Here is a 72,089-nt window from a genome sequence, read left to right as displayed (position 1 = left end):
GTTATGGCTAAAACAATGTTACGAGTGAGCGAGCCCTCTGTGGCAAGATGGCCGCCATGTGCGGACGTCGACCTCCATTGGCCAGCAGCGCAGACCAGACCTCTAGCCTTTATTATATGATATCATGTTCAACTCGTCGTTTTCGATTAAGCCCCTCCTTCCGAAATGCGGAATGTGCTTTGATTGGTTAGCTGGCCCAGTGTGTTGTGATTGGCAGCGCATGTTCGGGAAATGTCCCGCCCCTTCATAACCGGGAGCGCTACTTAGATGTGAATATTAACTATGGTGTAAATTTCAAAACATTTCGAGCCCGATTCAGACCCAGACAATGTTAACGAACAAGAGGATCGTCCAGGACGGATTTTATGCTCGGACTTTGCAAGCATGAATTTCACAGCACACTTCAGAGTGGTATGTTTGTTTCTTGAGTGGAAAGATTTAAACTATGATAATACAGTAATCTATCACAAAATCATGGATAATTTAATTATGGACAATACTGTAATGTTAGTTAGCCGGCTAGCTGAGACAAAGCTTTGCCCTTTGTTTACACCATACATAAAACTTATAACTGGAACTATAGAAAACACAACTACAAATAATAATACATAGGCTACATACTTACTTACAAGTTGTGATCCATAAACAACAGAATGGGAATGGCTTTCAGGAGAAGCATAACATTCTGGAAGCTGTTCTCCGTAAAATGTGCAGCGCACAGACAAACACTGAGGTTATAATGTTCAGGAACAGTGTTAAAAATATATTTTACCCACTCTAAGTTCGTCAGCCTATAGTAGGCTACAAACTTTTACCTGGTTGGAAAAACAGCGACAACTCGACAACTTATCCGTGGGCGGAGATTATTTAAATGAGGAACATTATGACTTCATAAGATCCTGAAAAAAAATGCGTTGTAGTTCTTGAAAAGGGGATTCTGTTAAATAAAATATCTCCCTTTGGAGTGGACTTCGTAGCTATGTAACCTTGCAGATCTTTTTTTAATGCTCAAACAGCAACACACACTAACTAACTTGAAAAAGTGGAAAAGCATAATAGGACCCCTTTAATTATCCGGTAACATAACAGGTAAATATAGCCTACAGAAATTAAATAATCAAACACTGCACAGTCTTCACTGCATACACTCTAAAAAATGCTGGGATGTTTCAACCCAATTTTGGGTAAAATATGGACAAACCCAGCCGTTGGGTTAAATTTTTACATTAAATTTTTAACTCAACATTTGGGTTTGTCCATATTTTACCCAAAATTGGGTTTAAACAACCCAGCATTTTTTAGAGTGTACATTATAAATTGAATATAGATTAATCCTTATTAAAGAGTTCACCCACAATTTTTAATTACTCTCCCTCATGTTGTTCCAACCCCGTAAGACTTTTGTTCATCTTCAGAAACACAAATTAAGATATTGTTGATTAAATCTGAGAGCTGTCTCACTCCTTCTAAAAAATGCTGGGTTGTTTCAACCCAACTTTGGGTAAAATATGGACAAACCCAGCCGTTGGGTTAAATTTTTACATTAAATTTTTAACCCAACGTTTGGGTTTGTCCATATTTTACCCAAAATTGGGTTGAAACAACCCAGCATTTTTCTATTGTAATTGAAAGTTGCCGGCCCAGAAAGCAAAGTCATCGTTAAAATAGTCCAAGTGACTACAGCGGCTCAACCTTAAGTTTATCAAGTGACGAGAATACTTTTTGTGCGCAAAACCCCCCCAAAAATAACGACTTTATTCAACTCTTCATTTTCTTCTGTGTGGGCCTCTGAGTGAGTTCACGATTTTTCATGTTTAATAATGCATATACATACATATTTATTTATAGGCTACTGTGTAACTACAAAATGTGTGTAACTGAAATTGTTGAGTTTTGATGGTATGATGATGTAAACATACAAAGCTGTATTTTGACTAGTAACCCCGGTGTAAAAGAAGATCAGTTTGAGTTCTGGTGATACAGAGGTGAGACGAGGAGGACACGATGTCCCGTTTGTGTCGGCTGACAGATCTGACCCACTTCTAAAATCCCAAACAGTCTGTCTCAGCTGGCACGTGCCCCAGCGTCGCCTGACCGTCACACACACACACGTGACCAGAGCGTCGCCTGACCGTCACACACACACACGTGACCGAGCAAAAAGCAGACTTGATATATTCTCACTCCAGACTGTAATTACTGTAAGTCATGGCTGTGGGACATTCAATTTAATTCATTTAAGCATAAACTCAGCATTATATATATATATATACATATAATCAAATGATTAAAATACAGTAAAAACAGAAATATTTTAAAATATTATTACAATTTCAGAATATTTGAACAACTGAACAACTGTTTTCTATTGGACTATATTTTAAATATATAATTTATTCCTGTGATGCAAAACTGAATTTTTAGCATCATTTTACTCCAGTCTTCAGGGACAATAGTAATTCTGTCAAAAGTGTCCTTAGTAATTGAGCACGGAATCAGCATATTATAATTATTTTAAATTGTAATAAAATTCACGATATTACCGTATATTGATCAAACAAATGCAGCCTTGGTTTTTTTTTCCCCAAAAGAATTAAAACATCTTAATTATTCCAAACTTTTGACCAGTAAAGATTGTATGAGCAATAAGTTATGAAAACATGTGTTTTTTTTTCATTGCTTTAACTTATCAACTTTTTTTTATGTTATACAAGATTCAACTCATTGTCTTTAAGTCAGCTTAATGTCATTTACGTTGAAATGACTTAAACATCCAAGTTGATTGTACTTAAAAATGTAATGCTATGATTATGTAAATAATATGTATTATGTAATTTCCAAATTATTTTACTATTTTGTTTCCATGTAAAAGAGGGCGAAAGAAATGACAAAAACATTTTTATAAACATGTTTGTTCACTGTTCAGCAATGTTAGACAAATAAATAACTAAATAAAACTACAGAGAGTGAAAAGTGTTTTCTTTATTATTATTCCACAAAAAGTTCTCTTAACCATTTAAAAAAACCTATAAAACGTCACATAATGACCTGATGCATAAAATGCACAGCAGTTTGTCCCACTAAAGGTGACGACCTAACATCGGAGGAACCATTGGAAAGGAATCCCATTGACTGGCTTTTCCGATCCGTATCCTTCCAGCTCCTGGATGGGGTTAATCCCAATCTAAATTGCTGTTTTCCGGGAATAGAACAGTAATCTGTTCTTGGCTCAAAGGAAAGTGACGCAGCACAAAGTCAAGTGGTTACAAATGCTCGTCTACACAATACAGTATATACAAGCTGCGGGACCACATACCATGTGTCCTAAAGTCTAGCTCTATATAGACAGATAAAGTCACCATGATTATCCGTTATTATTAGATGATAAAATATGAAAGCAAGAATCTGTATCTGTGCTCAAATGCATATAATAGCTAGGGATTTTTTTTGGCCAATCTGCAAAAATAATTCTTACCAAAAGCTTTTTTATTTACCACGTGTTCAGGTGTCTAGTAATACCTCCCAATTTATCCAAATCCTCGGGGAAACGCCTGGAGAGGCAATCAAAGTTGGGGTGGCCAGAGGACCTGAGTAAAAATAGTGAATATATATATATATTTGACCAATATTAGCTTTTGAGATGTCTAACTAGGGGTTTTTAGGGCTGCTGAATCCATTCAAGCCATTAGTTTTGAATAAAAATGACTCCTTAATCCATTCCTCACCCAAAATTCATAGTTTAAATATGACAGATCAATATTTCAATATTGATTGTGTTGTAAATTGTGTCATTTTATAGTGGGCTCACTATATAATTCAAAGTGAGATTATTACACATAATCTATTACTGTAATGTGATATGGACCTATTCTGCATGATATGTTTGTGTATTCAAAAAAGAGAAATTGTTCACTGAGCTGCCTCGTCTTTTAGGGCAGTATGGAGGAGGATACCACAAATCGCTATGGTTTGAGGAGCTTCATCTGTGGTGGTCCTGGGACGGATGCAAAAACTCTCAAAAGTCACTCACAAAGGTTATCAGCCGCTGTTATCTATGAAGGAAACCCTGGATCTAATGCAATAACATTCAAACATTTATAAGCATGGCTCCTAAAACTTTTTGGCCCAATTTTTGAATGTAAAGTGATACTCGAAAACAACAGATGCTAACAACAGCTGTATTTCCCCTCACGCGGGAGAACTTCACGGACACTGTAAACAAACTAGCATAGTAATAAAGGTCATAGATATCCTTCTGAAAAATATATTTATATCTCATAAGTCATAATAAAACAGCCTTTGCATGCTGACTAATGTTTGTTTTTGCCTGTGTATTGATATATGGAGTTTATGTAAGTCCAGGCTTTATAGAGCATTTAAAGCCAGAGGATTATTATGTGGGTAAATAAAAGGTGGCACACACTCAAATATCTCGCGTAGACAGATGATGCACGATGACAGAGCGCCTTCAAGGTGTTGTGGTGGGATGTGGGAGTCGTTCCCACTCTGTGCCAGTGGCACGAACACACAGCCGCCCACCGAGTCACCGGAGAGGCCAGATCTGTGTGTGTGTGTGTGTGTGTGTGTGTGTGTGTGTGTGTGTTCAGTGCTGAAGGGGACGCGAGCAGGAGGAGTGAACTGACTAATGTTATAACCTTCTGACAGCCTGCATTGCATTGTTGTGCACTGGAGTCGCTTGAGTTTCTTTGTGCTAATAATTCTGAGAACGTGTTATGACATGTCTATTTGTTTCAAGGCCTGAATATGCATTTATTATTGAGGAAATCTTGGGCTTTTTTTGTCATACCAAATTATATATAATACATGCATATAATTAGGGCTGGGTATCGATTCAGATGTTCCGATTTGATTCGATTTCAATTCCGATTCTAAAAGTGAGAAGATAAAACTAACATAAAGTCTCACAGCATTAGCTGTAACATGGAGGCTGCAAGCCTATGAACACTGTAGGGAAACTAATACTGGCTTTTGGGTGATAGGTATAAATAAATATGGGCAAAAAACTATTTTTGGCCTTTGAGAATCGATTTTGAATCGACCACATTAAAAAAATCGATTAATCGAAAAATCTTTTTTGCCCAGCCCTACATATAATACATACATATATAATACATACAAACTATACTGTATATACACATACTGTAGTCAACATTTGAAGTGGATCGAAAAAGTTAATCAAAGTTGTCCTAAGACAAGAACGGATATTGTTCAAAATTCATGTATATCTTTGATGAAAGGTTTTGATCCACTTCAAATGTTAACGAGTGTGTGTATATATATATATATATATATATGTTTTATATTACATAACTTTTATTCGATTGAATTATTTTAATGAATTTATATTTATATATACAGTTTCATTTAATTACATTTATAAATATATAAATGTAATTAAATGAAACTGTATATATAAATATAAATTCATTAAAATAATTCATTTATATATATTTATAAATGTATATCTTAATATGTAAATTATTAACATTTATTATATAATTTCTATAATACAGCATTATATATAAATATATAATGTATAATATAAATATATAATGCTGATATAATTTGTGATCTATTACATAATGCATTTAATAGATTATTTGAATATTAATACGTTTAAAGTTTTTTATATTTGATATATTTATAATCACTTTTTTGTCAAATACATTCATATTTTAATTTATATGTAAATGTAATTTCTAAAATATAATTTAATCATGTATAGTGCTAATATTGTTGCTGATAAATAATGATATATGTAATATATTAAATATATTAAAGTATTTGTTTTGTTGACATTATAATTTATATATTTATTGTGTATCATTTTTGTAGAATTATTATACATAAATTCAAATTTATATTACTTTATAAAATGAAACATTAATACTTATTGTAAGTAGCCTATTTAATATTATTAATATATTTTTGTGGATCAAAAACTATCAACTTGACGATATTTTGAAAGAAGAAAAAGAAGAAGAAACAAGTCAAAAAACTTTCGTTCTTTTTTTGAGCTTTGCCTTCGGTTGCAGAACAGAAGCACGACTTGACCTGGACGACCGAGAACAGACGCACGCGCGCCCTCCAGCGGTGCACGCGGTGAAGAGGCGTCGAGTCCGCAGATCAACGACTGTGAACGAGCAGTAATACAGCTTCAGGGCAGCAAGGGACTAGGCGATTTTGTAGGCCTGTGTAGTGTCTCGTTTCCTCCGCACTTTGCTCACAGCACCATAAATATGTGTCTCAGTGGTCAAGGACGAAAGATCTCTAAGCTGCTGCAGACATGACATGATGTGTTGCAAACTATAAAAGATTAATTAAATACTCTAGTAGTGAATATTTCTTAGGATGGGGATGATTTTACAGTCAGTTTCTGTGCATGACTAACATGTCAAAATCACACATTTAAATGAATATAAAATAAAAACATATAATGTAATTTACCACGTCACAACCTTTATTATTGTTTATAGGTTCTTGTCATATGCGTATCAATATTTTGATGCTCATCTGAATATGTCAGTGTGCTTGAAATGTTTTAACATCATAATACTCATTAAATCAGACTTGCATGCATATACAATCAATAAATATATTTGATGCACACAGTCTTTTCTCAACCAGTAAGATCTCTGTAAAGAAACGACCACATTACTGGAGTCTGAAGGCATATTTATGATGCTGGATTAAAGTTCATTCTATGCAGAAATGACCAGAGGATAAAATAGCATGTGGTTTTTACGACTGTGTAAATTGTTTGCATCTGTTGACACCGTACAGTGGAATGGCTTTGCACTAAAGTGCTGTTAACATTAGTCTTGAGTGCCGCGAGACCTCTTGATTTAATATCTGTGTGGATATTTCACCCCTCACGATCTCCAGCATTCGTAGTCTGACAAAGACTCTCTCTGTGGGGGGTTCTTTATTTATTGTTGTTTATTTATCAAATAAGATGTGAGGCCTGGAGATTGTTTATCATTTTATGGCCGTAATACGGTGGCCGAGAGAGCTCAATGCGCTGCAACTGAAGAACACATGCAAACAGAAAAAAAACTTAATCAGTTTGACAACACACAAGCACTGGCGTTTCTGCATTTGGTTGAGTTGTGTGTATTTGGTCGTTTCTGTATTTAGTTGCGTTGTGAGTATTTGGTCGTTTCTGTATTTTTTTACGTTGTGAATATTTGATCGTTTCTGTATTTGGTTGCGTTGTGAGTATTTGCAGTGCGTTTCTGTATTTGGTTGCGTTGTGAATATTTGATTGTTTCTGTATTTGGTTGTGTTGTGAGTATTTGCAGTGTGTTTCTGTATTTGGTTGCGTTGTGAATATTTGATTGTTTCTGTATTTGGTTGTGTTGTGAGTATTTGCAGCACATTTCTGTATTTGGTTGCATTGTGAGTATTTGCAGTGTGTTTCTGTATTTGGTTGCGTTGTGAGTATTTGCAGTGTGTTTCTGTATTTGGTTGCGTTGTGAGTATTTGGTCGTTTCTGTATTTGGTTGCGTTGTGAGTATTTGCAGTGTGTTTCTGTATTTGGTTGCGTTGTGAGTATTTGCAGTGTGTTTCTGTATTTGGTTGCGTTGTGAGTATTTGCAGTGTGTTTCTGTATTTGGTTGCGTTGTGAGTATTTGCAGTGTGTTTCTGTATTTGGTTGCGTTGTGAGTATTTGCAGTGTGTTTCTGTATTTGGTTGCATTGTGAGTATTTGCAGTGTGTTTCTGTATTTGGTTGCGTTGTGAGTATTTGCAGTGTGTTTCTGTATTTGGTTGCATTGTGAGTATTTGCAGCACATTTCTGTATTTGGTTGCGTTGTGAGTATTTGCAGTGCGTTTCTGTATTTGGTTGCGTTGTGAGTATTTGGTCGTTTCTGTATTTGGTTGCGTTGTGAGTATTTGCAGTGTGTTTCTGTATTTGGTTGCGTTGTGAGTATTTGCAGTGTGTTTCTGTATTTGGTTGCATTGTGAGTATTTGCAGTGTGTTTCTGTATTTGGTTGCGTTGTGAGTATTTGGTCGTTTCTGTATTTGGTTGCGTTGTGAGTATTTGCAGTGTGTTTCTGTATTTGGTTGCGTTGTGAATATTTGATCGTTTCTGTATTTGGTTGCATTGTGAGTATTTGGTCGTTTCTGTATTTGGTTGCGTTGTGAGTATTTGCAGTGTGTTTCTGTATTTGGTTGTGTTGTGAGTATTTGCAGTGTGTTTCTGTATTTGGTTGCATTGTGAGTATTTGCAGTGTGTTTCTGTATTTGGTTGCGTTGTGAGTATTTGGTCGTTTCTGTATTTGGTTGCGTTGTGAGTATTTGCAGTGTGTTTCTGTATTTGGTTGCGTTGTGAGTATTTGGTCGTTTCTGTATTTGGTTGCGTTGTGAGTATTTGCAGCACATTTCTGTATTTGGTTGCGTTGTGAGTATTTGCAGTGTGTTTCTGTATTTGGTTGCGTTGTGAGTATTTGGTCGTTTCTGTATTTGGTTGCGTTGTGAGTATTTGCAGTGTGTTTCTGTATTTGGTTGCGTTGTGAGTATTTGCAGTGTGTTTCTGTATTTGGTTGCATTGTGAGTATTTGCAGTGTGTTTCTGTATTTGGTTGCGTTGTGAGTATTTGGTCGTTTCTGTATTTGGTTGCGTTGTGAGTATTTGCAGTGTGTTTCTGTATTTGTTTGCGTTGTGAATATTTGATCGTTTCTGTATTTGGTTGCATTGTGAGTATTTGGTCGTTTCTGTATTTGGTTGCATTGTGAGTATTTGCAGTGTGTTTCTGTATTTGGTTGTGTTGTGAGTATTTGCAGTGTGTTTCTGTATTTGGTTGCATTGTGAGTATTTGCAGTGTGTTTCTGTATTTGGTTGCGTTGTGAGTATTTGGTCGTTTCTGTATTTGGTTGCGTTGTGAGTATTTGCAGTGTGTTTCTGTATTTGGTTGCGTTGTGAGTATTTGCAGTGTGTTTCTGTATTTGGTTGCATTGTGAGTATTTGCAGTGTGTTTCTGTATTTGGTTGCGTTGTGAGTATTTGGTCGTTTCTGTATTTGGTTGCGTTGTGAGTATTTGCAGTGTGTTTCTGTATTTGGTTGCGTTGTGAATATTTGATCGTTTCTGTATTTGGTTGCGTTGTGAGTATTCGCAGTGTGTTTCTGTTTTTGGTTGCGTTGTGAGTATTCGCAGTGTGTTTCTGTGTTTGGTTGCGTTGTGAGTATTTGGTCGTTTCTGTATTTGGTTGCGTTGTGAGTATTTGATCGTTTCTGTATTTGGTTGCGTTGTGAGTATTTGATCGTTTCTGTATTTGGTTGCGTTGTGAATATTTGATCGTTTCTGTATTTGGTTGCATTGTGAGTATTTGCAGTGTGTTTCTGTATTTGGTTGTGTTGTGAGTATTTGCAGTGTGTTTCTGTATTTGGTTGCATTGTGAGTATTTGCAGTGTGTTTCTGTATTTGGTTGCGTTGTGAGTATTTGGTCGTTTCTGTTTTTGGTTGCGTTGTGAGTATTCGCAGTGTGTTTCTGTGTTTGGTTGCGTTGTGAGTATTTGATCGTTTCTGTATTTGGTTGCGTTGTGAGTATTTGGTCGTTTCTGTATTTGGTTGCGTTGTGAGTATTTGCAGTGTGTTTCTGTATTTGGTTGCGTTGTGAATATTTGATCGTTTCTGTATTTGGTTGCGTTGTGAGTATTCGCAGTGTGTTTCTGTTTTTGGTTGCGTTGTGAGTATTCGCAGTGTGTTTCTGTGTTTGGTTGCGTTGTGAGTATTTGGTCGTTTCTGTATTTGGTTGCGTTGTGAGTATTTGATCGTTTCTGTATTTGGTTGCGTTGTGAGTATTTGATCGTTTCTGTATTTGGTTGCGTTGTGAATATTTGATCGTTTCTGTATTTGGTTGCATTGTGAGTATTTGCAGTGTGTTTCTGTATTTGGTTGTGTTGTGAGTATTTGCAGTGTGTTTCTGTATTTGGTTGCATTGTGAGTATTTGCAGTGTGTTTCTGTATTTGGTTGCATTGTGAGTATTTGCAGTGTGTTTCTGTATTTGGTTGCGTTGTGAGTATTTGGTCGTTTCTGTATTTGGTTGCGTAGTGAGTATTCGCAGTGTGTTTCTGTTTTCGGTTGCGTTGTGAGTATTTGGTCGTTTCTGTTTTTGGTTGTGTTGTGAGTATTTGCAGTGTGTTTCTGTATTTGGTTGCATTGTGAGTATTGTATATAGTATATATTTTCATAAACTACTACAATCTATTTTTTTCTATTTGCATGTTTTCTTCAGTTGCAGCACATTGAGCTCTCTCTCTCTCTCTCTCTCTCTCTCTCTCTCTCTCTCTCTCTCTCTCTCTCTCTCTCTCTCTCTCTCTCTCTCTCTCTCTCTCACACACACACACAGACAGATTACAATAATAGATTGGGTAAATGGAGACCCTGGTGCCGCATGTCCTTTACTTGCTCTTCATGTCTTTGTTCTCTGGTTGACGTGTTTTTGTTACTAACGCCACTAAAGTTTATTTCCTGTCTTTGGTGATAATGAGTTGAGAGATTCATAAAAAACCCATTAATTAACACATCGCAGGGTATGTCGTGCGTCACTAGAGGACACACAACCCTTAAAACTTTCCCAATGTCACTCAAGACACGTGGTTTGAGCTGAACGAGGTTTTGAATATTAGTGTCACATTGTCTTCAATGAAAGCGATTAGCTTTGTGGACCTTTACAACAGTCTGAACTGAAGCCCTCAAAGATTAGCTTTAAAACTGGTGGTCTTTGTCTCAGATTTGCAATGCTGTCGTTCAATGTAAAACGTTCTTGAGATTGTAAGGATTTGCTTTATTTGCTCTGCTGGACACATTTTATTTCTCACTTTTTGGTCATTTTTAGAGACCAAGATAAAAATATTATAAAAAAAATAATAATCTATTTATAAAATATAAATAATTAACTTTTTTTTTTTAAAGCCCATAGCTCATTAAAATGTAATGTGATGAATAATGTGAAAAAATTTAATTAATGTTTTATTTACAGTAAAATAATGAATCTGTATTAAGCCTATATATACTCTAACCATAGTTCAGTATTCTGTTAATTACAGTATGGGAACATGCAGCATAAATCATTTCTGTTTTGTGAGAACGACTAAATTATATTATGATATCATATATTATAATATGATATTTCTGTTCTGTGTTGAACAGATATCACCCCTGAAAACAGAGTGACCTTTTTATCATCTTTTGTTTAAATGTCAAGGAATCATCACAGCATTGGACATAAGGAGCATTCAACTGAATATTTCACTTTGACTTCGTCCTGCTTGATTTCCAGGTTTGAAGAGTTCTCCGTCTTCATTTGCTAGCGCATAATCCAGCATCAAAGCGCTGTAATGTTGCTCAGATGTGTGGGTGTTTGTGTAGTCATGACAGATGTGGACGAGGTAAAGCTCTCTGGCCCGGTGGAAGGCAATAATGCTGCAAGTTTAGGCCGAGACTTCATCCTGATGAGGTCCATTAATCTGAACATCAGGCCTGTAGACCTGTGGAGACGCCACTGGATCATGCAGTCCGTGTGTGTGTGAGAGAAAGTCCAAGAATGAGTGGGTGAGTTTTCTTTAAGTATGAGGGGGAAAAAAGTTCATCAATAAAGAATTGAAAGCCAGGAGCCAAACGATTCAGCTCTGAGATAAATTCAAACAAACTCTGATCTGAAACTAAAAGGTTAGGAAATTGTAGACAACAAAACAAACAAACAAAGAATTTTAGATACATATTTTTACATCATTAAATAAAAAAATTAAAAATACACAATTTTAAATAAAAAAAATACATAATTTAATTAATAAATAATTTAAATAAATCAATTTAGATGAATTATTTCTACAAACAAACAAACAAACAATTTTACATAATAAATACATGTATTTAAACAAATACATAATTTTAGATCATTAATTTTTAACCCTTTATCTGCCCCACCAAGAAAAAGGCATTTGAAAATTTTTTTTTTTTTTTGCATTTCTTATCTCCGTATGTCGCTAGTAACCACAATCAATGTCTTTTTTTTTCAACACATCCCATAATTTAAAACATATCGACCTCGGCCAAATGGTTGATATGGCACTTAAAGGTAAAAAAAAAAAAATTAACTATGAAAATATTAACTATAATACTAATTTGTTTAAAAACAATCAAAATAAAATATTTTTGTATATTGAATCTTCTTTATTTATCCGCGTCTCAAGGTTCCATATTTTGTGACAGAAGTGATATTTGGACAGAAATGTATTAATTTGTTTGGCAGAATGCAGACAATTACATTCAATGAAATGTGTCACCCACGGCGTATAAAGAAAATCTCATGGGAACTTACATTTTTGTGATATCAACTTGCAATTTTGTACTAACGTTTTTTTCATGGCACCAAGTAACATCATTGTAAAGTTAGGGCTCTTACAGTGTCAAAAAAATATGCCTTGCAAAATTTCACCAAAAATAGTTCACATGGCAGAAGTATTTTTTGTTTGTTTCTGAAATCCATGTTTGAGGAAGTGTTGTGAGTGACAAGTGCTGTTGATCGACACAGTGACATCTAGTGGGGTTTTCTTTGTCTTAACAATCAGCTTGAGTTAAGTTACTCCTCTCAGTAAAATATAGTTATTCAAAATGTGCTCTACCAAATGGACGTTAAAGGGTTTTAAATCATGAATAAATTAATCAAATAATTTAAATAAATTAATATGCAAAATATAAATAAATCATTTAAATAAATAAATGATTTTAGTTCAATTATTTTAAACAACAAGGTTTTACATATCCTAAATAAATGTAAACAAACAAATTGTTATAGAGATAGATAGATAGATAGATAGATAGATAGGTAGATAGAGATAGATAGATAGATAGAGATAGATAGATAGATAGATAGATAGATAGATAGATAGATAGATAGATAGATAGATAGATAGATAGATAGATAGATAGATAGATAGATAGATAGATAGATAGATCGTTTTTTAATGTATTTTTGTATTCCTTTGTTTGTAAAAAAAAAAAAAAAAAAAAAATCAGAAGGCAAAACATAATCTCTGTTTGCTTTTGTAATTAAGCTGGTTTGTTTTGTCAGAAAGTCAAGGTGGCTTTGACTCACTCGAGTGACCCGTCGACTGAATCACACTCGGGACGGATAAACACACGACATAACGATCAAAAAGTTCAAGTGATGTTTGCTGAATATCCCATCAGATTGATCTAATCCCGTCGTTTATTTGCTGCACAGACGACCTGACTGAGATCTTGACATTTGCTTTGTTCTTTACAAATGTTAATCAGGTTGCTATGAGGAACGATGTCTAGTGCTGGATTTCACTTTGAGTGTTTGTCCTAGTGTTTTAATCATATTACGCTGAATGAATAAAACTAATAAGGCACTTGATTTAATCTGAAACACGTCAAAGCTGACGCATGTCTTCAAATTTGCATATTTTCAGTGTCTCTATAAAGCTGATCGTGATATATACTATTTCTATTTGATTTGATTTTATATATTATTTATTTATTTATCTATCATGTAATTGAGAACCAATCATGTTGTACAATGAATTAATATGTGGTGTAGTTTCAACATCTACCAGCAGGGGGACACTACTAGACAATGCTAATCACATTCGTGGCCGAGAGACCGTTGACCATTTTCACAGACTGTTTTTTTAGATTTAATTTTAATAAAAAAAAATGTTAGGTGTATGCAGTTATAACACTGTACTTTGGCTAGTATATGACCGTTGCATTAAATTACAAAAACTAGTTAACTCTGCTGTGAGGAGGGGTTTCTACAACGGCTGTGGGAGTGACGGTAAAATTGACATCTTTCACTCTTCTGACTGCCGTTATCAATATATATTTTTTCTCTTTTTGAAAGTTGTAAAAACGTATTGTCGAGTTTTTCTTGTGCTATTAGAGCAAATTGGGGAAAAAACACACATTTAATGTAGTCTCCATCATTAGCGCTAGAAGTTTATCCAACTACGACGACTTCCGCTTCTGAGAAATGTGAAACGGTTTAAAACCCCGATATGTTGTGATGTAGGCTATTGTCATTGAAACTGGAGATATATCAAAAATAAAATGCCAAAGGCCTTAAGTTTACTTTCCAACCCAGCCGAAATAACGAGGCTAACGTTACCATTCTTGTGTCATATCGTTAAAAACAAAACAAAAGCAAGTATTTGTCACCACCAGTTTCACCGACGACTGCAGACCTTCAAGAACTGGAGGATTATGAAGAAAAAAGTGAACCTGCGTTTGTTTTTGTGGTACGTATCCATCATACAGTGTATTCAAGCCAAGATGACTGGCATTAATAACGAGGCACGTTGCTACTGATGCTCGTCATTCTAGTAAGCATATTGGACAATAATGTTATACAATCTAGAGTCCAATGCTGGTTTTATATCCAATAAGCAGTTTTCCCATGAGCTGTGCATATAAAATTGGTTTATCTAGGCTAAAAGGGAATTTTTGATAGTAGGTATACTATCATATGAATGACCTCAAAGCTAATAGACATGGATTAATGCGACTAAGGTCCCTTTTTTAATTTCATTGGCATTTGAAAATGCAAAATATTTGCTTGAAATCCTTTAAAACAGAAAAATGTCAACACCTTTGAGTTATACTGCCATCTAGTGATGTCTGTTGAGTCCAACATGGAACATCATCATCATCATCTGTGAATTATGATTGATGGAGATGATCAATAACTGTTATTAGTGGTCAGTGATCCGTCATGTGACTCCATAGAAGTTGTCACAGCCAAAATAAGGACAATAGTGGACATTTGACCACATATTAAAGACAATTTTAAATGGGATACATCATAAAAACAATGGAGTAAACAAAATTCAAAATTTATTCAATTTCATTTAGGTTTTTCCATTCCAGTTTTTACCAGCTTTTGAACTTTAACGCAATATAAATTACGTTTAGCCTACATATAAAAAATATATGCTCTATATACAATACATGCATGTACATGTGCATTATAATAATTCTCAAATTGTTCCTTAAAGCTATTATATACTGTCAATAAAAAGGCTGCACAAATTCAAACCATGAAAATATTTTCCAGCTAAAGTGACACATCTTACAGTAAACTTGAAGACATTGAGATGAACAGATGATATAAATCTTTTCTTGCAGTTGCGAGTTTATATCTCACAATTCTGAGGGAAAAAAAAGTTAATTTCACTATACAAAAAGCTGCAATAAAACAAGAGGTTAAATTCAAAGTGTTTGGTTTGTTTCTCAAACACCTTCATTTACTCTTTGTCTTAGTTTTCTGTTTTCTACCATGTTTTGGATAATAATGTTACTGCCGTCCTAATCGAAGCCTTTGGTGATTATGAGTCAGGAATTTTTGTTGGGAGATATTTTATCTTGTTTTAAGCAAAACAAAATTATGCATTTTTCATAAAACAAGACTCAATATCCTCAGTCATTTTGCTTCTCAAGTAACCGTATCTTGATTTATGAACGTTTAGATATTTGTACTGGAAAACAAGACAAAAATATTGAGGAAGACAATAATTTTTCAGTTCACACACACATTTTATGCGTTTTGTGTGTGTCTCGTCAGGATCTCATCCACTCCAGACCCTCACAAAAGAAGCGCCAGCACGATGAGCATCAGTAGATGAGATGAGACGCTTTCCATCTTGGATCCATGACTCTTGGTATTTTTTTCGTTGCCGGTCTCATCTACTTTAACAAGCACGTGTGTGGGCTCTCGGGAAACATCGGCGGGCTCCGTGGTCCAGTGGGAACGCTCAGGTAAGACAGTCGGATCTTCAGTGACGTCCGGCTCCTCAGATGGATGGAAGAGATTATCACGCACTGTGAGGAAAAGCGAGATTGAGAGGAGTGTGTACAACAAAAATAAGCATTTAGTTTTCCACGGCGATTTAGTTCATGTTGATTTGCACTGATAGTTTTCACATTACCGCAGATTTTGTCCTCACACACTGGCAGGTTTTCTGGACACTTTGAGCACGGCTCTCCAGACACGTATGGATTTTGTCCATCAAAATTTCCTCTGAAATGAAGGATGGATTTAATAGATATTTCAATTTATTATGTAAAAGGTATGGTTTAAATATCTTTATATAAGCTTAAACAACTAAAAAATATTATTTAATTTCCTCAACAACATCTTTAGCTATAGTATGTATGTATGAGCTAAATATAAGTGAGATTTCTAGACCTGGAAAAGTCACAAAAATGTATAAAATCTTGTAAATTTCTATACAACTTCTAGTTGTGTCAATCTGTAAAATATTTTATTGAGAAGAAATTTGCCATTTGTGAGTTAAAAATATTTAACTGAAGATTTTTTAAAATATACAGTATTTATATGACTAATATATATATATATATATCGATATAAATACACACACACATACACATATATATATATATATATATATATATATATATATATATATACAATTCTATTTATATATTATTTATAAATGTATATAAAAAATATATTTTAATGGTCAAACGATGTGCATGGGGTACATGCAACTCCGACACTAGGTATCCCGAGAGGGCGTGGCTTAGCCATAGGTCAATTGCGCGTCAACGTGGACAACGACTCAGAAGCATAAATGAAAACCAACGTGCAGCCTACAGCGTAGAGGCTCCGGTGTAGATCGCAGAAGTATAAATCAGCCTTTACAAATGGTCCTTGAGTCATATGAAAACCACTACTTAAGATAGTTTTAAAGCTGTTTCAGTATCAGCTGGTGGAATAGACTTCTAGATTGTTTGTATATGAACTCATATGATGTTGTTAAGTTGCAACTTGTACCACAATAAATATTGTAAAATGGCCATGTTCTAGAATGAACACACTTTCTAACACTGAGCTCATGTTCAGTTTGGATTATTGAAACACACGTACCGAGGATAGTAATCACAGACGAGAATAGTGGCCTTGAAATCTAGACCCTCAAGAGTGTCACACAAGTGAGTAGCACAGCCGATTTTATTGCTGTCCGCCCACACCATCTGTAAAAACAATAGAAACGCATCGTCACATCTGCATATTCATACTGTGAAAACCAATCAAACGCACAGAATGGAAACGGTGCTTACCTGAGTGTAATGGCCACACATTTTGTCTTCAGGACAGACGTTTTTTTCATAGTCATAATCCACATTTTCCCCAAACCTGTGGTGCAAAGAAATGAGTCTTATAGATAATATTTCTGCATATCACAGATCATTGGTATTTATTCTTTTAGTCATCAGTCATTCATTCATTCTAATTTAGGTTTTAGTTATATAGTTTTCATACCAGTCAACCATTGCTTTGGTTGCATTAAAAGGTCCAAGGCTGGCAAAGAGATTTTCCCCCAAAGTGAGTTCCTCAAGGTAAGGGTTGTGTTCCCAGATGCATTTTGTTGCGTAAGCTTCCGCCACCACACGCAGTGTCTCGTCCCACTCCTTAAACGACAGAAACACGTTTGATGATGCTATTTGACTTTGACAACTGTTAGTTTTTTGACAGCAGAACAATTGATTTACTTAAATAAACTAATGTTGTTTTACATTATTATTATGTAAAATTATAATTTACGTAATCAACATTAGGGCTGGGACGGTTACCGCATTACCGCAATACCGCGGTCACACGCCTACCGCGGGTCTGAGCTCGTCACCGTCATCACCGCAAAAAAAAACCATTGGCCTGCACATGTGTGCACGTTGTGTCTAATGACATGGATTAATTGATTCTAATTCTAATGACATGGATTATGTCTAATGACATTGTGTCTTACATGGATTCAAGGTTTTCTAAACAAAACTTATCAAACGATGGAGAAAATCTGACCTTTCAAGAGTTGGGGAACGCAATGTTTCATGACGCATAATATAGATTCCATTCTAGAGATGCGCGGGTGGGCTAATATTTCATCCGCAAGCGCATCACAAAACTCATCCGTTCACCATCCATCTGCACCAACGTTTTTTGACCAATTTTCAAAACCGCACCCGCCCGCCATCCGCGGATTGTTTTAAGGTCTATGGGCGATGCAAGGCGTTGCTGCCGCGAGCTCCTGGCTGTTCTAGAAAGCAGACTGATCCAATGCAGTAAAGATATTTTACGGCTAAAGTCCGTAGTATAGCCTATGGTGAAGACGGGAAAGGGAACTCAGTTCATTCAAAAAAAAAAAAAAATCAATTAATTTGTGTCATTGATTTATATGAGAATTGAGCACCTCACAATTCTCATGACTGTAATGCAAAAGAAGCTTTGGTTTCTGTCCTAATTATATATTTTCATTTTGCAGTGAAACATGACCCAGCAATGGCCAGCATGTTGTTGTTTGTACAATCCACTCTATTGTTGTGTAAATGTAAGTGAACAAAACATGTTTTACACGACACCCAGAGTCTTTTCCACCGAATCTCCGCATATTCCTGCTCTTAATTTCACCCGTAATACAAATACAAGAGAGTAAGACAGGATGACCACATGGGGCTTTATTAATACACTCACACTCAGCAGTGTTCCTGGGGTCTCGTATAACATTCACATTCCTCAGCATGACACACACACACACACACACACACACACACACACACACACACACACACACACACGTTGCGCAATGGTATTTCATGCATCCACACACCCACATACACTCCATTCAGTCTAAATCAACAGGAATCATGGGTTTCTATGTGAAAAGTCCCTCTTTATTAATAAAGGACGGTCTCATGCATTCACATGACACACAAGTTGAGGCTTGTTCACACAGCAGCAATGCTTCGTCTTAAAGAGACATTTTACATACTATCCATTGATACTAAATGACTTTATACTGAGTGATTTATTAAATACTTCATTTAGGATCAGTTTTCATTTGGCAAACCACAATCATGATTACTGCATTACTTAGAATCCCTAGTGTTTTGAAGTTAATCGTGCTAATGAATAAGCATCATGACACTATTACCATGGATATTAATGTGATAATTGTTGTTTACAGCCGTAATGAGACTAATAAAGATGTGATTCCAGTGATTGATGGCAGATGATTAGATGCTTTGACCTCATAATAGCATCCAGAGACCAAAACAAACTCAGACTTCACACACATGTGGTTGGGAAAGTTATTTTCTATGCATCATGTACCCTACCATTTAAAAGTTTGGGGGAGGTAAGAGTTTTAGATTAAGTTAAGATTGGAATGACAAAAATTCCCGATTTCGCATGGACTTTTTCTTCAGTAACTCTTCGAACAATCTGGTTTACACCACTAGAACCAAAGCGAAATATGTTGTGTACATGTGTTTCTCCAGTCAGGTGCATCTCTTACCACTTTCTGCATGAAGGCGGCGCTTGGCTGAACCTGAGAGCGAAGCTTGTTGTGCATGTCCACGATGGTTGCCTTCTCCTGCTCGGTCAGTTGTCCGTTGGCTAAACTCAGAATCGCCCAGATCCTGGCGCTCCAGAGGGCCACGTCCCAGTACATGCTGCCTCTCGGACACTAGATCAGCCGGACAAAAACCTCTTCTCTTGTTCTGAGTTGCTCTCCGCTATCCCACCCCGTCACTCGCTGTCCTTAATGCCTTCAGAACATGTAAAAGTATCTCTCTCAGAGCTGTTAGTGTGTGTAAGTGAGAGAGAAAGTTAGTACAGGACCCCAGAATGAAACTCCCACCCTTTTTATCTTGTACTCAAGCCGCCCCTTAGTCATATTACACATCTCACATGCACATAAACACACTCCACCGGTTTACTCATAATACTGGGAATACGTGACTCTGTCCGGCTGTCCAACAAGAGGCACTAGGTCTCAAAGGCATTGAGAAATTATAGGGTTTTAGTCACAGGGCATGTTATAGCAGCTCTGCTTGAGGAATGCCTGAGATAACAGGGATATGATTTGATTTGTCCTGCCTGTGTTTTCCATGAAAATCTTCTGTACTCATCTTACTGAAGTAATTTCCTTTGTACCAGGTTCTGCTCTCTCCGGCGAGGATTCACCCTTATATTAGTGGGTACCTCCCCGGGAAGGGTTACACAAACCATATCTCCTTTAATGTAAGTGACGCAAGTGAAATTCTTTCCCTCTTTATAGCTGAGCTGTTAGCTGAGAGGATTATTTGATTTCAAGGATAAGGTCTGAATTGTTAAAATTGACAACAGTTGAGCTGTTCCTTTTGCCCTACAAGTTAAGTAACAACATTTCAAGAACCAGATTTTTACATATTCTAGACTAGAGTAAAAAATAATAAAAAAATACTTTTTTCTTGAACACTTACACAGCAATGTACATCACATGTCTAAAAAAATAAATATAATGTACAAAAACAAAACAAACAAACACCGGGGCTCATATTACATGAAAACTACATGCACAAACCAAAATTGCATAATACAGTAGTACTTTAGAAGTCAGAGTTAACACTACATTGCAATCAATAATATCCTAGCCACAGAGCAATAAAATAGGGTTAATATAGTGCAAATTAAAATATATTTTCATACGAATATAATACCTAATCAAGCATTTTGTTAGGTTTTTACATATTCTGATGAAAATATCAGTGGTGTTTTTTTCTTCTTCTTGTTCAAAATGCAAAAAAGTTAAAGTGAAAATCGAGCGTGCATTCAAACGAGATTTCAATTTACAGCGTATTAGGGGTGTATTGGTACACAGAAGTCACAGTTCGGCACGTACTTTGGTTTTGGGGTCAGGGTTCGATACGAGTTCGTTACAACAGGAAAATGCAACAAATCCTGTCGAGGAACATAAGTCGGCTGCGTATTAGGCCTCCTCTCGTGCTAATTGGATGGACCTGTTGATTGGATAGATCATTTGAACTTCTTCATAAAACATAATTTAGTGTATTAGGCACTAAGCAGTAAACAGAATGCACTCATCTGCCATTGTCACATGCGGTGCACAAACTTCAATATTACTCTTATTCAAGAAATCACAGAAAGGTGAACAGAAAACTTCACCTTTTTTGGGGAGACATATCGAATGAAAAATGCCTTATGGAAACAGTAAAATTCAATTGAATTTCATGAATATCGACTCAAATAAAATGCGTTCGGTCTCATCGGATTTTATCTTGATCGATTTACGGCTTATGTGGTAAACGCTGATGGAAACGTTATTTGCCGAATAAATAATGAAGAATAAACAAGTTTTAGATAATTTTACGGTTGCAACCCGCCACAAAACATAGAAGAAGAAGTTTTAGTTAATTTCCGCCCAGTATTTCCGCTGTCTTTGCGCACACATGGCGGGTGTCAACAAAGACAGATGTAAGTGGACAAACGAGGAGACGAGATACTTTTTAAATTTAATTGACCAGAAAATCTAAGAAATGCCATAATTTAGGAACTCGCGAAGCCGTGGGACGTCCTCCGGAGTAAATGGAAGGCGCTCAAACAGCGATACATGTGTCAAAAAAGAGAGTTGTCTCACAGCGGTGCCGGAGGGAAAATAAAAGGCAAGTTCGACCTTTTTGATGAGATGGATCAGATCCTCGGCCAAAGGCCCATCGTAGCTTCCTTGGCTTCTAATATTAACAGCTCAGGTAAGATATCACGTTATCATTCTCATTTACTTTGAGGAACGCGTTAAGCTTTGATCCAGACTGTACGTCATTTCTCATTTGTATCTTTTTCATTTTAGCCGAGACATCAATTACTGATGAGAAACAGAGCAATGATGAGGGAGACGTTACAGAGTCTACAGGTATGAAGATTATTTTCAAATTAAATTCATGTTTCAAGCGTTAGGGAATAAACCCCACATATATATGTTTAAAAAGAAATCAATACTGGGGCTTTACATTGTGTATGGTTAAGGTTAGGGTTGCTCAAATTGTTTTACCATATAAATGAATGCATAAGCTGCACATCATGTATCTCTGAACAGGGGAAGGCAAAGCCTGACTTGAGTTAGAAACAACAGCGACTGTTTAGCTGTTTTTCAATAAAAGGCACTGCAAATAACAAAGTGCAACCAAAACATTTTATGCAAACTTAAATAAACAACTTGTGTAGATATAATGTGTTGTATCTAATACAACCAACTATATTTTCATGAAACCTTCCCCTACATCACAGTAAAAGGGTAATTTGTGATAACTTCACTCTAACTAAGAACATTATTTTTTTTTACAGAAGAGTCAGGAGATGGAACATGCAGCTTGAGTGATGCCAATGTGTCTGCAACTATGGAAGCACAAGACAAATCCTTGCCCATTGAAGAATCGGCCACACCGAGTAACCCACCAAGATTATGGCAACGCCAGTCAAAGAGAGACCCAAGAAAGAATGATGCAGGGGAGATGAGATGCTTCTACATGTCCTTTCTCGATCAACAATGTGAGCAGGCAGCACAAGATCAAAACTCATTGGAGTCCATCACCACAGTCATTTCACAGGCAGTTCAGTGTCTTGATCGGTGTGCCATTGCAGCCGAGAGGCATGCAGAAGCCACTCAAGTCATAGCTGCCATGAGCCAACAACAAAGTAGGGGCAATTACAATACGTTTCAAGGCCAACACCAATTTACCTACCACCACGCTCCCCAACCACCCACATCTGATGCTGCACACTCATCTCCTCACATGGAACCTAACTTGCCATTCACTGCTTATCTTAACTTACAGTAGAGTAAGTTGTTAAAGGTGGAGTCAGCGATTCTGGAGAATGCTTGTTGTCAACATCAGTAAATATCTCCTCATGATCCGCTATCTGTCCAAACTTAGTGCGCTAAAAAAAAACTTGGTGTTAATGCACAGCCTAGGCTCTGTAAACTGGTATGTAAACAAAGGGGCCATCGTAGCTAGCAACATGCCGATTTATAGAGCCTAGGCTATGTACGGACAGGTAGTGGATCGTGAGGTGATATTCCAGAATTTGTTACTGATCGTTTTGTTCAGGTGTATCTTAAAATGGCACTTTTGATGTTACTGAAAGTTTTATTCAGTTGTATTTTTAAATGGCACTTTTAGTGTGTTTGTACAGGACGGTAGGGGAATGTTGTAAGTACTTTGGTATCTACTACATGAAAACAAAGATCCACTATATCTTTGAAGCCTTAAACACAGTTTAGGAGAAGAGTTATTGTCTTTGTTTAGTATTTTACAATACAGAACAATTAATCGAGCATTGCGTGTTTCTTTTGAAATGTACAATGTGGAACAGTTTGCATTATATATTTGTTTATTTTTTCAATGAAAATACTGTGCTGAAAATGCACTGATAAGATTTTGTTGTCAGCCAGTTGGGGCCATTCTGTGCCAGCTTCCCGATAAGAAACATGCAAGAAAGCTGAAAGACTAGTTTGTTAGCAAAGAGATTCCCTTGCATCATTTGTTGTCACAAACTCCTATGCTATACTGTTTTTAAAAATGTGCTGTAGCTTTACCCCACTGTGCTGAAAATGGCTTGAGGTTTAGACTGGGCTGGCCACTTACAGATGACAATACAATTGTCTGCATTCTAGACCACAATCACTACACTATACAAATTAAAAAGAGTTATAAAATGAGAGCGCCCCCAAAAGAGAAAATAGGCAATACATAATCATACAAATCTAAAGTTGATATCAAGCATTTCTTTACTGAGAATGTATAGCTTGCTGTTGTACTACTGGCGGACTCTAATTGGCACATATCTAAGTAGAGCTTGACGGATTGCTGCTGCCTCTGCGTTTGGTCGACCTTCATTTGGGTGATGAGGTGGTTGTGGTAGGTTTTGGTGGTGCTGCTCAGGGCCCAGTTGTAAAAACCTTTGCCTCTCCTTTTCGCACAAGTTGTGCAATACACAACAAGCAACCACAACGGTTGGCATGAACTTGTGGTCAATATCAGACCGTTTGGCCAGCACACGCCATCTCCCCTTGAGGCGTCCAATCGTGTGTTCAACTTTCACACGTGACCTATTCAAGTGAAGGTTAAATACCTCTTCTTTCTCTGAGAGATTAGGGCCAGAAAATCTCTTCATCAACCATGAGAGGAGAGGCAATGCTGGATCTCCAGCTAACAGGAGGGGCACCTGGACACCTTCCATTTCGATTGGGTTTTGGGGATGTCTCTCAGGGAATCTAGAATAAAAAGGTGTAGAGATAACATATGTAGGCTATAACAAATATGCACAATAATTAACAACTCTGCAGCTAATTGTTGTGATGATACTTCTGGTACTCACACATCAATGTGGAAATGAAACACAATATATGAACTGCATTTTCATTCAATCTATTGATTAAGTGTACCATCTACCAAGGTAAACAGATGCACCTGTACAGGTCAGAAGTGGTGAAGACTGCCGCGTCATGCGCACTACCGGGAGTGCCGACACAAATTTCCCTTATGATGCAACGATCGTCTACCACCGCATCTAGTACGATTGATGGCCAGCCCTTTCTATTGACAAAATCCCTGTAGCCTTCAGCAGGGGTCTAATCGGGACATGAGTCCCGTCTATTGCGCCATACACCTGCGGCACAAGGTGCGCTCTGGAGTTACGCAGCGAGATATCATGCTCCTCATCCACTCCAGGTAGATATATATATCTTCGCATCATCCTCGTTCGTATGGCATTGCACACGGCATAAACACACCGGTGCATGGTGGTTTTGCTAACTCCAAACGTTTCGCCTACCACTCTGCGCATGTAGCCAGTTTGTAGAGCGCAATGGCGATACGCTTCTCGTTTGGAACTGGAGAATGAGAGCTTACGACATCTGGGGAAAGGGACGGGCCAATAAAATTACAGAACAGGTCAAATGTTGTCTTGGTCATCCGAAAATGCTTCAACCAAAGGGTTTCCGTGAAGTGTCTCTGAACCACGATCTCCCAGAACTGTTTGGAGCGCTGTCGTTCCCACACCACAGGCCGCCTCCGTTGTCGTCTGGCATTTACGTGCATCTGCATCATCATAGCAATGTGTTGATAGTGTCATTGTTTTCTTATTATAGCTTGATATGTCGCTATCAGCTGGCACATAAGCACTATTACAACTTGTGCAATATTGATCATTTGTTGGTAGATGGCACGATCCATTTTGTCTAGCAACACTTTGTTCGCAAATGTTGGCTTGAATGTTGTGCGATTCAGTGCAAAAATGAATGGAAACACCTTAAAATGTCTCAAATCAATTCGATATACCAATTTGATCGCAAAACAGCATGTGATGTCATTACGCACAGTTTTTTATTCGCTTTAAAGCCGTTGGATGGAAATACACTTTCACCAGCTTTATTCGCACTAGTTTTTTTTACCGAACTTCAGATAATTCGATTGACAAGTGGATGAAAACTTAGCTTCTGAAGCGGCACCTGAGGCTTCCCATTTCTAGGACACGTAAATTTCATCACTGGGCTGTAGTAGTGAGACTTCCACAACACAAATTGGCACAAATAAACAGTAGACGGCACCCAAGGTTTAGGAGTGTGTTTATGCCGATTTTTGCGCATTTGTGAGGTCAGGCACTGATGTTGGATGAGAAGTCCTAGCTCGCAGTCTTTGCTCTAATTCATCCCAAAGGTGTTCTATCGGGACCTTGCTTTGTGTACTGGTGTGCAGTCATTTTGAAACAGGAAGGGGTCATCCCGAAACTGTTCCCACAAAGTTGGGAGCATGAAATTGTCCAAAATGTCTTGGCATGCTGAAGCATTAAGAGTTCCTTTCAGTGGAACTAAGGGGCCGAGCCAAACCCCTGTAAAACAACCCCATAACATAATCCCCCCTCCACAAAACTTTACACTTGGCACAATGCAGTTGGGCAAGTAACGTTCTCCTGGCAACCGCCAAACCCAGACTCGTCCATCGGATTGCCAGACAGAGAAGCGTGATTGGTCACTCCAGAGAACACGTCTCCACTACTCTAGAGTCCAGTGGCGGTGGCTTTACACCACTGCATCCTAGGGCTGGGCAAAAAAAATCTATTTTTCGATTAATCGCTTTTTAAAATGTGGTTGATTCAAAATCGATTCTCAAAGGCCAAAAATAGATTTTTGCCCATATTTATTTATACCTATCACCCAAAAGCCAGTATTAGTTTCCCTACAGTGTTCATAGGCTTGCAGCCTCCATGTTACAGCGAATGCTGTGAGATTTTATGTTAGTTTTATCTTAAACATAAAATAACCTGATCCTGATTGATCAAGGCCTGCGACTGTTCTGACTAATTTTCAGCATAAATTTTTCATCTTGCATCAAAATCCTCTCTATTCATTGTATGCATTTGAATGTGGGTTTTAATGTACCCAAGAGTACCTAAAATAAAAATAGTTTAATATACAGGTTTGTGTCTTTGTTAATTAACCACTCGTAAACTTATGTTCACTGTTTAAAAATAAATAAATGTAGGATTTGTATTAAATCTATATTCATTGAGTCGAATCGGGAATAAAATCGAATTTAGAATCGGAATTGAATCGAGAATCGAAATCGAATCGAACTGGAACATCTGAATCGATATCCACTGCATCCCACGCTTTGCATTGCATTTGGTGATGTAAGGCTTGGGTGCAGCTGCTCGGCCATGTAAACCCATTCCATGAAGCTCTCTACGCACTGTTCTTGATCTAATCTGAAGGCCACACAAAGTTTGGAGGTCTGTAGCTATTGACTCTGCAGAAATTTGGCAACTTCTGTGCACCTCAGCATGCGCTGACCCTGCTCTGTGATTTTACGTGGCCTACCTCTTCGTGGCTGAGTTGCTGTTGTTCCCAATTGCTTCCAGTTTGTTATAATACCTCTAACAGTTGACCGTGGAATATTTAGTAGTGAGAATTTTACGAATGGACACGGATTTCACGAATGCACAGGTGGCAACCTATCACAGTACCACACTTGAATTCAATGAGCTCCTGTATATAATTCTCCTCTTTCACAAATGTTTGTTGAAAGCATCTGCATGTCTAGGTACTTGATTTTATACAACTGTGGCCATGAAAGTGATTGAAAGACCTGAATTCAATTATTTGGAGGGGTGTCCCAATACTTTTGGCAATATAGTGTATCTTGTTTTGTTTTCAACAGAAGAAAGATACTCATACAGATTTTGAACAACATGAGGGTGAGTAATTGATGACAGCATTAAACATTTTGTGCGAACTATCCGATTTCTTTGCCGTTGACGTGTATCTTTGAGGGATTGGCATCTGCATGTTAGGGAACTCATTTTCACACACTTGTCCGACTCACATCATGTCTGCTTATCCTGTGTTGGAAAAGTTACTTCAAAAAAGTAATTAATTACCAATTACTTCATCAATGTTGTATTTAATTAATTACTTCTTAAAATCCCTATAAACCTTGACCGGATAGACAACAGAAAGGAAACTCTTTCAGTAACTAAATACAAGTCAAATATGGAATAGTTTAGCCTTTTAAAACCTCTTAGCTTAATTAAAACATAATACCTAAACATTCAAGTAACAAACGTAACCTTCAAAGTTACCAAACAGAATTCCTCTGCAAAATATCTGAATAACAAAAAAGCTTAAATTTAAGGTAAACATGACATCAAGATGTAAACATGAAACTTGCTTTCAAAGCAATGAGTATCATCTGTGAATTATGATTGATGGAGATGATCAATAACTGTTATTAGTGGTCAGTGATCCGTCATGTGACTCCATAGAAGTTGTCACAGCCAAAATAAGGACAATAGTGGACATTTGACCACATATTAAAGAAAATTACCACCATAGGCCATTTTAAATAAGATACATAAAAACAATGGAGTAAACAATTTTAAATTTATTCAAGTTTTTACCAGCTTTTGAATTTTAACACAACATAAATGACATTTTGCCTACATATAAATAATATATTCTTAACATACAATACATGCATGTACTTGTGCATTGTAATAATTCTCAAATTGTTAATTAAAACTAATACTATAGTGTCAATCAATAAAAAGGCTGCACAAATTCAAACCATGAAAATATTTTCCAGCTAAAGTGACACATCTTACAGTAAACTTGAAGACATTGAGATGAACAGATGATATAAATCTTATAGAAGCTTGTTTCTGCCTTGCAATTAAAAAGATTCAGACTTTTTTTTTTCTTGCAGTTGCAAGTTTATATCTCACAATTCTGAAGGGAAAAAAAAGTTAATTTCAACTATACAAAAAGCTGCAATAAAACAAGGTTAAATTCAAAGAGTTTGGTTTGTTTCTCAAACACCTTAATTTACCCTTAATATATATATATATGCTACTGCCATCCTAATCGAAGCCTTTGGTGATTATGAGTCAGGAGTTTCATTGGGAGATATTTTTTCTTGTTTTAAGCAAAACAAAATTATGCATTTTTCATTAAACAAGACTCAATATCTTCAGGCATTTTGCTTCTCAAGTAACTGTCTTGATTTATGAATGTTTTGATATTTGTACTGGAAAACAAGACAAAAATATTGAGGAAGACAATAATTTTTCAGTTCACACACACATCTTATGCGTTTTGTCTTTTTCTCATCAGGTTATGAAGGATCTCATCCACTCCAGACCCTCACAAGCGCAAGCACGATGAGGATCAGTAGATGAGATGAGACGCTTTCCATCTTGGATCCATGATTCGGATCTTCAGTGACGTCCGGCTTATCACGCACTGTGAGGAAAAGAGAGATTGAGAGGAGTGTGTACAACAAAAATAAGCATTTAGTTTTCCACGGCGATTTAGTTCATGTTGATTTGCACTGATAGTTTTCAAATTACCGCAGATTTTGTCCTCACACACTGGCAGATTGTCTGGACACTTTGAGCACGGCTTTCCAGACACGTATGGATTTTGTCCCTCATAATTTCCTCTGAAATGAAGGAAAAAAAATGGATTTTATAGATATTTCAATTTATTATGTGAAAGGTATTTTAGATCAGTGGTTCTCTACTAAATGGCTTAAATATCTTTATATAAGCTTAAACAGCTAAAAATTTGTCATGAATTTTGTCTTGAAATTGTATAAATTCTTGAAAACGACTAGTTGTGTCAAGCTCTAAAATATTGAGAATATATATTGAGAAGAAATTGCTGAGAAATTGCCATTTGTGAGTTAAGAATATTTATACAAACCTAAACACACACACATATATACATATATATATATATATACTAAATTTATATTTTTTATTTATTTTATAAAAATAGAATGATTAATATCTGAATATAAAATATGACTATATTGTCACTTTTAGATTCTGTAAATAAAAAAAGTTTGAAAATGAGAAGCTTTGATAGTACAGCAGAAATATATTTGGGTGCCTTTGAAAATTTAATAATTTAGCAGATGATTTTATCCAAAGTGACTTACAAATGGTCCTTGAGTCATTTGAAAAGGTTGAGAACCACTACCTAAGATAGTTTTAAAGCGGTTTCAGTGTCAGCTGGTGGAATAGACTTCTAGATTGTTTGTATATGAACTCATATGATGTTAGGTTGCAACTTGTACCACAATAAATATTGTAAAACTGGCCATGTTCTAGAATGAACACACTTTCTAACACTGAGCTCATGTTCAGTTTGGATTATTGAAACACACTTACGGAGGAGAGTAATCACAGACGAGAATAGTGGCCTTTGTGAAATTTAGACCCTCAAGAGTGTCACACAAGTGAGTAGCACAGCCGATTTTATTGCTGTCCGCCCACACCATCTGTAAAAACAACAGAAACGCATCGTCACATCTGCATTTTCATACTGTGAAAACCAATCAAACGCACAGAATGGAAACGGTGCTTACCTGAGTGTAATGGCCACACATTTTGCCTTTACGACAGACGTTTTTTTCATAGTCATAATCCACATTTTCACCAAACCTGTGGTGCAAAGAAATTAGTGTCTTATAGATAATATTTCTGCATATCACAGATCATTGGTGATTATTCTTTTAGTCATCAGTCTAGTTTTAGTTAAGGTAGTTTTCATACCAGCTAACCGTTGCTTTGGTTGCATTAAAAGTTCCAGTGGTGACAAAGAGATTTTCTCCCAAAGTGAGTTTTTGAAGGTCAGGGTTGTGTTTCCAGATGCATTTTGCTGCGTAAGCTTCCGCCACCGCACGCAGTGTCTCGTTCCACTCCTTAAACGACAGAAACACGTTTGATGATTTTTTTTTACTTTGACAACTGTTAGTTTTGTGAAGGCAGATCAGAACAATTTATCTACTAAACTTTAAATAAACCAATGTTGTTTTACATTATTATAATTATTATGTAATATTATAATTTGCATAATTAACATTGAGTGAATCTCGCAAAGCCTGGTCATATTTCATGCTAAGATCCAAAATAAGAAAAAATGAAAGAGAGGGGAAAATATATACATACACATATACATATACAAATACAGGGCCTAAAACTAACTTTTTGCCACACCTGCCAATGGCCGTCAACTTAAGAAAGCAGTTTTTGCAAAAACAGTAATGACACCAACATTTTAGATACCGGTGAAAATTAACAATACTCTATTCCAATTTCGGTACCACAGCTAAAACTAAAAGCCTAACTAATATGCATTTAAAACATTATTAAAGACAAGTAAACAGTCAGTAATAAAATAAGAACAAATAATCAAATTACAAGCAATAGCACAAATAAATACAATAGAACTAAGATACAAATTAAATAAACAGTACTTTTCTGGTAGGTCTATAATATTAGGATACTGTCACTTAATGCACTGATCCAATATACTGATAATCTGTACACATGCATTTTCTTTCTCTACTGTTTATGTTCACTTAAGACATAACCGACCATGTTTACTAGGATACTCGTCGAGACGGACATTTCTTTACCTAATTATGAGTGAATTTGTCCGTTCAAGCGCGTGCTTCGGATGCTTAAACTTCCCACACAGCGTGCGAGTAATGAATGGAGTTCCCTTTCGCATCTTTATGTGCTTAAATATTTAAATAGGCAATGCTTAAGCTTTCATGATGATGCAGTATTACGAATTGCCTATTTAAATATTCAAGCACAAGACAGGAAAGGGAACTCAATTCTTTCTATTTATTTTTAATTAATTTGTGTCATTGATTTACATGAGAATTGAGCACCTCACAATTCTCATGACTAATTCAAAATCAGCTTTGGTTTCTTTCCTCATTTTTCTTTCCTAACATGTTGTTGTTGGTTCAATCCACCCTATTGTTGTGTTAATGTAAGTGAACAAAAGATGTTTCACACGACACCCAGAGTCTTTTCCAACAAATCTCCCCATATTCCTGCTCTTAATTTCACCCGTAATACAAATATAAGACAGGATGACCACATGGGGCTTTATTAAAACACTCACACTCAGCAGTGTTCCTGCAGTATAACATTCACATTCCTCAGCATGTCTCACACACACACACGTTGCGCAATAGTATTTCATGCATCCACACATACACTCCATTCAGTCAAAATCAACCGGACTCATGGTTTCTATGCAAAAAGTCCTTCTTTATAAGAGGGACTAGTGTTTTGAAGTTAATCGAGTATAAGCATCATGACACAATTGGATCATGGAACCATGGATATTAATGTGATAATTGTTGTTTACAGCCGTAATGAGACTATTAAAGATGTGAATCCAGTGATTGATGGCAGATAATTAGATGCTTTGACCTCATAAGAGCATCCAGAGACCAAAACCAACTCAGACTTCACACGTGTGGTTGGGAAAGTTATTTTCTATGCATCATGTACCCTACCATTTAAAAGTTTGAGATAGACAAAATGTTTGCATGTTGTGTACATGTGTTTCTCCAGTCAGGTGCATCTCTTACCACTTTCTGCATGAAGGCAGCGCTGGGCTGAACCTGAGAGCGAAGCTTGTTGTGCATGTCCACGATGGTTGCCTTCTCCTGCTCGGTCAGTTGTCCGTTGGCTAAACTCAGAATCACCCAGATCCTGGCGCTCCAGAGGGCCACGTCCCAGTACATGCTGCCTGTCGGACACTAGATCAGCCGGACAAAAACCTCTTCTCTTGTTCTGAGTTGCTCTCCACTATCCCACCTTGTCACTCGCTGTCCTTAATGCCTTCAGAACATGTAAAAGTATCTCTCTCAGAGCTGTTAGTGTGTGTAAGTCAGAGAGCAAGTTAGTACAGGACCCCAGAATAAACCTTCCACCCTTTTTATCTTGTACTCAAGCCGCCCCTTAGTCATATTACACATCTCACATGCACATAAACACACTCCACCGGTTTATTCATCTCCAACCCTAATCAAACACACCTGCCTTTAATTTTCAAGTGATCCTGACGTGCTCTGAAGACCTTAATTGGTTGCTTCAGGTGTGTTTGATTAGGGTTGGATGAACTGTGCAGGACAGTCGATCGCCAGGAGCAGGATTGGGCACCCCTGGGTTGGGCAAACCCAGGTCTCCTTTACTGTAAGTGACGCCAGTGAAATTCTTTCCCTCTTTATAGCTGAGCTGTTAGCTGAGAGGATTATTATTTAATTTAATTTTTAAAATTGACAGAACAGTTGAGCTGTTGCTTTTGCCCTACAAGTTAAGTAACTTATTTCAAGAACTAGATTTTTACATTCTGATGAAAATGTGAGTGGTTTTTTTTTTTTCTTGTGCAAAATGCCAAAAAGAAAAAGTGAAAAGAGAGCACGCATTCAAAAGAGATTTCATTCATTCTTTAATTTCATTCAGGCCCTTATTAGCGTCGAGAACGGTGATTGGCAAGGTGCTTCAGTCTTCTACTGTTAAGGAAGTCTGTGTACTGCTGGCAAGATCTTTTGGCACAAGATCTTATGGTGGCTTGCCATAATGCTCGGTCGTCGGCAAGCGTTTCCCAGGTTTCGTTTGGAAAGCCGAATGACTGAAGGTCACGCTTTAGGGCTGGACGATATGGCCAAAATTTATATCACGATATATTTCTTAATTTCGATCGATACGATATAATTCCAAAATCGATATGAACATTATAAAAGCCTCAGGAAAAACTGCCAAGAACGTCCACAATTAATGTCTGTACCTACAAACTTCTGAAACATGTATTTGCCAAGTCTCTGAAACCTCCTCCTATAAAACTATATAATATTTTAGAAATAAAAATGGTAAAAATTAATTCTTGTTAATAACAAGAAATGTCAAATCACTGTCAAATAACCAAACAGTTAACTGGTCCCATTGACTTCCATAGTATTTTTTTTTTCCTACTATCGAAGTCAATGGGACCAGTTAACTGTTTGGTTACTGACATTCTTCAAAAAAATCTTCGTTTGTGTTCAGCAGAAGACAGAAATTCATACAGGTTTGAAACAACTTGAGGGGGAGTATATGATGACAGAATTTTCATTTTAAAGTGAACTATCCCTTTAAGAAGATTTCAGGTGGAAGCCCATCCACACCCCAGGCTTTGTTGTTCTTCAGGTGGCTGATGGTTTTTATAACCCCATTTAGAGTGATGCTATTGTCAAGTTCACGCACGATTGGGAATTGGGGAACAGCAGATATTCTAGCAGCTTCACTAGCTGTTACAGTCTCCGCATACAGCTGAAGTGTTCCACCCAGTGATTGAGCTGATCGTTGAGGTTTGTGAGTATTTCTCCTGTTGAGGATCATAGAGGGGAGGACTTTTTCACCAGAGGTCCTAGAGCCTGCTTTAGACCCTGGTACATACCACCAGTATTACCGGTAGCAGAGCAATCTTCTACACATCTGCAGATACTTTCCCAGTAGAGTAAACTGGCTGTTTGACAGCCAGTCGCGCCGCACGCTTATCCGCAAGTGATGGAAGGATGTTTTTGAGTACGTCTATCGAAGCTGGAAAGTGCGCAATCACTAACTATGTTACGAAAGCGCAGCCAGGCCGATGTAGCATCCTGGGTGGGGGTAGACAGAACAAAATTGGTTTGCAGTGAAGCCTGAAACTGTTGGCAATTTTCCTTTGGCTTAGTTGCAAGAACGTCAAGCATCGGAGACCGCTTTGGACGAGACAGGTGAATTATCTTAGGTATGAGTGATCTGTGTCGCAGTCAGCAGAATGCATTGATCTAGCATGAGTGAGGTCTGAAGGTGGGTTTTTTGAATGATCACATGGTCAAGTTGATGCCAGCGTTTAGAGCGCGGGTGTTGCCATGTCATCTTGGACCACATTGAGCCTTCAAAGAATGAATTTGGGATGCATAGTTTAGGAGGCTCGAGGAGGCGCTGTCCGTTGTCGTTCATTGAGCCCACACCATGTGGACCTATAGCACGCTCTGGTGGTGTTACTGCCTAAACAAGCATTGAAATCGCCAAGGATGACTATATGGTGGCCACGACTAATGTTGGAAAGAGTTTCACTCAGCAGGAGATAGAAAGCATCTTTCTGCACATCTGGCAATGTCACTGGACCCGAGGTGGTGTGCAGTCGCAGTGACCGAGTTGCCAGTCGCTAAGAGTTTTCTCCAGACAATCCCATCGTAGTTGCTTGAAACGTCAGGCGCCGGGGCAAGAAGTTAGTGGATGAATGCATGCCCAGAACAAAGCATCCACCTCTGGGCCCAGCACTGCAAGCTCCAGCGGAGAACAAACTCATACCGTGACTGCCAACTCCTGCTGCCAAGATGACATATTGCAATTCAACCCATTGCTGGGGTCTGGATTGGTGGGAGCCAGGGTATGTCCACACGCCGGTGGGCCATGAACTCAACATCTCTGGGGCTCCAGACTCCCTCATGCACTTAGCCTGGGTCCGCAAGGTACCCAGTTCACCGTGGTGCACCACGTGGAGGTGGCATGAGAGTCTTGGCAGACAAGACGCTCTAACCATCAGTGAGTTGGACATAACTGCCTCCCCTTCACTCTCACGAGTATAGATGGCAGTTGCAGATGGAAGCGAGAGAGACAAAGCACCTGAGAGCCAAGCAGCTAAGCACTCTACGCAAACTGCGCTGCAACACTACACGCACAAAGGCCCTGTGTGACCAGAACACACCACACCACAAAGAGATTTCAATACCCTGCATATTAGGGGTGTATTGGTACACAGAAGTCACGGTTCGGCACGTACCTCTGTTTCGAGGTCACTGTTCGATACGACAAAGCAACAAATCCCCGATTCTAGGTTTTGTTTCATTTATTTTGAACAGACAGTAGTGCAAATTACAGTTTGTTTCAATTTAGTCCCCCCTGAGTTAGTTGTTACAGTACAGCCTACTTTCAAGAGTTCACACTTAATCCCGGGACTCACTTAGCAACTGTAAGGCCGATTATGAATGCAATTATTTGATACTTATGACTGATCATGCCCAAATGCGCAAAGTCAGAGACAGTTGTGTTCAGTCGGTGATTAAAATCTGCTCCAGCCGTTGGAAACAGTCTAAGTGTGTTTAGTTCAGTCAGAATGTTTCAGCTTGTCGTTATGTGTCCCCAGCTTTACAAATAATCAGATAATAGACATGTTTGGCGTGCTATGTGAGGAGAGAGCTCCGAGCTCAGTTTTTTGGCCCCAACCCAGAGTTATTCCCCCTTTCCCAAGCTGTGGTAGGAACCAGCCAAAAGTGAGTAATCGGGGTGGCGGAGGGAAGCTGAAAACTGTCGAGGAACATAAGTGAGTCGGCTGCGTATAGGCCTCCTCTCGTGCTGATTGGATGGGCGTGTTGATTAGATGGATCATATGAACTTTGTTAACAAAGTTTGTTAATAAAACATAATTTAGTGTATTAAGCACTAAGCAGTAAACAGAATGCACTCATATGCCATTGTCACATGCACAAAGTTCAATATTACTCTTTTTCAAGAAATCACGGAAAGATGAATGAAAAGTGCCACTACATCTGAGCCTACTTCACCTTTCCTTGCATGGGGAGACAGTGAAGCGGCATCTGAAGCTTCCCATTTCCAGGACACGCAAATTTCATTACTGGACTGTAGTACTGAGATTTCAACGACACAAATTGGCACAATGCTCACTCGTATTGAATCTGTGTTTGGCATCACAGAGACTGGTTTAAGTCTTATCGGACCGTAGGCAGTTTGTTGCCATGGGTGGACAAAAGTCTAAAATTGGCTCAATCAAGTCCAGTACTTTTTAACATGTACATTATATTTTTCCTCTTGGTCAGCTCCTTAGATCTCTTGGACGTAAGTTTGACTTGTATGAGATGACACCCAGATTTACATTCACTCAAAACCGGGTGATCATGCGGCTGTCGTCAAAATTTCCTTTGCCTTAACAGTGATATAACAGAGGTCATGATCATTGGTTCTACCCACCAGTTACATAAAGCTAGATCTTTAACACTTAATGTTGATGTTGTTTCAAACTAAATTAAAGATCTTGGGGGTGATTTTTGATGCTCACTTATGTCCAGAACATGCTAAAACGTTTTTTTTTTTCATCTCAGAAATATTGCGAGATTGCGTTGCGTGTTATAATTTACTGTGGCAGAAAATTGTGTTTTCGTCTGTATTGATTATTGCAATGCTTGGCTTACAGAGCTCTCAAAAACCACTCTACATGTATTGCAATATGTCCAAAATTCAGCTTCTATCCTGACGGACCAGGACTAAAGAGCACACCACTCCAATTTTAGATTCATATATAGGGTTCATATAGATTTTAAAATTCTTATGCTTACTTATAAGGCCTTGCATGGCTTAGCACACCATTATCTATCTGAGCTCTTAACTGTTTACTCTCCAAGGCATGATCTTCGTTCCTCTGACTCTGGCCTTCTGACTGTTCCCTCAACTCGCTTGTGCTCTATGGGCTTTTTTTCCCTTGCTCCAAAACTCTGGAGCTCACTTGCATATGAGAGTTACACTTTATTTTAAGGTGTCATTGTTAGTGTAATTATATATTTAAGTACTGCGTAATATTAAGCAACTACATGTACTTACTATAGGGTTAGGATTTGGTTAAGGGTTAGTTGCATGCAATTGTGCATATTTTACTGTTAGTACTATGGTAAGTACATGTAACAAGAACACTGTAAAATTAAGTGTTACCCAAATGAGATTAGTCATGCTTTTAAAACCTTGCTTATAACTCACTTTTTTAGACTTGCTTATTTGTGATTTTGTAGTGTACTAGTATATTGTATTTTTAATATTGAATGTTAAACATGATGCTAGTTTATTGTTTTGATGTTTTTATCTCTCTTGTTATTTATGCATTTAATTTTTTACTATACATTGTTTCCTTTTCTGTGTAAAGCGCTTTGAGAACTAACAATTAAAGGCGCTATATAAAATCAAGTTTATTATTATTAATGCCAAATGATTTTGTCTCATTATAACAGTGGAAACAACTTAAAATTCTCAACTAACAGTTGACGGTAGAAAAAATGGAACGGTAGAAACAATTGAAAAAAAATGCCGATGGCTACTGTACTGTCAAATTACTGATGACCAACATTTTCCCAAATATCTTCTTTTGTGTTCAACAGAAGAATGAAACTCATGCAGGTTTAAAACAACATGAGGGTGAGTAAATTATGACAGATTTTTTAATTTTGTGCGAACTATCCCTTTACGGGTGTAGGCCTATAGGGTGCGATCTCTTTGCCGCTGACGTGCGTCTTTGAGGGATTGGCATCCGCATGTTAGGGAACTCATTTTCACACACCTGTCGGACTCTGATGTATGTTTACATGATGTGTCCCGTGTTAATGACCTGATGGATTGTGTCTAAACTGAACAGATGCCTTCTCTTATCAGTTATTGCATTCGATCGTAATTCACTTGTAGCTCTCCGGTGATGAGTTGTACTCTAACGTTTTTACTACTGGTTTTGAAAGGGCAGGGTTGATCTGTCTTGTGCTGAAATGGTTTATTTATTTTCTTTCTTCTGCAGGGCGTTGTTCTAGGCGGGGACCATTTTGCTGTTCAGATACTCATTTCCATTTCCAGATGTTAGGCATAGCAACGCCAGTCTCCAAGCACCACAACACTGCACACGTGCAAGGCCCACGTCTACTGATGTATTGCAGCACTGTACAAAAATGCACCAAAATCCCCCATATTTTGAACCTGTTTTGTGTTTTAAAAATGTCACTTGTCATTTAAATCATATATATTAATAGTACATACTCATATTTTTACGTATGCAATAGTGGGTCATTTGTTTATTGGAGAGAGATGCTTAGAGATGAGAAAACAAACAGCTCATCTGACCAAAAACTCTGCTTTGTGTTTCCCAGATGTGTATCACTCATCCATCTCATCCATGAGCATCTCTTGTCACTGTCCAGCTATAATCTGCAAGCATTGATTGGCTCCATTTGAAGTTATCTGCACTGCTCACACAAGTACGAGGCATCGCTGCTCACTTTTGGCTAAACAGAAATGTGCACAACTCTGTATGACAGGGGTGCAAAACTCAGTAACAGCCCTGCAGTCTTTAGCTTCAACCTTAAAGGATTAGTTCACTTCAGAATTAAAATTTCCGGTAACACTTTACAATAACAGTACATGAATAATCATGTACTAATACCTGAATTAATAATTACTTTACTATGAACTAATGATGAGTTAAGACATGTACTAATGAGGAACTAACCTTAACTACAACATGAGTCATATGAATTCCTGCATGAATATACCATCTTAACTACACGTTAGTACATGCTTGTTAATTAATGTATTAATTAACATTTCATGGTAAACTAAATCAAACATGCTCTAGATTAGAAGAAAGATGTATTAAAAGGGCACAATGTAAAATTGTTCATAAATTTGACACCAGCAACTGTCACAAACATCAGTGAATGACACTAGATGTCTTGCAATATTTACATTTAACCTTATCATTGAACACACAATGATGCATTCATCATTAAAAACAATTTAATCTCATTCCATTTTAAGTGATTCCACTGCTGCCATCAAGAGTGAAATACCTACACTAACATATTCAACAGATGCAATTTTCACAATTAAAATCAGTGTTAGCATGTATTGACCTATCTAACTCTGGGGGATACGGTGAATAAGTTAAAGTCCCAACAAATCGGCGTGTTCCTTTAAATCTGTTGTTGTGTTTTATGTAAAGTAAAATACAGGTAAACTTAAGCCTCTTGATTTAAGGTGAACTGCTGTTTAAAAGCCTTTATGTAGTCATTTAGATTAATCTTATGTATTGTTGTTCATATGTGTTATTGTTATTATGTATTGTTGGTTCTTTTTTACAGTCTATCTATGGTTGGTTCACATTTATCAAGTATAGATGTCTGTTATCATCACTTAAACATGTGTATACTGGCAGTTGACTCTAGGGGCAGTGCCCCGGGGCATTTCACTTGTTCACATGAAGTCACACTGCCAACTATTCAACACTGTGATAGAGAAACTAACTGATTGTTGTCTGTGTTGAAATTTCCAGGTAAGAAAAGTGATGTGACATCATAACTGGTGTATAAGTAAATTCGATGTTTTAGTTTGATGCATTTGTTTCATGGAATTGATAAGAATGACCGCATCGACGCACCCGCGGCTGGATTGCGCGATGTCGGATGTCGTGCGGGAGATCATCGCGGCTTTACAAAGTTTAAATGAGATTAATTCCGTTTCAGTGCACTCCATGTTTTAGTAAATAGAGTTTACAGTTATAACGTTAAATTGCTAATTAAAGTGCTTGAATGTTAATCGAGCTCTATAAGCTTAGTAGCCTACTGAAATGTTAATGTCAGTAATGTTTCATTTGGTGGAATAGGCCTACACGGTTTTAATTTTCTGTGACCATACTGTATAACAGACAAATGTGTAATGAGTTTATGAAAAGAGAGTTTTTCACTTGTTCACATGAAGAAGTCACACTGTGCCAACTATTTCAACACTGTGATAGAGAAACTAACTGATTGTTGTCTTTGTTGAAATTTGCAGATTTTACAGTGTGTGACAGCAATACAAATTATATGTGCCACCAGAAAACAGCCTCTTCTGTGTGTGCAATATTTAAAATACCTTGATTTAAGGTGAACTGCTGTTTAAAAAACTGTTAAATAAAGTGCATTTTACCTTTTGAAATTCTGAAGTTTTTTTTTTTTTTTTTTACATGCTGGTGAATACATATTCAAGTTATCATTATCTTGGATATACTGGTGCAAACTAAGAATCACCTTCCTTGATGTTATTTGGTATTGTAGATAATAACTTATGACTGCTTGATTGTACACATTATTACTAATTAATCATTAATTACTTATAAAGTAACATGAATTCATGACTTGTTAATGTATCATAATGTCATGACTTTACTTGGGGGGGCACATCATTACTAATTCATCATTAATTACTTATAAAGTAACATGAATTCATGACTTATGTAATTTCTTGTCTTGGCCCTCCAAAAGTACATCTTTAAAAAGTTATCAATTACACATGTTCTATACATATTCAGCTCTTCTAAATCAGGTTGTAAAGGTTTGTAAAGAAGTGAAAGAGCAGAGGTGCTGTGCCCGCATTTGGATGGAGAAGGAACTGAACGGTAGGAGGAAAGTGGACACATTTTGAAGGGGCAATAGTGGCCCACACGAAGAGCAAGAACACAAGACTAACATCCGACTGCATTATGATATAAAGACAGTAAACCAATCCACAAAATAACCACAGAAATAACCATCATCTGTGCTAACACTGATTTTAATTGTGAAAATTGCATCTGTTGAATATGTTAGTGTAGGTATTTCACTCTTGATGGCAGCAGTGGAATCACTTAAAATGGAATGAGATTAAATTGTTTTTAATGATGAATGCATCATTGTGTGTTCAATGATAAGGTTAAATGTAAATATTGCAAGACATCTAGTGTCATTCACTGATGTTTGTGACAGTTGCTGGTGTCAAATTTATGAACAATTTTACATTGTGCCCTTTTAATACATCTTTCTTCTAATCTAGAGCATGTTTGATTTAGTTTACCATGAAATGTTAATTAATACATTAATTAACAAGCATGTACTAACGTGTAGTTAAGATGGTATATTCATGCAGGAATTCATATGACTCATGTTGTAGTTAAGGTTAGTTCCTCATTAGTACATGTCTTAACTCATCATTAGTTCATAGTAAAGTAATTATTAATTCAGGTATTAGTGCTTATTCATGTACTGTTATTGTTAAGTGTTACCAAATTTCCTGATAATTTACTCACCCCCACGTCATCCAAGATGTTCATGTCTTTCTTTCTTCAGGAAAACATTCCAGGATGTTTCTCCATATAGTGACTTCAAGGGGTTCAAGGGGTTGAAGGTCCAAATTGCAGTTTCGATGCAGCTTTAAAGTCTCTACACGATCCCAGCCGAGGAATAAGAGTCTTATCTGGCCAAAACCATCAGTCAACCATCAGTCAAAATAAAAATATATACTTTTTAACCACAAATGTTGGTCTTGCACGTCCACGACTTCACGCATTATGTATAATCACGTTGAAAAGGTCAGGCGGTAACCTGACGTAGGCCGGAAAATGTATATACAAACTTCAAAATCATCCGATATTGTTTTATCTTTTATTTGTTTTAATTTTTTGTAAATGGCGTTTGACTTTTAGTCTTTGTACGTTCTCTTTATAAACACTAGGTTGGTACTTCCGCCTACGTCACACTCGAGCTTTCAATGTGATTATCTAATGTGTGGCGCATCACAGCCAGTGCAAGACCAGCATTTGTGGTTAAAACGTATATCAATGTTTTTTTTTTCTTTTCTTTAGAAAGTAGAGTTTTTGAAGCTGCATTGAAACTGCGGTTTGGACCTTCAAACCGTTGGACCCCATTGAAGTCACTATATGGAGAAAAATCCTGGAATGTTTTCCTCAAAAAACGTAATTTCTTTTCGACTGAAGAAAGAAAGTCATGAACATCTTGGATGACGTAGGAGGGAGTAAATTAAAAGGAAATTTTAATTCTGAAGTGAACTAATCCTTTAATTAAACACACCTGATCCAGCTCATCAAGTCCTTCAGGCTTGCGGCCCTCCAGGAGTTTTACACCCCTGCTTTATGGTTTCTGGAGCTGATGTAGGGTCATAATGTTCAGCAGAGTTATGTAAGCTTCATTATGAGTGCGTCATCCATGACTTCAGGGCCTAAAACCAAATTTGTGCCACACCTGACCAATGGAAATTTACCATAAATATTGTTCACCAACCATGAAACTGTTTTTGCAAAAAAAACTGTTATGACACCAAAACTTTAGTTACCAGTGAAGATTCAAAATTTCATAAATGCACAATAGCTGCTATTAGGTCAGTACACATGACCATGGGAATGGGATAGCATTTGCTATGCTATTGAATAGCATAACATGAAAACTACAGCCAATCAGCAGTTTTATGCATCATTTTAATTCTCAGTGACCCAGAATTAATAACGTTTGACTACATTTATTTCAGAAGCATTTTGTCTGTAAACCAGTGTTATTTATTTAATAAAATGTGTAAACATAATGACAGGAATACTATATCAGCGATTTAAAAAAAAAAATACAAATACAGACTGTTCACATATATAAAATGAACTGAATTTTATTTTTAGGAAAGCAAAAAGTGCAATATTAATTGTCCAAACTGTCCAAAACAGAAATTTTGCCAATTTTTGAAATGAAGAAACACTAATTATCCTTTAAACAGGAACATGAACTGAACATGTCAAGACGTCTTTAAATGAAAGTGATTCATCATGGGTGCAGAGCTTTTTACCCAGCATCCTTCACTCATTATAAATCACATTAAAAAGACTTCACAAATAACATCAGGTGATTTCATGTCAGGTGACTTCACAGGTCATTAACAATGTCTGTAACGTTATTTAACGTATTGATATTCAAATGATGTTACAGGGCTGTTGCTTAGAAGTGCAGTTGGGATTGTTTTTGTGAATATGGACTGTTCTGGTCTTTGCTGTAAGTGTAGAAACACGGGAGAGCAGTTCCAGATGTGCTGGGAGGTCTGATTTCTGCAGCTGCCCGTCCCATCCGATGTCAACCACAGAATGTTCTCACCGAGATTTCAATTGGTCAAAGAATCTGATCAAAACAAGTTCTTTATGATGTAATGTCTGGGCTGGAGTGCAACAGTCGCGTTCCAGAAGTAAATACTCCATAGGGATTTTTTTTTTTTTTTTACAATAACTTATAAACCTTTAAAAACATGCCTACTGTGAGCTATGATGATATTTGCTTCAGCTTGCATCGCATTATTTCAACTATTTGCAATGAACTTAGAATATATAGTTTTTTTACATATATATAATCAACATTTTAAAAGAGTAGCCTACACTTTAAAAAATGCTGGGTTGTTTGGGTTTGTCCATATTTGACCCAAAATTGGGTTAAAACAACCCAGTGTAGTGTAGTTTTATATTTCTTCATCGTTTTTAATTCGATTATGCTGTTTGCAATGCATCATGGGATTGTAGTTCTTTCCCTCACTAAAGCCTTTAAGTAGCCCTACACAGTCTTTGTATTTTTGTCTGATTTTCAAAACCGTTTTTTTGCTTCAACTCAAAGTGTGTAGTGTTGTGATTCTCCTCGGAGCTGGTTGGCTTGTTCATGGCTTTATGACTTTTTTAAAAATCCTATGGGAGAAATGAATGGGGAAAAAATACTTGTTGCAATCTATCCACCTTTTTTCTACGCCCCATGATGCTTTGTGTGAAATATGGGAGTAACTGTTTTAATTCAAAGTGATTTCCGTCATTGTGACAGACAATAAATATTGTAGGCTATTTACCTGCTTTAGAGCAAACACTGTTAACAGGGATTAGAAGTGAAACAGACAATTACATTTGAAAGCATAATTTGTTTACAGTAAATCTTTGTTTCAGTCACCAAACCTGACGTGCCAACCGTAAACTAAAACGCAATAGGCTCGTTATAAAAAGGTGCCTAGACCTGATTTTTTTTTTTTTTTACTTGTAAAAAAAAAAAATATATATATATATATATATATACAAACTTACACACCGCCAGGTCAAAGTTCGGAAACATTTAGGTTTTTTTATGTTTTATGAAAGAAGTCTCTTACACTCACCAAGGCTGTATTTATTTGATCAAAAATACTGTAAAAACAGTAATATTGAATGAATTAACTGTACACCCAAAGCGCTTTACAATCATAAGGGATTCTCTCCTCAACCACAAGGCAGCATCAGGCAGCCACAGTACAATGGCTCCAGTACACTCACCACACACCAGCTATAGGAGAGGAGAGGGATAGAGCCAATTCTCAACTCTTTACGAGAAGTGCCATGGGATTTTTAGTGACCACAGAGAGTCAGGACCTCGGTTTTACGTCTCATCCGAAGGACAGTGCTCTTTGACTGTATAGTGTCCCACACAGTGTTAGGACCCACACAGCCCACAGGGTGAGCGCCCCCTGCTGGCCTCACTAACACCTCTCCCAGCAGAAACCTGGATTTCTCAGGAGTCTCTCATCCAGGTACTGACCAGGCTCAGCCCTGCTCAGCTTCAGTGGGCAACCAGTCTTGGGCTACAGGCTGATGAGGCTGCTGGCATATCACCCTGTAATATTGTAAAATTATTGTAATATATATATATATATTTCTCCAAATTTCAACAAGGTGAAATGTTTCTTGATTTCTTTTAAAATGATAATATTGTAGAACAATAAATATATACTTGACATTTACTTAGGTTGAAAAATAGATAAAAAGTAAAAAATTATTTGTACAAAAGTTTTAACATGCACCTATGCAGCTATAATGGTCTCCACTGGAAATTCCCAATATAATATTTTTAAACAATGATTTTGAACGATTTGCTGAGATATTCTTCAAGCAGCTGTTAATAATGTACTGTCATTTGTTCTCCTCTAGATGTCTCTGTTGGACTAACAGACTAAAGGAAAAGGTTTCCAAACACAGATCCTACCCAGCAAGCAAGGACATTTTATTTATAGCACTGTTACAACAAATCAATGCAGTTCAAAGTGCTTTACAGGCAAAAAAAATAAAATAAATCGATGCACTAGATAGTAGACCCAGTAAAATACAAAAATAAGAATAAACTTTATAAGGATTTTTGTTATAACCTGAAGTTGAGGGACGCCTATGAAAACATGATTTTTAGACTAATATCTGTCTTCCACTCGATAACTTGAGTCGTAATAAACGATATGTTTTAGAGCTTAGTGCATTTATAATCTGTGTGTAGTTAGTTATCTTATTACTCACAAGTTAAAACCCCTGATGTAACTAAAGCTAATGCTGATCTTTGTGTTTGTTCAGGTTTAGGCTGAACGACTGCCGTAGGGCTTGACATTAAGGGAAGTATCAAGTTCACGTATTGATGAAATACCAACACGGTTGTAGTTTTAGCAGGCGGTGTGGGATTAAGTCACAGTTGGTTAAGGTGAGAAGTTAATTCAGGGTAATCCTGACACTGTAAAACAAAGAGTGTTCGGGGTTAATCATGTCGGCACGGCTCTGACGAGAGACACACGGATTGTCAAAAAGATCAATATTCAATCCGCAAATCAAATCAAATGATTAAACATGATATTTTTTCCGGTTTGTGATTCACATGTTTTTTTATATCACAGGATGATTCATGCAAGTCATGTTAGCATTTTGATTTTACTTAATAATATTTTCCGACTGGGTCTGAGATGCAGTTCTTGTGTTATTTTTCAATAGTAGCTACAAAAGAAAGGGAGCCTCCCTTATAATTGCCTGATCTCATCCTTTGCTTTGTAGCCTATATCTGTGATGAAAGCAAAACGTAAAACATATTTGATTTAAGAAACTGCTAAGCACCAATCAGATCACTGTAAATGCTCTTTAATGGTTATTCCAGCACCTTGACTTTAATAAAGAACCATTTTGTCTGATATAAACCTGATTGATCACATACCATAAACTTGATCACGTAACCAGGTAAATCAATGACCAGGTGGAATGTCATTGTTAAACAAAAGCCAAGAGCTGATTCCTCAAAGTTAGGCTATACTGTTTGCGTTTGCTGATAGGGAAGGCTGTAAAGTATTTCCCCTCAAAGAAAAGAGCATTTCTTCAGTTCCTGGAAATGCAAATAAATGCATCTTCTATTACAATACCAACATGATAAAACATTAATCACAAGTCTGAAGCTTGAGAGTTTTGGGGAAGGAGTCATCTGGCCTGGAATTATTACATATTTTAATTAGTAGGCCTACATGTCTTTTAACATGGTTGTGTATGTGAAATATATTAGGCTAATGAGGTATTTGAACAACTTGTACAAGTTAGCCTACTTGTATTTCATTTCCTTGGGTTGAAGTGAAAGTTGCGTTTTTAGGCTACATCTCTTCATACTTCAGTTATTAGTGATGGTTATAATGGTCTTCTCATCTGTGGCAAATTCATAATACTGAATGCACTGTTTATTTAATTCTGGAATTCTACATTTGTCAAGAAACTTGAACAAAAGCAATGTGGATGGAGTAATGTATCCCACAATGCAATGCTGTCGACTTTTATTTTTATTTTTTTAAAGACAAATTAACATTTACACTTGCTTATTATTCACTTTGAACGTTAAATTGGATTGGAGGAAAAAATTAAATCTAGGCTATTAGTTGAAATAGCCTAAACATGAAACGTGAGGAGGTTATGTGACAATGGGTAGGCTAATCCATTAGTGTTACATTCTGTGTATTGTTTTACGTAATATTTTTAAGATAATGTTTACGGCACAGTACATGCCGTGTTTACTGTAAACTGTTGTTTGCACGTTGTCTCGGGCGTTTAGCCAATCAGCTGCGGCTTTGTGTGTGACGCATGCGCAGATGAGCTCAGATGAGCTGCGCTGTTGAAGAGTCTCGCGCTCTGACTGGTTTACTTCAGATCAACTGAGAGAGACACGCAGGTGAGCGACTGCAATTCCTGACGGACAGGTAAGACTGTAACTGCCTTTTGACGGGTATTTTCAGACTCGTATAATGTTGCATATGCCTTAATAGTCTAATAAATAGTCTGAAAAGTTAACTATGGCAGCGTAAATGTGTGAAAGGTTACCTGTGTGTCAATACAATAGCCGTTTTTAATGTTGTCCACTATCATGGCAGTAGGAGTTTATGTGACAGATGTAAAATCCCTGTTCACATACTGTACACTTTAAAGACGCTTAACGTATATAATGTTGTGTTTGTGAAATACTTTGTTTCATAATTAAATGTAGTTAACTTAACATTTTGATTTAATATAGTGTTTAAAAAGATCATAACTACTTAATCTGTTCATTTGGATATTCTTGTCAGGGCATATATATATATGTGTGTGTGTGTGTGTGTGTGTGTGTGGCCCTGACAAGAATATCCAAATATATACTATATAAAATGAACTCAAACTTTAGCTGGGAATCATTTGCATATTGTAAAACATTTGTGTGATGCTTCCAGGATTATCATTTTACAAAAGCTCATTTGTTGAATTCGTCTGATGAAGCCAAAAGCATGTTTTATTTAGTGTTCAGTGCACTAGACAGCTAAACAGCCGAGGGCCAATCATAAATCTTTCCATGGTGTCCTGTTGTTAAATAGGCGGTGTGTATAAATTATGGGGACAGTTTATCTAATTATGCAAACAGAGTCTGCAGCTTTCATGTGTGCTTTGCATGTGGATTTGGACTATGTGTGTTTATTCTGAGTAAATGATTGGCCAAGGACCACAGATGACTGGCCTTCATGTCGTAGGCTAAATATTTTACTTTTTTTCTCTCGTTTTGTCACATTAAGCTTGTTGAACTTTGTATGATAGTGCAATTATGTAGAAAATCAGTTGTCTGTGACAACTATCAATTATACAGCTCAGCATCATTATGCTCAAATATATACGACTACAGATTGCTGCGATTAGCCAATCAGAATCGATGCACATAAATTCCCCAAAATGCACATACAAAACTTATGCACTTTTTTATCCAATATGAAGACATGCTCATAAACAACGATGGAAACACATTCACGAATAAATCCTTTGACGCGCAACAAAAAGCTAATGTGACTTTGCCTTAACAGAGGCTGTGATTGGATAACTGGACTAACCAGCGGACCAATCACATCTCAACATCTCACATATTGGTTTTGTCGTTCTGATATGCCTGAGACAAAGTCTTTAATCAGAATAATTTTGGTTTAATTTCTCATTTTCTCTCCCAGAAGCGTCTCACACGATTGCGTTCTCACACACTAGCATCAGTGTTTGCTTTTTTATTAACTTACAGATATTTTGCGCCATTTTCCCTGAAAGTGTTGATTTTGTTCTCTTGAACACATGAGATGGAAACGCTGCTTTTTGATCTAAAATGTTGTATGCGATATTCCAAGTTTGCACATACTGTAAGTTAAATTTGCAGCTTTAGATGGAAATATAGCTATTGACCTTTAATCAGTTTCTCTATGTCCACATCACATGCTTATGCTGAAGTTACAATTGGCTGTGAAACGTTCAATTAAATTTAAACAAATGCTGATATTTATTTAGTGGTTCTACTTGGACACTAATGTCTTTGTTCCGGCTCGCTATCTATTTTAAGCTGCCACTCCCTCAAATGCACACGAACATGTTCCTTTTATGAAAACAATAGTGTGTGTGGGCTCAAGGGCAAACCCAACCATACGCCGCAGAACCTGATTATTACTTCATGCTTTTTGAAAGGTTCATTAAGCTCGGTTGTCTCATTATATCTAATTTCACTTGTTTGCATTCTAGTCATAGTCAAAGTCAAACATTCCCAAGCCCAAAAGGCAAGGAGGTTTTTTTAATACGTGAATAAATTCGGTGAACAGCTGGAATTTGCAGCAGATCCAATCAGGCACAGTGGCATTCCTGTGCGAACGCAGCTTAAGGTGTCGGCCGAAGCCATCGTTGTTTCTCTCACGGAGTCACGGAGAAGAAGGTGTGTGTTCACGTAATTACCTCACCTCAACGGGGCAGAGCGGACTGAAATATGCTGAACAACTTGAAAACTTTCACTGTAACGATGGCTGGCGGCGTTCACACTTGTTCACGTTTCTCAAGGCACTGCTGTCATGTGTTTCCCCGTCTCTCATTTCCTCTAGAGTTTCTCTGCAAGTTAATTTTGTAAGGAACGTATTGAAAAATTTAATGTGGGCTCTGTTTCAAAACCTAGTGATCTGTCTAGGGAGCCATTCACATACAGTAGAACGCATTTACATGATATGCACTACTGTTCAAAAGTTTGGGGTCAGTAAGAAATTAATACTTTTAAACCGCAAGGATGCATTAAACCGATCAAAATTACATTAAAGACATTTTATAAAGATTTCCGTTTCAAATAAATGCTGTTCTTTTGAACTTTCTATTCATCAGACTTGAAAAACAATTCGTCACGGTTTCCACTAAAATATTGAGCAGTAAATAATAATAATTTCTTGAGCAGCAAATCAAATCATATTAGAATGATTTCTGAAGGATCATGTGACACTGAAGTACTCCACTGACACTGGAGTAAGGATGCTGAAAATTCAGCTTTGATCACATGAATAAATTACATTTTAACACTATATATCATATAGTGCCTACTGCTATTAAAATTTTAATAATATTTCACAATATTACAGGTTTTACTGTAGCTTTGATCAAATAAATCAAAGGTGTATATGACATTCTTCTTTCAGACGAATACAATCGGAGTTATATTAAAAAACGCCCTGGCTCTTCCAAGCTTTATAATGGCAGTAAATGGCCATTTCTGTTTTGAATTTCATAAAAGTGCATCCATCCATCATAAGATAAAGTGTAAGAAAAATATCCATTTTAAAAGTTTATAAAGTAAAATAACTAGCCTAGCTTCCGGCCAAACAAACATGCGGATTGCACCTATGTGTAAAGCCAACGCATTCTCATCCTAGGTCGTCATATACTGACACGTTTGACATTTCGTCTACATCCAACGCACATGGCACCCTTTAGCGTCAATATGACACGCACAGAGCTTTGTTCGGTTATGGTTGGGTTTAGGTCTGGGGTAGGGTTAGGGTTAGACCGCTAGGAGGCGCCTTCTGGCCCATATCTATCTGCGTCTCATATTGACGCTAAAGGGTGCCATGTACAAATTTATTTTATTAGGATAAACCCCTTGAGATGCATCATCTCGTTTTCAAGGGGGTCCTAAAGTACATCACAACCATCACAAACGAACAAAGTACAATTATACATACTAGACAAACAAATACATACAGAACCACAAACACACACAAAAAAAAAAAGAAAAAAAAAAGACAATAATATTAACAGAACTTTACAACCACTCGATCAAATGAGCAGAAATACATTTGATATTGAATGTATAAAGTATATATATAGATGTATTTGTATTTGGATCACAAAATAATAATTCAATTAATTTAAATAAAAATACAAATAAAATAAAAAAATTCACATTGAGTCAGCATCATACATTACAAGAGCACTCAATCACAAAGTAAGAAGACAAGGTATGCTTAAACATCCCAAATGAAGTGATGGATCTAATATCGGAAGGTAAGTTATTCCAGTCTAAAGTGGCTTTAAACATAAAAGCTCTTTTGTCAACTGTCTTCTTGGCTCGGGGGACAGAAAAATAAAGCTGAACAGAGTGCCTCAAATGATAATTTGATGTAATAGGAACAAAATACTGTTTTAAATAAAACGGGTAATTGAAATGGATACATTTGAATATTAGTTGAAGCCAGTGCCTTTGTCTTCTTATATTTAAAGATGGCCAATTCAGGGCATTATACATTGTGCAGTGATGCGTGAGAAAAGGGCATCCAAGGACAAATCTGCACAGTCTGTTATAAGCTGATTTAAGACGGGAAAGGTCAGATTTTACAGAGTTTAGGTAAACAACATCACAATAGTCAAAAATCGGAAGTATATGTGCGTTGGATGTAGACGATATGTCAAAAGCGTCAGTATATGACGCCTTGGGATGAGATCGGGCTGGTAAAGCGCAACTTATGCGAGTAATGCTGATATTTACGCCACGCCGTGATGACATACGCTACTTCTGACACCACAAGTTGCGTAAGTTGCGCTTTGGGCGTAAGTACTGCGTATGTTTGTTTGGCCGGAAGCTAGATTTTACTTTGTAACGTGTTATATGAGTATTTTTCTTACACAAACTCATCTCTTCACTTCAGAAGGCCTTTATTAACCCCCCAGAGCCGTGTGGAGTTAGTTTATGATGAATAAATGCACTTTTATGGACTTCAAAACATAACAGCCATTCACTGCCATTATAAAGCTTGGAAGAGCCTGGACATTTTTTTATATAACTGAGAGAAGAACGTTATATACGCCTAGGATGGCTTGAGGGTGAGTAAATCATTGGCTAATTTAAATTTTTGGGTGAACTATTCCTTTAAGTAATATTATTTTGACTGGCTGTCTGCAATATGGGCACATTGTGTTCTCTGGGCGTGGGCCTTCAGCGGTTTATTTCAGTGTGGTTTTATTCTGAACAGGTGTGTCAAACATGCTTATATTCTTTCATGCAACTGTGCGCTTGTGTACAGTAGTAGAAATAGGCTTCCTACATCTGATGTCAAAAGCTGTGTGTCCAGTTAAACTACAGTATTTTGGCATAAATGTATCTTCCATTCAGTATAATTTAGTCAAATTATACAGATGCAAACATCGAACCCTCATTCCGGCATGGGAGGCGGGCGCTAACAAGGACGTAAAGACGTCTAGCATCAGTCACTACTCGCTAACACATATCTTGAGGCCAGGGGAGTGAGGTTTACTCACACAGCTCTTCCTAGCTAACCTCCATTACATATGACATGCCGTCATCCCCAAAAACTATGTAAGATGAAATCAAATCCGACCCAGTCCCAGACTATGTTAAGTGTTTGTTTGTGAGCTTGAGTGTGTGGTAAACTCTTGACTGCTTAATTGTAATGGTGTATATCATTATTCATATCTGTACAGTGTGACGTTTCAGTCAATCAGTCATTTTTACCAAGATGATCCTGATAGGGACATTCCCTAACAGAAAAATGCTTTGGCGATAAAGTGATGTTATGAGATGGCGAATACCATTATACTTTGAAATAAACCATGGCACTGCACTGAAGAACATTTGTTGTAGGATTTACTTTGAAACTATTTTCACTCTGAAATTGGTAGTAAATTTCACAAATAATTACAAAGAAATGGCAAGTAACCCATTGAATTAAACTAGAAAAACTGTTGCGTTGCTTCTCAAATCACATACTGTATAGTAGGTACTACATTTGGTTTAAAATTTACTCTGTGACCATTAAAAAAGTTTATTCTACATAGATGAATGTGTGTAGTATGAATGTAATCCAGACGTACTACATCCGCCATGTTGTCGCAATGTGACCTACTACTCACATTGATATTTACGTTACGTTGCTTCACCACCTTTCACAATTCCTCTCCCATGGCCTCATAGTAAAGTGTCCATCGGATGCATACATTATGCCAGAAGTAGGAATTTCCGGGTACTTTTTTCACTTACTGTTTTTCTAGTATTCGGACATACTACCCTGTTGGCGTACTGTTTTCTGCATCCTAGTAGGGAATTATTCAATTTCAGAAGCAGCGGCATAGTGTTTTTCTTGTAATAATAATAACAATCATTACTCCAATAATAAAAAATAAACTCCAATAATCTAAACTTGAAAAATTATTTTTTACATTCTGTGTGATTTTCATAGTCAAATACAATGGTATTTATGTGATCCTCAAAAGTACTTCATCATATATCATCATAGCAGTGTCCAAAATACCATGTCTAAAAATTGTGTATTTTTAGTAGTTATTGCATTATATGTACTATTATTACGTTATCTGATTATTTATTTGTTTATATTTTTATAGATTGGTCCTCTATTTGCCATCATTAAACAAAGCTCCTTAAAGACTCGTGTCACTACCTGACTCGCACTTTTTGTGCGATGCCAAAAAGTGACACCTGGCCAGGGGGCGTTGCCATTAAATCTGTGTCTGGCATGGACAGTTCAGAAAGCTGTGATAGTGTGCTCAGCATCAACTCTGGATTTGTGAGTATCAAGACATTTTTTGATTTCTTAGAATATCTTAAAGTGGTAGTTCACCCAAAAGATAACTCTCACTGACTCATTCATTCATTCATTGATCCTTACACAACCTTCTAGGATCATAGGAATGAAGCCTATCCCAGTTTCTACTCACTGACTCACCATCAAGTAATTCCAAACCTGCTTTTGCAGTTATTTTATCCATAGATCTTTTCCATACAATAGTGTTCACATCTGTTATGCTCCTAAAAATACAAAAAGTACCATAAAAGTACTCTATATGACGGATTGAGTATGATACAAGGGCGAGTCAAATTGTAATTTTTGGGTGAACCATTTCTTTAACCAACGTTTGATTTTTAACACAAGGAACTGTCTCTGCTCTTTGTGAATGTTGGCAGTTAAAAAATTGACTTTCTCCTCAACACAACATTCATTAATTTACAAAAAAATTATAATGATGATTTTTAATCAATTTTTGCTGAAAAAACGATTAATTTCTTTTAAAAAGCACATTTTTCTTTGTGTGATAGAAGAGTGAGGACAGTCTGGAGTACCTTTCTGTTGAGGAGAGAGCATGTCTCATGTTTCTTGAGGAGACCATTGAGTCTCTGGATGTAGAGGAGGACAGCGGATTGTCTATGGATGAGCCTGATGGCCTATCTAATGGCTTGGAAGGAAAAACTGCTCATCGCATACCAGTCTACCAGAACAATACTGAGGGTAAGCATTACCACTAGAAATATATAGAGAATATATCCACACACACAAAGTGGAATAACGTGGTCTGTTTAAACAATGGCTCATACAGTAAATGTTCTCTTTCAGAGCTATCAGCCCATGAGGATCCAAACAAAGTGATCGGAAGAGATCATAAACCTTCTCAGAAGAACCTTGTGCCAACTCCATTGCTCCTTGCCAGTGGGAATGCCAAGACAATCAGCAAACCAATGGAGTCATCTCACATAGAAGTACCAGTGGCATTTATTGATGCACCTGATGTGTTCGGATCAAGCCCTAACCATCAACAACCTGGACGGACAATGTCTGTAAAATCTGCTTTGGAAGTAGCAACTGCTAGACGAAAAATTGGACAGTCAAGTGATGTAGTGGACTTGCCACCTTCTTTCATACCTGAACCTCCAGTTAAAACAAGTTTGCCTAGTGACTCTAAAGCAAAAGATGGCATTCATAAGAGTTTGGATGTGAAGTCTCAGCCGAAGCAGCAGAAAGTTTCCTCAGCGGTGCCGCTGGAATTCATTCCTCCACCCTCAGACTTCATGGATGAGCCAATGAAGAATATAAGCCTCACTAATTCGCCACTACCTCCACCTGCTAACGATGGGCCACCAGAATGGATTCCCGAACTCCCCAAAATGGAGCCGCATGTTTCTGGTGGATCCATAAAACCAACCGAAGTGACCAAATCAAGGACTGCAGACCCAGAAACGTCAAGAGGGCCATTATCCCACAATGAGATCGAAAACCTGCACAAGAAGGCCTCCATGAATAAAGCATCTCACTTGACACCGATAACGATTGTGCAACATTCTGCGGCAGACAAACCGATGACACCTTCACCATCTTCAGAACATGTTCCTGCTGTGTCAAAAGAGTACGGCGACTCCAAAAGCCCACCAGCTGTGGCGCCCAAACCCAAGAAACTCCCATCTAATATCATCTTCAAAAGCCACAAAGACAGCGGGAGCACGCATTCGTTACTTCTGCAGAGCGAGCGCACTCAGATGGATCCTCAGAAAATCAGAATGGAGGCTTTGAAAAAATTGGGCCTGCTGAAGAACGAAGAGGTTGAAACCGGTCCCAGCGCCTCTCCCCAATCGCCAAAGTTCAAAGCTAAAGCTCATCCAAAGTCTCCAGCACCTGTTGAACCCGTGCAAGAACTATCTAGACTGTCTGAAAGTCCCGGACCAGGGGACATGCAACTACGTGTAGATACTCTAAAGCACCAGGACACAAAAAGCAGGGAAGGTTCTTTTAAGAAGCAACCAGTTAGGTCCTACGAGATCAAATCGGCATCTCTGGAGCGCCCAGCAGCTGGGATTGTCATTGAACCTGCGCCACAGATGAAAACCCCCGACAGGACCCATGTTGAGTTGTCGCCAGGTCAGTTACGAAAGCCTCAAGCTCGAACTCCTTCTGTATCTAGACTGTCTGAAAGTCCTGTACCAGGGGACGTGCAACTACGTGCAGATACTCTAAAGCACCAAGACACAAAAAGCAGGGAAGGTTCTTTTAAGCAGCAACCAGTAAGGTCCTACGAGATCAAATCCTCATCCCTGGAGCGCCCAGGACCTGGAATTGTCATTGAACCTGTGGCACAGATGAAAACCCCCGACAGGACCCATGTTGGGTTGTCACCAGCTCAGATACGAAAGACTCAAGCTCGAACTCCTTCTATAGGGAGCGCAAAGGACTTTGGTATTGGCCATCAGGCTGAGGATTCAAACAAATCGCTCCACGCTGCTGCGGTTCAGCCAGGGAACGATGCCCAAAAGTTGCCCCGCTCCAATGGAATAAGCGTGATGATCTCCCCGCACAGTCAAAATGGCGAGAACCGGCGTGAAGCCTTGAAGAAACTGGGATTACTGCGGGACTAATGGATGGTGCTAATGGCCTTTCTCTGGGAACTTATTTCACAATTTATTCTGGACCGTTGGACAGTTGGTTTTTGCCCCGTTGAAAGCATTGAAAGGAAGAATGCTGAAAATGTCTCGCATGAAACGGACATAATTTGTGATGCCTTTGGTTTCGACTTGGTGGTCGATATGCTTCCTTAACTACCTGCTTAAGTAATTAACACAGTTTAATATATATGCACTTTCTTCTGAATTGTTTTGGTAAGGCTACGTCCGCATGAATCTGGATAAATTTGAAAACGAGTTTTCATTTCGATACGCTGTCCATCCATTCAATAGTTTATCGGTCCACTCCGAGACATCTGAAAACACAGGAATGCTAAAATGAAGATTGTACAACTTGTTACATGTTATCTTGTTACGTGTTTTCATAGTGTTATCTCTTAAGTGCGTCACGACTAAATATGTGTTATAGATTTCAAATGCCTCCATTTTCAATGGCCATACTAAAACTCAAAAATGCCATTTTCATATATTTTTTTTAACAGCTCAGTTTTTGCTGGACAAAAACATTGTTTCAGTGTGGGCCAAAACGCAGAGATGCCTCGATTTTCCTCAAAAGATGCGTTTTCAAAATTTATCCTGATTAATGTGGATGTAGCCTAAGAAAAGGAAATGTAAATACAATTTATTTAGGCATAGAATTAAGATAATTATAGTTTCCAGATCACTTTCATATTATGTAAACTGTAAATGTAGTTTGCAGTATTTTCCTCCTAAAGAATTGAATAGAATATTCTAATTATTATTTTTCCAGTGGCTCAAATCTAATCGTTGGTGTATATATTTATTTGCCGTTCTCTCTATTTAAATAAAAAATAAAACCTGTTACTCTTGTATAAGAACTACGCTCTTCATAAATATTGACACATTCAGTTCATAATAACTCACCTATTTATGAGGGTTTCTTGTTAAATAAAGACATTACACTGAAGATTTCATTCATCTATATTTTGGAGGAGGTATGTAAAATATGTAAATATGATTCACATTAAAGTCCGAGAAACGTTTGGAGTCAAGAGTTAATTGTCCTTGTTTCTGACGCACACATTCCGATCCATGTTTTTCTTGTCAACAGAGTCTTGCTGAGGTGAGTTAACATTCTGAGAGTTCCTTTCGTAACATCAGCTGCTGCGAGGCTGGAACCCGTCAAACCTGATCCGGTTTTGTGATCTGGGGTTAATGACCTGCTTTTCTTTGTCATCAACCATTTAAGCCTGCAATGCACTGATCAAGTTTTCAGCTCATTTACATGCTTTGTCAAGCGTAAGAATATCATTTGTCATTTGAACAGGTGCAGGAGATTGTATGCTGTTTATTTGACAAAATATAATTAAAATGGCATAATAAGAGCAATAGACGAAAGGAAACGGTAATCTGCAGTACAATACAACGGATGGAAATGTTTTAAACATTGAGGAACAAAAATTGAGGCATCGAGTTATGTTAGACTCTGTGGGATGACAGACCGCAAATGAAATGCCTTTGAGAGTGAAAACACGTCTTAAATCACTCGCTTCAGTTGATTTAAAATCGCAGTTGACAACATATGAACTGATAAAACATACCGGAGATATTTCGCGTCTCCACATTTTGTGTATTTGTGTTTTAACTAACTTGTAAGACTTGATCTACAGCAGTTTCTTAAACCTGTGATGCCCTCTAGTGGAAATGTTTATGAAATGATCCATGTGAACAAACATGTCTTTATTAAATTAACTAAAGCAACAGTTACACATACACATACATTTGAAAAATATAAGTCAACTTTTTTTCTTTTGTTGATAATAAATATAGATATAAATACAGATCCCAGCTATATTTATGAGTTGGTCAATGTGGACAAAAATGTCTTTACATTTATAAATTAACTAAAGCAACAGTTACACAAACACATACATTTGAAAAATATAAGTTTTACTGTAAATATAAGATCCCAGCAATGTTCATGAAATGATCCATGTGGACAAAAAGGTCTATTTTTTTCTTTTGTTGCGAAATATAGATCCCAGCTTGCTTTGGGATTTGATTGTGAGTTTAAATGTCAAAATTAAGCCTCACCAGAAATGTTTTGGACGCAACAACTTTACTGTACTGTTTTATTCAATTTTGGTCATGCATCTGCATTTCAGATATTTTATGATGTGCATGCTTTATATAATATATTGAGTAGGCGAATGGAGACACTTGTTTGTGTTTAATGCTGAGTTGTGTCAGGTTTAGAAGACTTTATGTTGGTGTTTTTATGGTTAGTTTAGGGTGCTTGTGTTTAGGTTGTGGTGGGCGGCTACAAAAAAAAAAAAAAACTTTGAATACTGTGGTAATATTAAGCATTGATAAATTACTATTATATGATCATACCAAATGTTATTGGTATACGTCACATGTATTGTTGCTCGGCAATTGATTAATTCCAATCGGAACTCGCGCGATCGAGAGTTTCCCCAGATCTCGCTCATTTGAAATGCTGCTGACCAACCGAAAGCTGCTTGTTTCAAACGTGAGTTCTGTGTGAGCTGTGCTTTATATGATCGCAATACTTCTCGGTCTTTTTTGCCAGTAAAATTTCGCTGAAATATCGCTAATGTAACCGAACCTTTGGCCTTTAAAAATAGTTATTTTTAGCTTGCTAGCATGTGACATTGCTAGCTATCAATTAACTGAAATAATGAATGGAGATTATAGTTGTTTTGGGGTTTACTAAATTCAGTTTCCACAACACAAGAACTTTTAAGTTTGTGCAAGAAAACTTTATTTGGGCTTGCTCTTGCTGTACAAAATTAAATTAATTTTGTGGGTCTGGAGAATCTGGAGATCTGGAGAATTTAAATTAAATTAAATTAATTTTGTGGGAAAGTTTTCGGTTACACTTTAGTTGGTTACACTTTAAGGTGTCCATGTTACAGTGTAATTATGCATTTAAGTATGGAGTAGCCTAGTAATCATTAATTACATGTACTTACTTTAGGGTTAGTATTGGGGTTTGGTTTAGGGTTAGTTGCATGTAATTAGGCGCAATTTATAGTTATTACTACATGTAGCGTGTGACAAGGACACTGTGTTTTATTTGAAGGTGTCCGTGTTACAAGTACTGTGTAGTGTGTAATGATAATGAACTACATGTGGACACTGTAAAATAAAGGTTTGGTTTAGTGGCATGTAATTATGCATATTTTATAGTTGTTATTATTATTACCGTAACTATGTAACGTGGAACAAACACTGTAAATAAAGTGTTACCAAGTTTTCCTTATAGTTTAAGTTAAATGAACACATTATTTTTTGTGTGTACTCTCCAAAGTGAAAGATTAAACTCAGAGTGCTTAGCTAATCGATCTATAAATGAAATCAATCAACGGGCCCCTTCTCTGACCAGGGCCCTTACAATCATCCTAATCTCCACACCCCCTGTTAATGCAACCACTGGTTTTAGTTAACCCCTATGACACCCTTGGTTTTATTTTAAAATGGCAACAGTAAGCTCGGGCTGAATTCGAAATAGCATGCTAGCATACTACCTTTATTATATCTGCCATTAGAAAATGGTAGTGTCCATTCAGCATTTGCATAAGTGTATAGTAATCATATATACTGCAGCAATAGAGTAGAAAGCTAGTTTGAAATTACGAACATAATCATGAAAATTCGAACAGCATAACCCTGGCAGTGACGACAACACCGCAGACCCTGCAGAGAATGTAAATCCGTGTAAATCACCGTAGTGCTGTTGTATCCCGGTGGTTAACAAACATCTGTGCTAAACAAAAGTTTGCAGGTCCGAACCTCCCGAGGACAGGTCCATGAACAACCATGATTGTGCCCTTGAGCGAGACGCCTCAGGTTACTCCAGGAGGATTGTCCTTGTAAAACTGTGAGTCACTTTGGATAAAAGCCTCAGCTAAATGAGTAGGTAGGACTTAAATATCCACAGGAGGTCCAGATGGTCGGTTTCTAGGGGTCAGAGCTGTTTCCAGCCTCGTTAATGATAAATGAAGGGAGAGTGAACATGTCTTTTTTGGGTTGCTGGTGTTCTGTTGTTAAACCACTGTGTCTGGAGAAAACTATTAGCAGTGCCATTCATCTTAATTCAAGTGAAACATCTACAGTAATGTATTGAAATGCTAACTGACTATCTGTTTGCAACATTATTTATTCAATTTAAAGGTGAACTAAGTAACTTTTTTACCTTAACTGATCAACTTCGGAGTCACTGGAATGGTTATATTACTTATTTTGGGTTGAATGGTGGTGGTTTCGCACCCCCCTGGTGCCCGTGAGCGGAAAAACAGCGTTTGCAACTTTGGGCCGGCGGCCCGCCGGCCTCTTCGTCTGGAAGTATCGTGTGATCCCAAAACCGAGGTAAAGAATTGCTTTACTGCAAAAAGAAATCTGCTATAATGCTGTCATTATTGCGCTCCCTCACGCTGTTGGAACCCGAATGAAGACGACGTTGCAAAGAGTTTCCCATCTGCTTTGATGTCGTTGATCTACTAAGCCTCTAGTGTCTGAGAATAGCCAGCGAGTTTTTAACAGTTGTTGTCAAATATCTATTCCGAAGCTGCGGGGGGAGCTCTAGAGAGAAACCTCCGAGCAAAACGCGAGGATACAACAAAGAAATCCCGATCTTACTGAGCGCTGCTTTAAAAGGGACTTATGCCCTTTTTCTTGTTGTGTCTTGATTTATTTTGGGGGCTGTACAAGTTTTAATGCTTGAATGTTCAAAAACACATTATTTTCTCATATTCTCCATTGTTGCAGCTCCTCTCTTCCCAGTCTGTCAGTAACGCTCTGTTTAGTTCCTGTCTCTATGAAGCTCCTCCTTCTGAAAGGCACACTGTGCTCTGATTGGTCGGCTGGATCAGTGTGTTGTATTGGTCAAGCACTTTGAGTGTGTTTAGGAAATGTCCCATCCATTACCATAACCGCCAGTTTCAACACACTACTAACTCAACCAGGCCCCGCCCCTTTATTCTGCGTATGAATTATTTAAATGAGGAATATTGTGACGTGTTCGTTCCCGCCCGGAGGAAAACGCAAGAACTGGTTTCAGGGAGTTCAGAAACACTGACACTGATATAGAGAATAACTGAAACTTTGCAGAGCTTTTTCATGCTCAAACCGCAAATTGCACACTAAACAAAGATGAACATGTGAAAAAGCATAATAGGATCCCTTTAAAATATTTTATTAGGTCTAGTTAGCAGAAGAAGAGAGCAGTCTGCAATAATACGCCCCCCTCCTTCACATCTGAAGAAGAGGAAGCAACACATTTGAAGAGAATGCCTTTATTGCGACATCCTCGAGCGCTTCGACCGCAGAGCCTCACCACACATCTGGATGAAGACAGTGAACACACACACACATGATCTCCTCAAACTGAGCTTCTGGAGATCACTGCGGTCTCAACAGCAAACTCACCAAACCCTTCCATGGCCTCCCAGGAGAACTTGCACTAATAATCAAACAGATATTTGGACATTTCTGGGACATGACTGGACTATAGATTTAGAGCTGATTTATTTGTTTTTCTGTTTGTTGATATGGTGAGGGAAGAAATGTCCCAGGGAATGATAGTTAAGAGCCATTATAGCAGCGTCAACAAAATACTTTTCATGTGAGTGAGTGCATTATAATTATAATTATATTAACAGTGTAATAACTCACCGGCCGATATATTAAAGCCGATAAATAAAGGATTATTTCCTTCAGCTTAGACACTTCAGATACACATTGTTCGCCATGATGTTTTTTTTTTTAATTGCTTGAAATATGATTGGAATCACTTAAAAAAGGAAAATACAGTAAAGTGCAACAACTGTCATATCGACGACATAAAAATATATTAAGAAAATCATAATTTTGTGCTTGGGACAAGGATTTTAACAGTGAGACTTTTGTTTTTTGTAATCAGTCTCTCAAAAATTATATACAAATTTGGATTTAAATGTATCGGCATGCGTTAGCAATGTGACCCTGGACCACAAAACCAGTCACATGGGTACATTTTTTTAAAATTGAGATTATCTACATCATATGAAAGCGAATAAATAATCTTTCCATTGATGTGTGGTTTGTTTGGATAGGACAATATTTGGCCGAGATACAACTATTGGAAATCTGGAATCTGAGGGTGCAAAAAAATCGAAACATTGAGAAAATTGTTTGAGAAAATAAGTTTTATATATTTACGGTACGAAATTTACTAAGTATCTTCATGGAACATTTACTTAATATCCTAATGATTTTTGGCATAAAAGAAAAATCTATAATTTTGACCCATACAATGTATTGTTGGCTATTGCCACAGATATACCCGTGCGACTCGTGACCGGTTTTGTGAGCAGGGTCACATGTAAATAATTATTGGTTATCAATATCAGCCAAAATGTTCATATGCATTTCTAATATATACATATTATTAGGGATGTACACATAGAGACTTTCAAAATATTTGAGCAATGGTAAAACATCTACTATAACATAATGACAATTTTTTTCCTGGATTATATGCGTCTTGCAAAATATAAGTATACAGATCATTTCAAATGGTGAAAGAAATTGAGAAGTGTAGTTGAACTGTGTCATTATTGCCCACAGAATTGTGTAGTTTAGCCCCTACTGGTAGTCATCTAAATGCTGAAGCTAACCAGTTTAACCCCGGTGGGGAAAGAGTGTGGTCGAAGGAATTGGCGGCGGTTTCATTCAGTGGCTTCTTTGGCAAATGAGCAATATGGCTAACCCTTCATAACTGCTTTAACTAATAGTTGAAGGCTTGAGGAGACATGTTGTACTAGAAAACCATCAGAGAGGAATTATATATTTTATTTATTTATGAGGGATAATAGGGACAATACAAAAAAAAAAAACATAATCCCAGTCAAAAACTGGAAAATATGTATTGCACATCGAGAGTAATGGATTTGCTTTCCTTGTACGCCCGTATGATGTTTGCCGGCCCGAGTGCCTCATCCCAGGCAGGCCTACTTAGCTGATACCAGAGCAATCAACAAGATAATCGTTTGAGATCATATCTCCAGCAATTACCCTCACAGCTACTGTATGAACTCAGATGAAACCCTCCTCCAGGCCTGAGGGGGCAACACAATTACTGCTTACTTTGGTTTATTGGCTCATTAGAGACAAATATAAGCTATATTGGAGATGCTTCATTGTGTTTTGCTGCCTTCTGAGGGAGTGTCTAATTGAAATGGAAAAAGTACACAGATATATAGTGCTGCCTATGATGCAGACAAGAGAGACGAGTCACATCTGACACACACACACACACACACACACACACACACACACACACACACACACACACACACACACACACACACCCTAAACCTACACATCACACAAAACTCTCTGCATTTTTACATTTTCAAAAAAAACTCATTCTGCATGATTCTGATTCCCACAGTGACATGAGTCCCCATGAGTCTGTGCATTCAGGTATAAGTCCCCACCAGGATAGAAAACACCCCGGAAATTAAATTAGTTGTTGGTCCCATATCCCCTGGATGTAATTGGGACATAACACACACACACACGCACGCACACACCAACTGTTTAAAAATGCATTTTTTTGACATGTCCTCTGTCCTTTAAGCTGATTTTAGGGCCTGAAATGCTGATCACTAGGTGTTGGGACAGAGCTTTAATCTTGGTCAGATGTTGTTTAATTGTGTGTGTGTCCAGGGGAGTTTCCACCTTAATCTCCTACTCTGATACCAGACGATGTCGTGACTGTACTTCGCCTGAAACACATCACACCACATCTACATATAGCCTAATGTAGATGTGGTGCATCTCCACCATACACTGACTTGCAACTTATTTCATGTAGCTTTAATCCTGTATTTTATATGGACATTTTTAATGATGGTTTGTGTACGTTTGGAAGCTTTACAGAGGAACTGCCATGCATCAAAACCTTGCCGAAAACCTGCACATTTTCACATTTTTTGAAGGTGTGTAAATTAGGACAGAATGTTATGTTTAAAGTGTTTTTCTTCATATTTCTTTCTTATGCCCCTCATCATCAGTTGTGTGTTGTGCTGCTCGGTATGACCTCTAGATGTCCCTAGAGCCCACCTGGAGTTTCCATCAGATTACATAAATCCGATTGATGCTTTCTGCAATCTTTCGAATCTGTTTCTCCTTTGAAAAGATTAAAGTCAGTTGAGTCAGAATCCCATCAAGCAGATAAAGAGGGAATTGTGTCGGCTTTGTGAGTGTGTCTTTCTGAGATGTAGCGAGACTGCGCTTGGTTTAGTCTAATTGCATGACTCAGACTCCAGTATACTCAAAAGCTGTGTGGGCAAATCCAGGTTGATGGAGCTTACAAGACATGCAAAATATCCTGATGTTGCAAAACATCTGTCCACTGGGTGGTCCATTCGACCGGTGTGACTAATGTGAAAGTAGTATGTGGCAGAGACATACAGCACGTCTGAGACCATGAGTGAAAATGCTTCTAATTTGCATTTTCTCATTTATATTGAAAACAATATTTATCTCTCCGTTTAGCTTTAATAACAACAGTATAGGCTATTGGTGCTAAACGACTTATTATCATGTTCTATAGAATGATTTGAGCTCAAATGGATACGTCTGTAGCCTGTAATATATATACATTTCTGTCTTGGCACATGAGTCTTTGGCATGGCAATGGATATGACAATGTTGATATGTTTGGTGTTCGTGGAATAGATCTGCTGCTGCTGTTGATCTTGTTTATTATGGATTATTTTTCATTTTATTATCAGTTTTATTAATGATTATTTGATTATTACTGCTACTGTTATTTCCAGTAATTTGATTATTGCTGCTGCTGTTATTTCTGAAATATTTATGTTTATTACGGCTTCTGCTGTTATTTATGAAGTTTGAATATTGCTGCTGATGTTATTTCTGATGTTGATTATTTCTGCTTCTAATATTTCTGATGTTGATTATTGCTGCTGCTGATATTTCTGATGTTGATTATTTCTGCTGCTGTTATTTCTGATGTTGATTATTGCTGCTGCTGATATTTCTGATGTTGATTATTGCTGCTGCTGTTATTTCTGATGTTGATTATTTCTGCTGCTGTTATTTCTTATGTTGATTATTTCTGCTGCTGATATTTCTTATGTTGATTATTTCTGCTGCTGATATTTCTTATGTTGATTATTTCTGCTGCTGATATTTCTGATGTTGATTATTTCTGCTGCTGATATTTCTGATGTTGATTATTTCTGCTGCTGATATTTCTTATGTTGATTATTGCTGCTGCTGATATTTCTGATGTTGATTATTGCTGCTGCTGATATTTCTGATGTTGATTATTTCTGCTGCTGATATTTCTTATGTTGATTATTGCTGCTGCTGATATTTCTGATGTTGATTATTGCTGCTGCTGATATTTCTGATGTTGATTATTGCTGCTGCTGTTATTTCTGATGTTGATTATTTCTGCTGCTGATATTTCTGATGTTGATTATTGCTGCTGCTGATATTTCTGATGTTGATTATTGCTGCTGCTGATATTTCTGATGTTGATTATTTCTGCTGCTGATATTTCTTATGTTGATTATTGCTGCTGCTGTTATTTCTGATGTTGATTATTTCTGCTGCTGATATTTCTGATGTTGATTATTGCTGCTGCTGTTATTTCTGATGTTGATTATTGCTGCTGCTGTTATTTCTGATGTTGATTATTGCTGCTGCTGTTATTTCTGATGTTGATTATTGCTGCTGCTGTTATTTCTGATGTTGATTATTTCTGCTGCTGTTATTTCTTATGTTGATTATTTCTGCTGCTGATATTTCTTATGTTGATTATTGCTGCTGCTGATATTTCTGATGTTGATTATTGCTGCTGCTGTTATTTCTGATGTTGATTATTTCTGCTTCTGATATTTCTGATGTTGATTATTTCTGCTGCTGTTATTTCTTATGTTGATTGTTTCTGCTGCTGATATTTCTTATGTTGATTGTTGCTGCTGCTGATATTTCTGATGTTGATTATTGCTGCTGCTGTTATTTCTGATGTTGATTATTTCTGCTGCTGTTATTTCTGATGTTGATTATTGCTGCTGCTGTTATTTCTGATGTTGATTATTTCTGCTGCTGTTATTTCTGATGTTGATTATTTCTGCTTCTGATATTTCTGATGTTGATTATTTCTGCTGCTGTTATTTCTTATGTTGATTGTTTCTGCTGCTGATATTTCTTATGTTGATTGTTGCTGCTGCTGATATTTCTGATGTTGATTATTGCTGCTGCTGTTATTTCTGATGTTGATTATTGCTGCTGCTGTTATTTCTGATGTTGATTATTGCTGCTGCTGTTATTTCTGATGTTGATTATTTCTGCTGCTGATATTTCTGATGTTGATTATTGCTGCTGCTGTTATTTCTGATGTTGATTATTTCTGCTTCTGATATTTCTGATGTTGATTATTTCTGCTGCTGTTATTTCTTATGTTGATTATTGCTGCTGCTGATATTTCTTATGTTGATTATTGCTGCTGCTGATATTTCTGATGTTGATTATTTCTGCTGCTGTTATTTCTGATGTTGATTATTGCTGCTGCTGATGTTTCTGATGTTGATTATTGCTTTTTCTGATGGCCATATCAGTTGTATATCAGCTGTGCCCTGTAGAGAATGATGTGATTGCAAGTAGATTTAGTTAACCAAACAGCCTGTGCCATCTAGAGTTTCAAGAAATAACTTTTTATATATCAAAAGTTTAATAATTTAATATTTTTATGAAGCTAGGATTCATGTAATTCACCAAAAGTGACTAATGTTTAAATAATATTGAACATTTTATTAATCAACAAATCCTGAAAAAAGTTGTCATCACTTTGCATCGAGTTTTTTTAGAGGTTTATACAGGGAAAACGTAAGGTTTTCTCTGATCCAGAACATCAGATCATCAGTTGTTCACAAAAACATGCATAGTAACTAAATTAAGCATGCTTTTACCAAATTTCAAAATAAATGTGTCTGCGAGGAATAGATTTGATGCTGAAGGGATGGTGTTTGAATGCTTTGTGTTGTGACCCAGTTCTCACATCGTGACAAATGCAACGCCACACATCGAGAATATTACAGTGTGCAGAGAGGTGAAGTCATGCGAATCAAGCACGAAGCAGTTCGTTTAAAAAAGGCGAAGCATATAAAAACTAAACAGCAACTTCGGCGAGTGCAGTAATGATGGAGCGGGACAGGCTGAAGCTTGCCTCCGTCTGCCTTTGTTGAACTGTACTGGGGCTTGACAGGACGAGGAAGTTTGGAGAAAGCTGGAGCAGAATGTTTAATGAAAGCAAGGAATCTGTTATTCCACGAACACTACGGAGGAGTGACCCTGTGTTAACGTGAAAGCCAGAGGAATGCAATTATCTGGCAATTTTGAGCGCACACCGGTTGTCTTTCCAAAAAAAGACTGAGTATCTAATTCACTTTGTTTGGATGTGTGAATAATGACGACTTGTTCTCCAGGACAAAAGCCATGGTAAATTCCCCGTTATGAAACCGGCAGAAAGGCCAAAGGTAAAAGCGAGCCGTAATCACACCAGATGTCTGAAGTGGCGAAGGACCCTTCAGACAAGGGTGGCTAAGTTTGTTTTTTCCATCTGCTTAATGGGTTTTAGCATGAAGTCACACCTCTGGCATGCCTTTTTTAATTGTTGCAGGGGTTAATTGTCTTCTCTCAAAAACACTGAATCATTTTAGTGTTTGAACAGGCCTGTTCTGACACGATTATTCTCGCGGCCTACAGTCTTTCAGTACGTGGGATGCACGAGCAGCTGGAAAGCGAATGCCTTGAGGATGCGAATCTGGGAGACGGATCGACGCAGCCTTAAAGCCCAAATATGCAATATCAGTTGCCCGACATGACTCAAGTGCCCTAGAGTATGCGAAGAGTCTGTGCTGCGCGTAGTTTCAGAAGTTCGGTGAGATGAGAGGGAATCCATGAGTTGCACGTGGATCCCGGAGTGTCTGACCTCCGTTGCCCCCGCGGGAGCCGTTTCCATGGCAACCCCCCACTCACCCGAAGCCCCTCCCGCTGCTGATTGAATTCCTGCAAGGTCAGAAAGAGAGAGACTCGTCTGTGCACTTGGAGACATTGATAAAGCAAACTGCACCCCCCCCCCCCCCCCCCACACACACACACACACACACTCCCCCAGGATGACAGGATGTGAATTTAAAAATCTTAAATAAACCATGTACAGAAAAGTCAATCAATGCAGAGATAATTGAAATAATTTTTTTAATTATTGGCACATGCTTTTGTAAAGGGTGTTGCATGCTTTTGTCTGCTGCCAAATTTGAACTTTTCAAGCCTGAGGGCAACATCATTTAAAACTTAAAAGAAGTATACTTTAAGTTTGCTGAAGCAATAACTACAATAAGAAAATAGGGTCACACTTTATTTTTAGGTGACGTATTTATATGAGCTACTTACTTATATAAGTACTGAGTATTATAAATCACTATAGAGTTATGGTTAGGGTTAGGGTTTGGTTTACGGTTAGTTAGTTGTAATTATGCATAATTTACTGTTATTACTATAGTAAGTATCCTACATGTAGAAAGGTGTAACTGCGTCACGTTAAAATAAAGTGTTACACTTTATTCTAAGGTGTCCTTGTTACAGTGAAATTATACATTTAAGTATTGAGTATTAATTTATCTACATGTACTTACTATAGTGTTAGGATCTGTTACATGTAATTATGCATAATTTACACGTAAAGTGCGTAACAAGGACACTGAAAAATAAAGTTTTAGCAATTAAAGTTACCGAAAATCGCCTTTTAATGCATGTAACATCACATTAAAGCAACATTCACATCCCAATCACAATAACCAAGATATAACTGCCCTTTTGAAATTAGACTATAAAATAATAATGACTTTTTTTTCTCATGTAGCCTCACCAATTAGCAGACAAATGCTAATGACTGTGTTAATGTGTTTTACAGTCTGTTGTGTTCTTAGATTTAAATAATGATCAAAAGCATCAAATGTTCTATTAATTTATTTGCATTCAGGGTTTTTTTTTGTGTGTGTGTGTGTAGATGGAACTTTTTATTTAATTTAATTTAATTTACTTTTACCAATAAAGATCCATTGAGAGAGAAAGAGAGCAACGCGCTGTTGTGCATCTCTCCTCCCCCTTCCCCTCTCTCTCTCTCTCTCTCTCTCTCTCTCTCTCTCTCTCTCTCTCTCTCTCTCTCTCTCTCTCTCTCTCTCTCTCTCTCTCTCTCTCTCTCTCTCTCTCTCTCCTGAAGGACTGAAGATCATGAGCGCTCAACTCGACCGTGTTTCTCCTCCTGATCTCCGCGCGCACAGTCTCCGCAAGACCAAGAAATAAAACACACACACACTCACTCACACACACACACACACTCTCCCCCTCTCTCTCTCTAATATTAACAGCAGCAGCGCCGGGAATAAAGCTTCATCCACGCTTGGACTCACAGTCTCGCAGTTGTGCGCTTTTATTGAATCAGTCTCTGTGTGAAGGCTCAAGGTGTGTGATATGATGTTGATGTGTGTTGGATTATTCAGCGTCTCTCTGGTCGTCTTTGTCCAGCGGCCAGCCGGAGCTTCTGTCAGCAAAAGCCCGCAAGGTAAGTTTCCCTCTCGATCCTCCACATGATCATGATATCTACTGTAGGCTACCTTCTGGCTGAGGAATTACTCCTGTTTGATGATTTGTGCTCAGTAAGAAACTTGTTTCCCCAAACACAGCGCTGAAGTAGACTTAAACGGGTATTTTTAACATCTTTGAACTGTTTATACTGTGCAGGTGTGTTTATTAGCTTGCCTGTGGGGAATTTCATGATGGATTCATTTTTTCCCTTGACAGCAGTAATGATGCACCAGACTGTAAAATATAGAGTATTTTTTTCTAGATGTTGAAGAAACCAGTCCTGCTCGGTCTCTTTCTTTTGCTCGTTTGTGTACGTTTTTGCTCATTGCATAGGTATGCATGTTGTCAAATTCATTTTTTTTTTTTTTGTTCTGCATTTTAGCGATTAGGGCTGCTTACACAACTGGATAAAACTCTCTAAATGTGTTCTTGAGGAAAGCAACCTCGAGTCCAGAGGGCACGGCCCAAAATCCCCAAAAGTTATAATTATAAACAAATGATCACAGGGTTTTCTTAACTTCTGTGGTTTGTTGGATTGGTCTGCAGATCCGTCTAAAGCACCTGTAGAACAGGGTCATGCACCGCTGGAGCACCAATGATTTATTCACAGTATGACACATAGTGTATGACACACACAGATGATCTGGAACCATTCCATGCTGGTTTTTGTGAATTTTATTAGTTATATATTAAATAACGTCTATTGCATCAAAAGCAGCCTGTGATGGCATAGACTCTGAAACAAATTACTTCAGATGTTCATAAAACTCAAATCCAGGCACTTTTATGGATTGATATGGATTTCATTATGTTTTTAAACACAGTGATGCATTATGTTTGTTTGTGAGCATGTTAATGAACTTATGTAGTCAGTTTCGTCAACAGTTGGCTGTAAGAACACACTAAACTCTTAAAAAATAAATGTTATTTGTTGGCTTTGATGGTTACATTAAGAAACTTCAACATCGTTCTACTACACTGAAAGATCTTTGGAGTCAAAAAAAAAAGTAAAGAAAAAAAGAAGTTCTTTAGATTATTAAAATGTTCCTATACCTTCTTAAAAAATAAAGGTTCCCCACAGAACCTTTTAGTGACCATTTTAATTAATGTAAAGAACCTTTTGTCCAATGGAAAGATTCCATGGATGTTAAAGGTTCTAAATGGAATTTTACCTTTTATTTTATTTAATAATGGTTCTTTTAAGAACTGTTCAGTGAAAGGAACCCAAAATGGTTCTTCTATGACATCACTGTGAAAACGTTCTTTTGGAACCTGTAGATCTATTAGTGACGAAGGCGATTTTGAGCGTTTTTTAGTGTCTGTAGAAGAATCTCAGAATAAAGACATCTCGACGTCAGATTGAGGAGATCTAGATCCCAGCTGAGCACTCATTCCCCATCACTCAGCGACATGCTCTCCGCACAAACAAACGTCAACAAATGGCGACTCCCGGGGCTCCATCCATGCCGACCACATGTTGCACAGTTCCATATGGAAAACAGTCTCACGGAGGCCATTTAAAGCTATTTAGCACCATAAAGTCAAGTATTTGACGTTCACCTGAGACCTGATCATAATCTAGAGCCTGAAAGCGCGCCGGAAACCTCTGGGTGTTTACCACGCCTCTGCACGAGGACTGCAGGAATTGCGTTTTGTTTCGTTTGGAGGTCCCGGCTAATGGACTGTTACGCAAGCATGACGCGATGATGTCAGCGAACGCTCGTGTGCATATGTTCATGTCTGGTGTGTGTGTGTTCACGTTTGCTGATGCTCAGAAGGTTTTCCTGACAGGCCGTGTGGACGACAGAGAGAAAGAGAGCGGGAGGGATGGAGGGAGGGAGCGGGGGGTTGTTGTTCATCTTGGGTGGTCTGCTTCCCATTGTGGGAAAACTCAATATTTACATTTTGTAATTAGAACTGCTTTCGCTCTTTCATTTTCCACAACAAGGATTTACGCACATCTTCCAGGGGAAGGTGGCAGCGTCGGGCCTAATGTCCTGCACCTGTTCATCACCGCTAGACGCTCAGGTCAGCGCTGCGTGTGTGTGTGTAGAGATGATGTTGTAGAGAGAGCAGTGGTGTAGTCTACGTGATACGCAGGTATACGCCGTATACCCACTAGGAAATGCCAAGTATTTCCGTATACCCACTAAAAAAAGCGTGAGGATACGTAACAACTTCGTTTTGTGACAGAACTTTCACACTTTCATTCATAAATTCACCGCGTCTGTGTTTGCAATGGACACAGATCAAATCGCGTGAATATTAAAAACTCAAAGAGACTGCAGTTGTTCAACGCGTCTCTGGGAATGAGCGCTCAATGTGTGCTCTACTACACACACACACTGAAGCAAGCGCGTGCTTGTGTCAGCGCTTCACTGTAGCTATGAGGACATGATGTAGGCTACACATGTGAACTTCATCACAGAGCTGCTATGAGAGTCACTTCATGAGAATTTCACCATTTCATTTGATAAAACTATCGTCATTCATTCGTATCATACACACACAGAAACTGTAATGTCTTCACGACAACCTGTCAAAATAAAAGTTCTGTATAAACTCAAAGAAATTATGAAAGAAATTGCACAGTAAAATGTACTGTAAAATAATAATAATGATGAAATCTATTAAAACTTATTTTAAAAAGGAATATCACACAAGTTTTCATTCATGTTTTAATTTGAACAGTAAACTTGCCAAAACAACACAATTTTCTTTCAAAAGCACCATTTCTAAAAGTAAATTTGTATTTGTGCCTATAATGTTTTATTTTTATTTATTTTAT

At 37.4% G+C, this 72,089-nt stretch overlaps 4 protein-coding genes and 1 long non-coding RNA gene across 7 annotated transcripts in view; 3 read left to right on the top strand and 2 right to left on the bottom strand.

Moving 5' to 3' along the window:
- Nucleotides 1-14,864: 14,864 nt before the first annotated feature.
- Nucleotides 14,865-20,091, bottom strand: LOC306985829 (peptidase inhibitor 16-like). The gene is made up of 6 exons (XM_079588514.1): nt 19,363-20,091; nt 17,334-17,482; nt 17,132-17,207; nt 16,938-17,044; nt 15,976-16,067; nt 14,865-15,868 (listed from the first exon to the last, which is right to left on the bottom strand). Exons 1-6 carry the CDS (start codon nt 19,516-19,518, stop codon nt 15,633-15,635), a joined length of 816 nt encoding a protein of 271 aa, XP_079444640.1. The 5' UTR covers nt 19,519-20,091; the 3' UTR covers nt 14,865-15,632.
- A 1,115-nt stretch (nt 20,092-21,206) lies between these two features.
- On the top strand, nt 21,207-28,640 carry LOC306985831. Its single transcript, XR_013794875.1, has 3 exons — nt 21,207-21,759; nt 22,191-22,394; nt 28,516-28,640. It is a non-coding gene; the product is annotated as an uncharacterized lncRNA (long non-coding RNA).
- LOC306985830 (peptidase inhibitor 16-like) lies at nt 27,770-32,261 on the bottom strand. Its single transcript, XM_079588515.1, has 6 exons — nt 31,802-32,261; nt 29,961-30,109; nt 29,774-29,849; nt 29,577-29,686; nt 28,752-28,843; nt 27,770-28,644 (listed from the first exon to the last, which is right to left on the bottom strand). The coding sequence occupies exons 1-6, from the start codon at nt 31,955-31,957 to the stop codon at nt 28,529-28,531; spliced, it is 699 nt and encodes a 232-aa protein (XP_079444641.1). The 5' UTR covers nt 31,958-32,261; the 3' UTR covers nt 27,770-28,528.
- Nucleotides 32,262-46,758: 14,497 nt separating this feature from the next.
- Nucleotides 46,759-56,444, top strand: LOC306986174 (specifically androgen-regulated gene protein). Of its 2 annotated transcripts, none has more exons than XM_079589084.1 (4): nt 46,759-46,844; nt 52,807-52,988; nt 53,522-53,708; nt 53,814-56,444. In XM_079589084.1, the coding sequence occupies exons 2-4, from the start codon at nt 52,884-52,886 to the stop codon at nt 55,601-55,603; spliced, it is 2,082 nt and encodes a 693-aa protein (XP_079445210.1). In that variant the 5' UTR covers nt 46,759-46,844; nt 52,807-52,883; the 3' UTR covers nt 55,604-56,444. The 2 variants fall into 2 exon arrangements, with proteins under 2 accessions (XP_079445210.1, XP_079445209.1); XM_079589083.1 differs by having other exon boundaries at nt 53,519-53,708.
- A 12,488-nt stretch (nt 56,445-68,932) lies between these two features.
- Nucleotides 68,933-72,089, top strand: part of scube3 (signal peptide, CUB domain, EGF-like 3) — a 128,194-nt gene continuing 125,037 nt past the window's right edge. For both annotated transcript variants that reach the window (XM_079588685.1, XM_079588684.1), the window contains exon 1: nt 68,933-69,278. In XM_079588685.1, coding sequence (XP_079444811.1) covers nt 69,188-69,278 — 91 coding nt within the window. In that variant the 5' untranslated portion in view covers nt 68,933-69,187. The remainder of the gene's footprint in view (nt 69,279-72,089) is intronic.

Source organism: Phoxinus phoxinus (genome assembly GCF_949152265.1).
Source record: "Phoxinus phoxinus genome assembly, chromosome: 18".
In the NCBI taxonomy this organism is placed as follows: domain Eukaryota; kingdom Metazoa; phylum Chordata; class Actinopteri; order Cypriniformes; family Leuciscidae; genus Phoxinus; species Phoxinus phoxinus.
This window is presented reverse-complemented; position numbering and strand designations above follow the sequence as displayed.

What these genes read in the sequence shown, in the direction of transcription:
- LOC306985829 (XM_079588514.1), bottom strand. Translation starts at nt 19,518, where the DNA reads ATGTACTGGGACGTGGCCCTCTGGAGCGCCAGGATCTGGGCGATTCTG. An exon ending in TGTGTGGCCATTACACTCAG is followed by an intron (nt 17,045 to 17,131) that starts GTAAGCACCGTT and finishes TTGTTTTTACAG; the next exon opens with ATGGTGTGGGCGGACAGCAA. An exon ending in GTCTGTGATTACTATCCTCG is followed by an intron (nt 16,068 to 16,937) that starts GTACGTGTGTTT and finishes CCTTCATTTCAG; the next exon opens with AGGAAATTTTGATGGACAAA.
- LOC306985830 (XM_079588515.1), bottom strand. Translation starts at nt 31,957, where the DNA reads ATGTACTGGGACGTGGCCCTCTGGAGCGCCAGGATCTGGGTGATTCTG. An exon ending in TGTGTGGCCATTACACTCAG is followed by an intron (nt 29,687 to 29,773) that starts GTAAGCACCGTT and finishes TTGTTTTTACAG; the next exon opens with ATGGTGTGGGCGGACAGCAA. An exon ending in GTCTGTGATTACTCTCCTCC is followed by an intron (nt 28,844 to 29,576) that starts GTAAGTGTGTTT and finishes CCTTCATTTCAG; the next exon opens with AGGAAATTATGAGGGACAAA.
- LOC306986174 (XM_079589083.1), top strand. Translation starts at nt 52,884, where the DNA reads ATGCCAAAAAGTGACACCTGGCCAGGGGGCGTTGCCATTAAATCTGTG. An exon ending in TCAGCATCAACTCTGGATTT is followed by an intron (nt 52,989 to 53,518) that starts GTGAGTATCAAG and finishes TTTGTGTGATAG; the next exon opens with AAGAGTGAGGACAGTCTGGA. An exon ending in CTACCAGAACAATACTGAGG is followed by an intron (nt 53,709 to 53,813) that starts GTAAGCATTACC and finishes GTTCTCTTTCAG; the next exon opens with AGCTATCAGCCCATGAGGAT.